Genomic DNA, 72,089 nt, shown 5'->3' with positions numbered 1-72,089 from the left:
TGAGTCCACTGCCAACTCCAGAAGAGAGAATCACAAATCTTACTCTTCCTCTGACATTTTGCTCCATTTGCTGTCATACCCTCATCATCCGCAGTCCAACTCAGGTTAGTTTAAGGCTGCTCAGATTCCCTCAGTGACTCAGAATCTAACAGTTAGTTCAGTTCAGTCGCTCAGTCATGTCTGACTCTTTGTGACCCCATGAATTGCAGCATGCCAGGCCTCCCCATCCATCACCAACTCCTGGAGTTTACTCAAACTCACGTCCGTTGAGTCAGTGATGCCATCCAACCATCTGTTGTTCCCATCTCCTCCTGCCTTCAATCTTTCCCAGCATCAGGGTCTTTTCAAATGAGCCCATTCGTCATATGAGGTGGCCAAAGTATTGGAGTTTCAGCTTCAGCATCAGTCCTTCCTATGAATATCAGGACTGATTTCCTTTAGGATGGACTGGTTGGATCTCCTTGCTGTCTAAGGGACTCTCAAGAGTCTTCTCCAACACCACAGTTCAAAAGCATCAATTCTTTGGTGCTTAGCTTTCTTTATAGTCCAACTCTCACATCCATACATGACTACTGGAAAAACCATAGCTTTGACAAGATGGACCTTTGTTGGCAAAGTAACAAAGTAAAAGTTGTCTGATTTTTAATAAGCAGTCCAGGTTGGTCATAACTTTTCTTCCAAGGAGCAAATGTCTTTTAATTTCATGACTGCAGTCACCATCTGCAGTGATTTTGGAGCCCAGAAAAATAAAGTCAGCCACAGTTCCATTGTTTCCCAATCTATTTGCCATGAAGTGATGGGACCAGATGCCATGATCTTAGTTTTCTGAATGTTGAGCTTTAAGCCAACTTTTTCACTCTCCTCTTTCACTTTGATCAACAGGCTCATTAGTTCTTCTTCACTTTCTGCCATAAGGGTGGTGTCATCTCACACAGGCTGTAACAATACCGTAGTTAGAACTGTCTTGTTTTGCAAATGCTTATCATTGTTCCTCTAAATACCACACCAAGTCAGAGTCAAGTCCAGAGGGACTTCCCAGCTTAGTTACATATCCCTCCAAAAGGGAGCTGTTCTTTGACATTGCTTGGGCCCTATTACTTTGACCAGGGTCACTGAATCAGAAACCCTTTCCTTCCAGTGTGTTCCTCTTGTGTCTCTATGTCTCCTCCTACTGGGAGACCACTTGTTTAGGGCTATCCTAGGTCACCTGTAGTCTGTACCCAGTTAAATAGGTGTCAGAGTCTGGGTCTCTTTTTTCAATGAAACCTTTTATAAAATAGGTTCACCAATAACCTCAGATATGCAGATGATACCACCCTTATGGCAGAAAGTGAAGAGGAACTACAAAGCCTCTTGATGAAAGTGAAAGAGAAGAGTGAAAAAGTTGGCTTCACGCTCAACATTCAGAATACTAAGATCATGGCCTCTGGTCCTATCACTTCATGGGAAATAGATGGGGAAACAGTGGAAACAGTGTCAGACTTTATTTTTTGGGGCTCCAAAATCACAGCAGATGGTGACTGCAGCCATGAAATTAAAAGATGCTTACTCCTTGGAAGAAAAGTTATGACCAACTCCTTGGAAGAAAAGTTATGACCAACCTAGACAGCATATTCAAAAGCAGAGACATTACTTTGCCAACAAAGGTCCATCTAGTCAAGGCTATGGTTTTTCCAGTGGTCATGTATGGATGTGAGAGTTGGACTGTGAAGAAAGCTGAGTGCCGAAGAATTGATGCTTTTGAACTGTGGTGTTGGAGAAGACTCTTGAGAGACCCTTGGACTGCAAGGAGATCCAACCAGTCCATTCTAAAGGAGATCAGTCCTGGGTGTTCATTGGAAGGAATGATGCTAAAGCTGAGACTTCAATACTTTGGCCACCTCATGCGAAGAGTTGACTCATTGGAAAAGACTGATGCTGGGAGGGATTGGGGGCAGGAGGGGAAGGGGACGACAGAGGATGAGATGGCTGGATGGCATCACTGACTCAATGGACATGAGTTTGAGTGAACTCCAAGAGTTGGTGATGGACAGGGAGGCCTGGCGTGCTGCAATTCATGGGGTCACAAAGAGTCGGACACGACTGAGTGACTGAACTGAACTTGGCATACTCAAGAAAACAGAAAAGCAGCATCCCTGGCTGCAAAAGCTGTGTGATAACCTTCTCTGAGAATGTTTCCTGTTCAGTGTACATTTGTTCTTGTCTACCCTTTCAAAGCAAAGATCTGCTCCAAGGTGACTCTTCTCTTTGCCTGTAGAATAAACTAGCAGTTTGTCATCATAAAAAGAAGGTTTAACCCTATTTAAAAGAAGTTCTTATTTCCTTGTGAGGTCATTTTCCTGGGTCATTCTTTCTGGAAGGACTAGGCTTTCTAAATTGAATAAAAATTAATTATCTAAAATGAAAATCAAGAACACTGCATATTTTAGTTCTTTTAAATTGCTGGTACTCTGCTTATCTTTATTCTGGCATCAGCTCACACATGCTGGCCCATTGCACAACTTGCACAATTCTCCAATCAAAATTTGCCAACTTCAGTTAGTCCCAGTGAGTTATATACACGGGCAAGCTATGTGTGCCCACAAGTAATGAAGCTCCAGAATCACTTCCTATAATGGTTCATGGACACCCTTATCATCATCCCTTCCAACAAGTTGTACAGTGATGAATAACTTGTGTTGAGGCTTACTTTGTAGTCTGTTGTGAAACATTGCAGCATGACAGCACGGTAAGATTGTAGCTTGACATCATTTAGACACTGATTGCGAACACCTCATACTTTATTCCCAGAGAAGAACTCTTAAAATATCATTAGTAGTATTATTCTTGTAGAGTGTATATTACACAGAGGTTTTTGGTTACAAATGACTGGAATTCGAAGGAAAGTAATTCAGGCACAGGTGGTTGGGGAAGGGGCCAATTATTGACTCATGTAGTTGAATCTTTCAGATTTTTCTGCAACTGATCTTGTGGGTAATTGAATTCAAGGACTCAAAACTCCCAGAAATCTCTCTATATCTTTGATATTTTAGTCTCTCTTGATTCAGCCTTATTCTCCTCTACTACTATGAGCCTTTCTTCATTTAGTTGAGGACACATGACTATAGGCAATTTGGGATTTAACACTTGTTTAGTCTTATCACCAAAAAGGGAAGGGCATCCTTCCTTCCTATCTCTAGTTAGAAAACTCCTGGGAGAATGTTCTGATAGGCTTCCACTGGTTTCATGACCATCTCTGGATAAATCTCCATGACCAGAGGATAGAGTGTCACATATGGTAGGCTTCACTTCAGTTGTGTGCTCCCTCCATGACCACTATGGTGAATTCTGTGACAACAAATGCCCTCATGCTTGAGAATAATATATCAATTTGCATATGGAGAAGATGTCCTATCTCAGAAGATGGAGTGATTTTAAACCAAGCAGCACATGTTTCCTATGCCTGGAACCTATAAAAAATAAAAACTGGGTGAGAAAATATTTCACTAGATTACAAATCAATGGCATACAAGTTCATGTAAAACTTGAGTCAATGAATCTGAGAATTCCAGAGTTTGAGCGAGCAACATCTATACATCTGCAAACACAGAAGAGATCCTCTCCCATTTGTGATTCCATACTTATGTGAAATCAAATTTGTATTAATTTAGCGCATCAAAATAAAGTTCAACATGAATATGGTTATTTTTCAAATATCAGTGAACAAATACTTATCAAAAATATAACTAAAGGAGTAAAGTTTGTTTTAAATATGTGATTTTCATGTAGTTTATATATTACTAAGAAATTAAACTATAATTCTATTTTATTTTAAAGTCACGAGATATCTTAATTTAAGAGCTGTCTTGCTTTTGATCTTTCCATAAGTGCTTTGAGCACATATGTGACAATAAACGTGGTGTGAGTGGTGTCAAAGGTTCAGAGTCACTTTTATACGTCATTTTATAGTGCCTTTCAATAAATAAATAAAGGAAGATGTTTCCTTTCAATAAATCCTTCTAAAATCATCTGGACTCCTGCTCTAATTTTTCTTATAGTTGGTTATGAAACATAGCATGGTGACTATAGTTAACAGTGTTGAATGGTATATTTGAAATATTGCATATTTGAAAGTTGCTAAGAGAGGAGATAATAAAACACTCATTATAAGAAAAAACCTGTAACTATGTATGGGTACAAACATGAACTAGACTTATTGTGGTGATCATTTCACAATGTATACAAATGCCAAATCTTTATGTTGTACATCTATAACCAATGTAATATTACATGTTAATTATACCTCAATAAAAATAAAACATAATATTTATCATTATGACAGTCAAATTAAGACAGCATAAAGAGAAATGTAGTTTAGTATGACAAACACAACAGAAATCTTGGCCCACAGAGGAGTTCAACAGCTATTGGAGACCAGAATAGGCCAGAGGATCTACACAAGGGCCACATAACTGGACAGGTGCTCAGAGAAAGAAGAAGACAGCTAGCATATGGATGATGGAACATGTTTGGATCTGTTAAAGCCCAAAGACCAGCCTAAAGTAGCTTCCTAAGGGACTTGTTTCTCTAGGAGAATTTGATCTATAATATTTAAGAGAGATCACTGTTGGTTGGCTAGACACTGGGCAGAGAAGAGAAGAGGATGAAAATCTGGTGACTGGAGCACACTTTTTAGGAGCTCCAGAGGATACTCAGCATCCTCGTGTTGAATTAATCATTAGACAGACTGTGCAATCAATGAATAATTATTGAAGGATTGAGAGAACAGGAGTCACTCTGGACTAATTAAAACAAGTTTTCATTTGTGTGTGTCAGAGTCCTTTTGCACTTCTTGTGAGAATTGTCAGTATTTTCAAAGTGTTGGGGAGAGAGAAGAAGAGAGAATGAGAGAGTGTTTATTCCTACAGAGTCACAGCTCATAAAACCCTAAATTAATTAATAAGTATGTACTCAGAATCTCTGCATTGTTCTAGACCTGTGCTAGCTACTGCAGGGGAGACTAGAAATGATGGAATTCATTCATTCATTCAATAAATATTTACTGAACTTTTTATGTGTACTATGCTGAAGGTTCAAGAGAAAAAGAAAAGAATGATGAGTTAGATATGACCCATACTTACAAGAAGCAAAATATCTTTGAGAAAAAATAAGACAATTGATGCAGAAAATAACATGATCTACAGTGTCCAAAGAAAGTCTTAAAAGACTTTTAGACTTGGAAAAGATTGAGTAAGATTCATCAGGAAGTTGTTTTTTGTCTGTAAATTTTGAGGGTGGAAAAAGAAGCAAACAATTTAAAAAGCTTCATTGCAGAAGAGTATAGTTTATGCAATACCATGTAGTTTGGGGTATCTTGAGTGTAGGCTCTGCATAGGGGAGAACAAGGGGTGAGACAGATTGGTGGAAGCCAGACCAAGGAAGCCCTCAAATAAACATCAGGATAAAGACTGGAAAACTATGGAGCATTTTGAGCAGATAAGTGGCATAATCAAAATTGTGCTTAGGAGAATTATCCTGGTACAAAATTAAAGAACTGATCAGAAAACAAAGAGATGAATCCAGGGAAACTGGCCTGGAGCCAATTCTAATGTCATAGAACTAATGAAGAGCTGAACAAAATGGGGAGACCAGAGGTGGAAGGGAGGGAGATGGACAGAAGGAAAAAGGCAAGTATCTCTCCCCCAGTTCACTCCTACAGTTGGGAGGACAAGATTAGAATGTATCCAATAAAACAGCTCATAATCAAGAGCTAGAAGGTACAGTGCAAAACAAGGACCACTGGTGTTCAAAGAGCGGTCACTGAACGTTGGAGCAGCATGAATACAATTCAGAAAGGAGAGATGTTAATGCATTTCAGGGGAGGGGAACACATACGAGGAGGCACAGGGACAGAACAATGAACATGGTCCAAGTATGGGTCAAACGAGCTCATCAGAGGAGAGGAGAGTCTGCAGAGCAGGGAACAAGGCTGTTTAGCTGAGACAAGGAAAGTCGAGTGGCATATTTATTCAGAGGGGTGTTGTATGGCAGAAAAACTTGAATTCTTTTTCTTGATAGTCATAACTAGCAAGAGAAACTTGTACACATAGCTAATAAAAGAGAAACTGTACACATAGCTAATAAAAATCTAAAATTGTTGCTTTGTAATCATTGAAAATACAGCAACCCATGAAATTACATTGAAAAAATCCAATAACTTTACCTTCATTGATAAAAGTAACCTTTACATTTCTGCGATAACTTGGATGTTTTCTAATCCAATGTATTTTTATGTCAAGTGTTTCAAACCAAAAATGATGTTCTTATTTGCAGAAAGTGTATGTATTTGGGGGCAGTTGCTACATAGTGGGCTGGACACCCCCAAAAATACAAGGACAGACTTAACAGATCTAAGAGGGATATCAGTTATACCCATGAGGAGACTTCTGGATCTGTCCATTCTCTCATCAACCCCAACATGCCACACCTGAGGCTGTGACAGTAACATGTTCTGCAGCTGACTGTCCAGATGTATGTTCAGTGATTCCAGGCTCTGCTCAGTGGGTTTCCAGGTGGTGGGGTTCCTTCCTGGCTCTGTTCAGTGCACTGGAATAGCAAGTTCTGATATGAGTCCTCTGGTTTTCTTGCTAGCAGCCCTCAGGGCATACTCACAGAGGATACTCCACCTCCCCATCAGGATGCTCACAACCAGAAGCAACCTGAAGAGACAAATATTTTGTGGGACAGATGTAATCCATTCCCAGCACACTAATATGCCAAAGCACACCCACAGCAAAGCTCTGTAATGCAACCTTTTGTTCTGTTCTTTGAATCATTGCTATGGAATTTGGGCTTCCCCTGTGGCTCAGCCAGTAACAAATCCACCTGCAATGCCGGAGACCTGGGGTCGATCTCTGGGTTGGGAAGATCCCCTGGAGAAGGGAAAGGCTACCCTCTCTAGTATTCGGGCCTGGAGAATTTCATGGACTGTATAGTCTGTGGGGTTGCAAAGAGTCGGACACAACTGAGCCACTTTCACTTTCTCGGGGTAGCCCCTACCCCAGAGGAAAGGCATATTCTGGGGAATGACATTCACTAGAATTGTGCAGATCACCTTCTACCGTGCCCTGATAGGGAATCACAGGAGACCATGGTGGGCCAAAGTCATTGACAGTAAATACAAAATTTGATTTAAAATGATCTCCTATGTCTCTTGCCAGAGGATACTGTTAGGTGTTAAGGGTTTTTCTGTTCGTTTTATTTGTTTGTTTGTTTGTTTTTTAGATCTTAAGTTAATCATTTAGCAAATGAATGTCTTGTGATTCTTTGTAATAGTTAGGTGTTTGGGGTCACAGAAGTGGGCTCTGGCTAAATTAATGGAAAAATGAGAGATGGGAAGAGGAAGAGAGAGATAAGAGACAGAGAGAACAATTTATTTGAAAGAATATGGGATGTAGCAAAAGGAGAAAAGCCAGACTTCTGAAAGAAATGGGTCAAGGGCCATTCTGAAAATAGAAAGACCAACATTAATCACTGTTCTCTCCGCTTTTGCCATGAATCAATACCAAGACTTTTCTGTTTCAGGACCACTCTCCTCAAGATTCAAGTTCCTGTGAGCAGAGCCCAGTTGTTTACCTTGGCTCACCACCCGCTTCCCAGCTCCAGAGAGAGCTGAGCGCCTTCATTCCAGGCCCAGTCCTGACTGCGACCAGCAGGACAGTCCATCAGGAAAATTCAAGAAACAAGCTCAAGAAGAATGAACTACAGATCTTGGACAAACAGAAACAACAGATGTTCAATTTACCAAGTCTACTCCAGTTTTTTTTTTTTTTTTAAACTTTACAAAATTGTATTAGTTTTGCCAAATATCAAAATGAATCCGCCACAGGTCGAGACAGCAAAAGAGACACTGATGTATAGAACAGTCTTATGGGGAACACATGTATACTCCAGTTTTTAGGTGAGGAAACTTGAGTCCCTGAGGTAAAAATGTTCTTCTCGACAGCCTCACTGTTTGTCAGTGATGAGGCCAGGACCAGAAAATCCCTTTACCATCTTCCAGGATCTTCCTCATTTCAGTACTTTTCCTCCTTTACAATCTGGATGTTCAGTTCTTTTAAACCTCTGTCTCTTAGAAATATGAAATAAAATCTTACAGTGTCTCCTCAAAATACCGTGAAGTGAGCTGATTTCTGGGAAATACATTACTAAATGAAATACACCTTTTTATAACCTTAAAGATAAATGTCAGACAAATATTCTGAGGATGAATCGTTGCCAGGAAGCTGAAGAAGGGTTTGTATTTGGCTGTGGGCAACCAAAAAGGATATGTAGAAGAGCTGCTTCTTTCTTATCTCTGGAATCTGACAGTGTTAATGATGATGTCAAATGCATTTTCAGGCATATTTTTCCAAGTTATTTGTGCTGGGAAGTACACTGTCTTATGAAATGTCAGAGTGCAGCTTTTTCAGTGGGAGCCATTTTTCATTTGAACGCACTGAAACAGGATTTTCATGGAAAATATTCAAGTTTTGTAAGGCACCTTAAATTATTTCTAATGCCACTGTAATTATGAGGACCTGCAGCTGGCATACCTGAAGCGATATTCAACATATGAGTTCTGTCCTTGACCTAAAGGTGGATTTACATGGTTTGAAAGTGTGATGGAGCATATTTTTCAGTTCAGGGCCATCCTGTAGTAACCTCAATACTATAAGCAGGCTTGAATGGCAGCTCCTCCTAAGGTCTTCCTTGGCCATCATACTGAAGTTTCTCATAGTAATTATAACTGCATTCTAATGTTTCTTCAGTAGTGTATAGCACAAGACCTAATTATATGTTTTCTAAGACAGGCAGTATGTGTAGCCCTTAAGATCACAGAACTGAAGCAATCCACTGAGTTCAAAATCTCAGCTTCACTAATTATAGTAATTATACTCATTGCACTTACATAACCATAACTAACCTCTCCAACTCTCAGTTTCTTTTACTGAAAAAATGTGGGAGAGTGGTGCCCATTCTTAAGGATGTGGTGAGAATTAAATGAGGTAACATGTGCCAAGCACTTTCAACAGTCCCTCATCTGTGGTGAGCATCATGTAAGTGTTTTCTTATTGCTGTGATTAAAGTGTTATCTGTGTCTCTCTCCTCTCCACCTGCGTTAGATTGTGAGCTCTGTGAGGGCAGGAACCATATCTCTTCTCTCCAGTAGATATTCAGAAGGAAAAATACCTCTCACACAGTTGAGGGTCAATCAATATTTGTAGGTTGAATGGATGAATGTATGAATGGATGAGCCAATTTGATCATCTACCAATTGCATTTGCACACGTTTGAGCTAGAGAATGGTGCTGTCAGTGGTACCAAATACTTTTCTCACTTTACAAGTTAGTAAACTGAAGCTTAGAGTTATTAAATGACTTTCTCAAGAGCATATTTCAAATGTAACAAATCCTGGGCTTGAACTCAGTTCTTCTGACTCCAAATCTCTTTCTCCTCTGATTCAACCTTTTATTTATTTATTTTTCATCTCTGAATCTTGTCTTCAAGACCTTTCTAAAAAATAGGGGGAAAATTGCCCTGCTTTTTGCTTTGTTTGAGCATCAAAAGTTAAAGTAGGTAAAATGCATTAAACTGTTACCCTAATATAGGCATTATTACTCTGTTTAGTATTTAAGGGATTGCATGAGTAGCTTGATTGCTTAGTGAAATGATTTTACATAGGGAAGAGTATTGTAAAAGAAGGAGGAGAGAAAGAAAGAGAAACTGGGTAAGAGAGTGATAAAGAATTTGCAATAGGAATTGGCTTTGAATTCTGAAGTATTTCTTGATCCCTGGCCATGTGATCAGGTCAAGTTGGTCAAATAACCTAGAGAGGAAAGGTGAGTGCCTTTCTGATGTCTCAATATATTTCCTAAATTATTGAGGTGCAGTCAGAATGTATCTCTGGTATTTTGACATGTATTTTCAGCTCATGACCAATGACATTAGGGAGCTATAGTTTTAGCCTTATGTTTTATTTACCTTTATATATAAATGCTGAGTTTCCAGGATGATAAATTCAGGAAAGTTCTAACTTACTTTTCAGTATCTACCAAGAATTGTCAATTCTGTCTAGATATTGAGAAAGTTGAAGAAAGAATACTCACACACCCAAAGTAGCTTAGGTAGTAGTGAGAAACACATCTGGTCAATAACATGATAATTAATAATGGAATGAATTAACAATTATTGAACATTTAATAGGTGGGAGAAGCTGCTACATGATTTTATGTGCATCACTTAACCGACTCATCCATGTTTTTGAACAAATATTTACTGAAGATCAATTATTTTCCAGAAACAGTCCCACTAGCTAGACACTTAATGATTAAAAAAAAAAAGTGCTCAATCTTATAGAGCTTACATTCTAGCAGGAGAGAAGGCAATGAAAAAGCTGGCCAATCAATACTTCATAAGCTATCAGATAATTATAAGTTCTATGAATAAAAAATAATATGTAAGAATAAAGAATAATGGAGGCCTGGGATGATTAACTGGAGAAGGGAATGGCAACCCACCCCAGTATTCTTGCCTGGAAAACCCCATGGACAGAAGAGCCTAGCAGGCTACCATCCCTGGGGTTGCAAAGAGTCCAAATCCCTGAGATAGTACAAAGCTAGATTGGGATTGCCAAACCACTAAGGCACAAAGCATTACGAACGAGGTCCATGAGTCAGGCAGGGTACCTGGGCTTTGAAGAAGAGGTGGGGAGTTTGGATTTTCTCCTGAATGTGATGGAATGCTCTTGCAGGGTTTGGGAAGAATGACAAAATTAGATTTGCTTGTCAAAAGATCTTCTGGTTGCTGCATAGGGACTTGTTTGTAGGTTATAAGGGTAGCAAGGGAAGAAGCTGGTAGAACACTTGGAAGCTATGGTGCCAGTCCATGAAGTAGACAGTGGTACCTGTGAAGGATGGAGGTTGGAGGGAAGTAGTCAAGTTTGGAAGAAGGCAGAATTCTCTTCTGATTAATTTCATTCTCTGACTAAAAGTCAACTCCAGCTTTTTGGTGGCTCAGACGGTAAAGCATCTGTCTACAATGCGGGAGATCTGGGTTCTATCCCTGGGTTGGGAAGATCCCCTGGAGAAAGAATGGCAATCCACTCCAGTACTATTGCCTGGAAAATGCCATGGACAGAGGAGCCCGGTAGGCTACAGTCCATGGGGTCGCAAAGAGTTGGATATGACTGAGCGACTTCACTTTCCTTTCCTTTCCAGCTTCTTTGGCATTAGTGGTTGGGGCATAGACTAGGATTACTCTGATATTGAATGGTTTGCCTTGGAGCAAACAGAGACCATTCGGCAAAAGTAGGAAGTCAAGAGATACCTATAATAATAGGCAAGTTTGGCCTTGGAGTACAAAATGAAGCAAAGCAAAGGCTAACAGAGCTTTGCCAAGAGAATGCACTGGTAATAGCAAACGTGCTCTTCCAACAACACAAGAGATGGCTTTACACATGGACATCACCAGATGGTCAATACCCAAATCAGATTGATTATATTCTTTGCACCCGAAGAAGGAGAAGCTCTATACAGTCAGCAAAAACAAGACCGGGAGCTGATTATGACTCAGATAATGAATTGCTTATTGCCAAATTCAGACTTAAATTGAAGAAAGTAGGGGAAATCACTAGGCAATTCAGATATGACCTAAATCAAATCCCTTATGGTTGTACAGTGGAAGTGACAAATAGATTCAAGGGATTCGATCTGATAGAAAGAGTGCCTGAAGAATGATGGACTGAGACTCATGATATAGTACAGGAGGCAGTAATCAAAATCATATCCAAGAAAAAGAAAGGCAAAAAGAAAAAATGGCCATCTGAGGAGGCCTGACAAATAGCTTAGAAAAGAATTGAAGCAAAAGGCAAAGGAAAAAAGGAAAGACATACCCATCTGAATGCAGAGATCCAAAGAATAGTAAGGAGAGATAAGAAAGCATTCCTAAGTGAACAGTGCAAAGAAATAGAGAAAAACAATAGGATGGGAAAGACTAGAAACCTCTTCAAGAAAATTAAAGATACTAAGGGAACATTTCATGCAAAGATGGGCACAATAAAGGACAGAAATGGTATGGACCTAAGAGAAGCAGAAGATATTAAGAAGAGGTGGCAAGAATACACAGAAAAACTATACAAAAAAGATCTTCATGATCCAGATAACCATGATGGTGTGATCACTCACCTAGAGCTAGACATCTTGGAGTATAAAGTCAAGTGGGCCTTAGGAAGCATCACTATGAACAAAGCTAGTGGGTGTGATGGAATTCCACCATCTTAAAAGATGATGCTGTTAAAGTGCTGCATTCAATATGCCAGCAAACTTGGAAAACTCCGCAGTGGCCACAGGACTGGAAAAGGTCAGTTTTCATTCTAATCCCAAAGAAGGGCAGGGCCAAAGAATGTTCAAACTGTAGCACGATTGTAGTCACTTCACATGCTATCAAAGTAATGCTCAAAATTCTCCAAGAGAGACTATAACAGTATGTAAACCGAGAACTTCCAGATGTTCAAGTTGGATTTAGAAAAGACAGAGGAATCAGAGATCAAATTGCCAACATCTGTTGGATCATAGAAAAAGCAAGAGAATTCCAGGAAAACATCTACTTTTGCTTCATTGACTACGCTAAAGCCTTTGATTGTGTGGATCACAACAAACTGTGGGAAATTCTTCAAGTGATGGGAATACCAGACCACCTCACCTGCCTCCTGAGAAATCTGGATGCAGGTCTAAAAGCAACAGCTAGAACTGGATATGGCAAAACAGACTGGTTCAAAATTGGGAAAGTAGAACATCAAGGCTGTATATTGTCAACCTGTTTGTTTAACTTATATGCATAGTACATCATGTGAAATGCCTGGCTAGATGAAGCATAACCTGGAATCAAGATTGAGAGGGGAAATATCAATAACTCAGATATGCAGATGACACCACCCTAATGGCAGAGAGCGGAGAGGAACTAAAGAACCTGTTGATGAAAGTGAAAGAGGAGAGTGAAAAAGCTGGTTTAAAACTCAACATTCAGAAAACTAAGATCATGGCATCCTGTCCCATCACTTCAAGGCAAATAGATGGGAAAACAATGGAAACAGTGAGAGACTTTATTTTCTTGGGTTCGAAAATCACTGCAGATGGTGGTGACTGCAGCCATGAAATTAAAAGTCGCTTGCTCCTTGGAAGAAAAGCCATGACAAAACTTGATTGTGTATTAAAAAACAGAGACACTCCTTTGCCAACAAAGATCCATCTAGTCAAAGCTATGTGTTTCCAGTAGTTACATATATATGTGAGAGATGGACCATAAAGAAGGCTAAACACTGAAGAATTGATGCTTTTGAACTATGGATTTGGAGAAGACTCTTGTGAGTCCCTTAGACTGCAAGTCCAGGGAACAAACCAGTCAATCCTAAAGGAAATCAGTCCTGAATATTCATTGGAAGGACTGATACTGAAGCTGAAACTCCAATACTTGGGCCACCTGATGTAAAGAACTGACTTATTGGAAAAGACCCTGATGCTGGGAAAGATTGAAGGTGGGAGGAGGAGGCGACAACAGAGGATGAGATGGATGGCATCACTGACTCAATGGACATGAGTTTGAGCACGGTCCAGGAGATGGTGAAGGACAGGGAAGCCTGGCATGCTGCAGTCCATGGGGTCACAGAGAGTCAGACACGACTGAGCAACTGAACAACAAAGAACTGAATGAAAACAAGTTAAAGTCATTAGCTGAAAATGTCAAGGTTTGAAGAGACTAAAAGAGGTGTGAGTTTGTCTTCAGAGAATAAGAAAGTGAACAGACTAAGATTATGTGAGAAGTAGTAGGGACTATTTGAAGTTTGTAGTCCTGAGTCTGATGTGGCACAAAACCACATAGTTGTGAGTTCTTCTCCATTCACCTTCTGGTAAAGGCAGAGAATTGGATTTAACTGAGCTGGGGTTTTGCCAGGTGAGTGTGGTGAACAAGAAGTAGGAACTGAGAGATTATACTGTTGAATTCTGGAACCTAAACCAGTAGAAGGTAACAGTATGAGATGGTAGTGGCAGTGGTAGATCAGAAATATGGACATTGGTAGATCAGACTGTCCTGATGCTGCCGAAGATCGACTGGATTTTGTGATGGACTGAGTATTTGTGGCTCCTCAAAATTCATATATTGAAACCCTAACCCCCAAGATGACAGTATTTGGAAGTGAGATCTTTGAGGGGCAATCAGATTTAGATGAGGTCATGAGGATGGTTTTTCTAGCAGTCATGTATGGATATGAGAGTTGGACCATAAAGAAGGCTGAGCACTAAAGAATTGATGCTTTAGAACTGTGGTGTTGGAGAAGACTCTTGAGAGTCCCTTGGACTGTAAGGAGATCAAACCAGTCAATCCTAAAGGAAATCAACCCTTAATATTCATTGGAAGGACTGATGTTGAAGCTGAAGCTCCGATCCTTAGGCCATCTGATGCAAAGAGCTGACTCATTTGAAAAGACCCTGATGCTGGGAAAGACTGAGGCAGGAAGAGAAGGGGGTGACAGAGGATGAGATGATTGGATGGCATCACTGACTCAATGGACATGAGTTTGAGCAAGCTCCAGGAGGATGGTGGACAGGGAAGCTTGGTGTGCTGCATCCATGGGGTCACAGAGAGTCTGACACAACTGAACAACTGAAAAATAACGACAAATGAGGGAGGTGCCCTCATGATGGGATTAGTGCCCTCATAAGAAGACACCAGAAAAGTAGCTCTCTTTTTCCTCTATGTAAGCATACAGCCAAGAAGAGAATCCTCACCACAGCCTGATCTTGCTGGCAGCCTGAACTGGCACTTCTAGCTTTCAGAATGGTGAGAAACTAATGTCTGTTGTTTAAACTACCCAGACTATGTGTTTGCTTGTTTTATAGAAGCCCAAACTAAGACAGGCTAGCAATTGAAGTGAGTTGAAAAGTGCGGTGGGAATTGGCTCTCAGATGCTTAATGTGGAGACTTTGAAATGACCAGGGCCATGTAATCCTGGAAGTGGGTTATCTTACTTAACATAACACAGTATTTTATATTTTTGAGTTTTTTATCCTCTATATCATTTGACACCTCTGGGTTGTCAAAATAATCATAAAGTTGAGACAAGCCAAGAACACCACCAACAAAGTGAAGGACTTCATTTAGATTTTTAATGGCTGAGAAGTGCCTCCTTTTACGGTTATGACTGTATTACTGACGTGGTTCCGGGGATGCGATGATGAGGTAAGAGCATGATATCGTGGCTTTGGGGCTATATGAGGATGCCCACACATCCGCCTCCACCAACGCCTCACCATTTCCAGACAGGCAATAGTGAAAGTTTATCAGCAGGTTAAGTCGGTGTCCTAGGGAGCCAGGGAGTCTCCTAGGCAGAGAATCCTCAGTCGGGGAAGTCATTCCTGGATGGCAGCCAGCTCTCAGTGACTTCCCACCACGGCCTACTTTTCAGTATGGGATCTAAGTTTTAATTTCGCGCAGGTGGAGGTCGGTTTTCGCGCTGCGGGTCAGTGCGCAAGAGCTGAGCTTCCGCTCTCCAGCAATCCTGAAGTTAAGAGTTCCTAGAGGGATCCAGGAGGCTTCCCGGGGGGCCGTGGGTGCCTGGTCTCCTCAGCCTCGCTGCTGCAGCATCCAGGGGTGCGTCCCCCTTTGCCGATTCTTGACGTCAAGCCCCGACCGCCACGAAGCCTCTCCAGGGCTGTGGAGAGAGGAGGGAGGGTGGCGGGGAGGGGAAGCCATTGCAGCAACAGCTTGGAGGAAGGAGCTGGACGTCTCCGCCGAGAAAAACTGGGGGTGGCAGCCAGAGTAGGGGAGGCGGAGGACCTGCTCGCTCTGGGAGCCGCTGGGTTGCTGCAAAAAGGGGCGGGGAGAGGCGGGGGCGCTGCCTGCACCGCGCTGGCTCCAGCGGTGCCCGCGGGGAATGTGACATCAGCGGCGCCGGGCGCTTGCGGCTGGAGGAGGCATCTCGCCTTGGCTGCGCTGTGCACACCTCACCCCGGGGAGGACGCATCCCGGGCAGGCGGCAGGGATGTCGGCGAAAGAGAGGCCAAAGGGCAAAGTGATCAAGGACAGCGTGACCCTCCTGCCCTGCTTTTATTTCGTGGAGGTGAGTTGGCCCAGCGCCTTGGCATAATGCAGATCCTCCGGCGGCTCCGGAGCCAGTTCGGGTCCCGGAAGGTGTTGGAGGCGCAGAGACCGTGCTGGGTGCGCGCTGCTGCCCCCAAATGCCCCCACGCTCCCCTTTCCCCCCTAGGTTTCTCGGGATCTCCCCGGAGTGTGCCTGTGAGTGCCCGCCAGCCAGGCTGGTTGCCAGTAGCGTTGCCACTGCTAGGTGGCCTGCAGACGGGGAGGTACCTGTTTGAGTGAGTGTGGGGCTAGTTCCCTGGCCCTCCTGGACTGCCTGTGTGCACAGCGTCGTCCCTGGCCCGGAAGGGCCATGATGCTGATATTTTGGGATTTGTGTCCTCAATCTACAAATACCTGTCTAGAACTCTGTGAGCTTTCTAAGGGAGTTCAAATACACACAGTCATGCCCTGGGTGTTTGAGGGCTGGGGATATTTATATAGGATTAGGAATATCAATTGCTTTATTACACAAAAACAAAAACAAAAAGCCCCTCCCCTATTAAAATTACTATGGTGTTCACATCTGCTTCTAAAATTGGGTCCACATCTCTAGGTATCAATCTATTGGCTTTTTTCCATGGTTAACAAAAATTATATGCATATATACATGTATATGTATACATATGTATAATATTTTTAAAATAAATGACATCATCTGATTTTACATGGTTTGTACATGTGCATTTATTCTGCGCTGAGCAGTATCACAGATAAGCAGTTAACATGCAGATATAATCATAATGAGCGTCTAAGTTACCAAAATGCGGTATTTAAGGGAGGAACAATTTATGGGAGGGTTATAAAGATTGACAGGTCCGGTGATTCCATGCACTGTGGTCCATTGCATTAGGAAGACATTTTTAAGCAAGAGGTTTATTAAATCATAGGTAGAGGAGAGATGTGTTGGATATGTTTAGTGAAATCATATTGTTTTTAAGCATAAAACTATATTCTGTGTAATTAGAGCCTGGATTGCAGAGAGAAGTATAAGACCATTGCTGAATTATAAATATCCTTCCTTGGCTGTCTTTTCAGCCAAATATGGAGGTTTAGCACTTACAAGTACAGATAGTAGATTCTGTATCTGATGATTGTGAGGCTTATCTGTGTTGAGGTATAGTCACTGTTTTGAAACTTGGGAGAAGTGACATTGTCAGATTGTTTTTATAGATAACAGTATACCTGCAAGTTTCCCTTAGGTCTTGCAAATTAAAAAAAAAAAAAAATGGTTTCAGGGTTAAAAAAGATGTACGTGATTTGCATAAGTCTCAGAGAAATGATAGGCGATTCCTTCATCCGTGACCCATAGAAAAGAAGGGAAAAAACTGACCTGTTTATTTAAAGTAATTAATTGATTCATTTATTTTTGTCCTTTCTCTTTTCACAAGGGATTTTGAGGCCATGGTTTAGATAATTTTGTTGAAAGCTTATGAAGAGTTTTCCAGAGGAAAAAAATGTGGGCACAGAAGATTCCATGATGAACAGGGTAAAGGGATAGAGAGATGAGATCCCTGCCTTCAAGTTAAATCCTGTCAGGCCACTTGTCGCATTGCTAATCCGCTGTGGTTTTGTGCAAAAGCATGTTCATTCCCTTCTGGATCTATTACGTCTGTCCAGGAGAAATCAGTTAATTGCTGACTTCTGCCTCTTAGGACAGAGTGCACCTGAAGTCAGCTAGAATCTGACCACATTTAGATTGTAGCTTATGGCTTCGAGGAAAACACTTTCATGAAAGAGGATGCAAACCAGAGAATTAAGGATGCACCTTAAAAGAATCTATGTGTGCGCTTTTGACGTGCCTTTAATAGGAGTATATTATCTTTTAATTTAAAATTTTAAAAGTAAAAATGCCTCAAAATTCATTTGAAATATGTTCTCTAGGAACAAACATCTCACAAATGTTTGTTCTTTTCCATGAGTGGAAACAGCCCAAAATCATTACCTTCACTTTGACCCATTCAGATACCCTCTATGGATTCACTAGTAGGGCAAGCTATAGAACAATTGCTTGAAAACAATTCATGGAGTCTGCATGTGCACTTATGACATTATGTCTTGAGAGTAACAGATTTCAAAGGAAGAGCCACAAAACTGGATTGCAGATGATCTCTCCGAAATTTATATTCATGATGAACCACTAAAGAGCCTTTCAAAAATGGGAGGAAACATTAGTACACCGATTATTTAAAGAGTTGACAGAATGCACTACTATACTGCTTTGGAATAGCTCATTTTGTAGGCAGTGAGAATGAGCTTTGTATCTCTTCAGGAGGATGAACAAATATAGCATGAGTTAACATGTCAGTAAAATGCTCTAGAGTAATGGCACTTTGCCTTCCAGCATTGTTTCCCCAGACCTTAGTAATTAAAATGGAAGAATGAAACATGAGTGAGTCTTTCACCACATATCAACCCAAAGCACATATTTTCAAGTCTTTTCTGTTACGTCAGACAATAATGTAAGGAACAAAAAGGTTAAAAAGACCAGAATTTGAGGAGAAAAATGGGACCTAAGAATTAAGTTAGGTTCCTCCCATATCCCATACAAAAATAAATTCCAGACGGACCAATAATTAAAATTTTAAGAAATGGTTAAGAGCTAAACAGTAATAACAGCATAACCATATATTTTTTAGATTTTACAGTGTGAAGTACCTTTCTTAACATATAACTAAAGTCAGAAATAATATAGGAAAAGACTAACACATTTTCCTACCATCCCAAATAAATTTTCTCTATAACAGAAGATACTCTAAAGAAATTTTAGACAAAAAGTCTCTGGGTCTCAAGTCAGTGATATCATGGACAATTTAAACTTTGCCTTTCTTCTTGGAGTTCAGGCTGTTTTAAGTTGCTATTCATGATAGGCATTAAATATGAAGAAACTAGGTCTTCCCTGGTAGCTCAGCTGGTAAAGAATCCACCTGCAATGCAGGAGACCCAGGTTCGATTCCTGGGTCAGGAAAATCCCCTGGAGAAGGGAAAGGCTACACACTCCAGTATTCTCAGGCTTCCCTGGTGGCTCAGATGGTAAAGAATCTGCCTGAAATGTAGGAGACCTGGGTTTGATTCCTAGGCTGGAAAGATACCCTGGAGGAGGGTATGACAACCCACTCCAGTATTTTTGCCTGGAGAATCCCCATGGACAGAGGAGCCTGGTGGGCTACTGTCCATGGGGTCACAAAGAGTCGGACATGACTGAGCCATTAAGCACAGCATAGCACATGAAGAAACTAACTAGGAAAGTGAAGAACAACATTCATTCCAACCAGAGGGGGCTGAAATCAGGTTAAACTGAATTATGGCCAGAAAACCTGGTCTGATAGGTTGACCTGGTTCATATACCACCTGTTCTACATACTACTTGGATAATTCTGGTCAAGGTACTTCTCTCATCCTCAATTTCTACATATGTGATAAAAATTATATGATATGATATAAATATATTTATTCATATGTAATAGAAATTATAATATCCATGTATCTTGGAAAATATTATGCAGTTAAAGCATGAAATATAGCAGCTATCATACCTGAGCTAGAATATGCACTAAGGATGTATCAGGAGTTTTTGCATGGTGTCAGGGTATAGAAATTATATCCTATATGTAGGCTGAGGTACTCAGTCACTAAAATCAAGTAATCATGTCTCAGGTGATGTCCAAACTCAATGGTAAACAAATGGTAAATTAATGGATAGAATTAATTTTTTTCTTACATTTTTGCTTTATGCTGCCAATTGTTTATGCTGTTAAAGGGGTTTATGGTTGACAGTAATTAAATATATCAATATTACATGTTAATTTGAAAAACACAAATAATTTCCAACATGGTACCTCACTTTATGAGCATGTTTGACAATTCCATTTTGCACTGTTTAATTTGGGAAGAGAAAAGTTATGAAAGGAATTTTAAAACAAGCATACCCTAGGCCTTATCAGGTTAAACCGAAAAGCAGGTGAAAAGGAACATTCCACTGAAGAAAAGGTTTCTCTTGCCTTTAAAGTTCCAAAGCCCTCTCCAAGTGATGGTTGTATCACTTACAGTGCAGTTGCAGCCGGCAGCACACCTCAAATTAATAAAAGGTGTTGTAGCCTAAGAACCCAATATTATCCATGAGAAGGCTGGTTCTGTGCCTAATACATTTCCTTTATGCAAAGCTTAACAATGGTTCCACCTGTGCTCAGACTCACAATTTTGTTCTCATTAGTCATCCTTTTCCAAGATGTGAGTTCACATTGACTCAGTATCTACTATAAACAAATGACAAATTAACCTTGAAACCAAAAGTTGCAAGTTCTTAATAAATAAATGGGGAAAAGATTCTCTAGCCTTTGAATGTGAAATAACTACCTGAAGCCAGTTCAAAATATTTTAAACATGACAGGCTTGAAATCATATAGAAAATTTTCACTAATTGCATATTGTACTTAATGATATGTTTCAGGATTTTGTTAATGCAGGTTAGTTACTATAGTTTAAATCAATATCTAGACATTGTGTTCAGGAGTAAAAGCCATCATTTCTCTATTACTGTCCTAACTGAAGAAGTTCAAAAGGCCTTTGTTTAAGCAAGCAAAGATACTCTGGTTAGTTCAGTCTGAACATCATGCCCGGACATTATTGTGTCTTGACAGAACCTTAATATGTTTTTGTTTTTCCTCACTGGAAAGTGTCCACTGTATCTTAATTTTAGCAAACATTAATTCATAAGATTTCTGTTTAGCTCAAGATCTATGTGAAAATTTTATAACTCACATGATCTTCCTGGGAAATCTAGCTGATTTCCTTTTACATAAATTTTAGCATCAGCAGGAAGTACAAAATGACAACATTTCTGCATCACACGTACCAAAATAATAGTTGTAGGGTTTTTCCCTTTTCAGCATGGCATAGGTGGTCCACTCAAAGAAGAAGTCCAAACCCTACCAAGAGAGACAAGCTGACAAATCTTTCTTCCTGTTTTAAAGTTACAGTGCAGAGTCCTTTGGTGAAAAACAAAAAGGAAATAGAGACAATAATAGAGTCCTGGGTTTTAGAGACACTTAATGAGGACATTTCCACAAATACTGAAACCAGGTCTTGAACATAGAACCAACTATTGGAATTCTATACTATTCCTAGGTTGCTCCACTGTCTTACTGTGTCTCCATGGTCAAGTCACTCATAGTAATCCCTGTCCTAGTAGGGAAAAAAATGGGTGCCTTCTACCAACCTTAAAGGGATGTTAATAATAGTGATAATAGCAATAAGGAATAGTCGATTTCAAGCCTCCTTTATATTACAGACTCTATGCATACATTATCTTTAATCCTGAGAACTACTTTAAATGGTATTATTATTTGTATTAAGGTAGTATCAAGAAGGGGCTTCCCTGGTAGCTCAGCTGGTAAAGAATCTGCCTGCAATGCAGGAAACCCCAGTTCGATTCCTGGATCAGGAAGATTCCCTGGAGAAGGGATAGGCTACCCATTCCAGTCTTTATGGGCTTCCCTGGTGGCTCAGACAGTAAAGAATCTGCCTGCAATCCAGGGACCTGGGTTTGATCCCTCGGTTGGGAAGATCCCCTGGAGGAGGGCATGACAACCCACTCCAGTATTCTTGCCTGGAGAATCTCCATGGATAGAGGAGCCTGGCAGGCTACAGTCTGTGGGGTCACAGAGGGTTGGACACGACTGAGCGATGAAGCACAGCACAGCACACCATCAAGAAGGCATTATTATCCATATTTTTTAAATCAATACGTTGTAACTCAAAGAGCTAAATGTCTTTCTGGGGACACAGCAGTTTAGTGAAGAGCCACGATTTGGGTGCTTGTCCATCTCCCTCTTGCATTACCATTACCCCCAGTCTACCTCACAATGACTCGAATAATGCTAACCTTAACGAGGGAGTGGGTTGGGGAGACCTCTCCCGTGACTTGGCTAGCTTTGTGGTTTTGGAAGTCATGTGTGTGGATGATGTCTTGTGGGGGTTCTATTCTGTGGAACAGAGTTTTCTCTTCATTTAGCTACTGAACTTGGCTTTGATAGTGCTATCTTCTGCTGAGAGCAACTGCTTTAATTCTAACACAGATGTGTAGAGGGCACAGGGGCTGTCTATCCAAAAAGATGCTTCCTTTGGGAAAGCACAGGTGGTACCCTTGAAACTCCTGTGAAGGAAGAGTGAACATGGAGCTTTGGGTAGACTGAGAGGGCAGAGTCGGAATTAAAAAAATTTAGAAAAATAGATTGTGTATGTCTATGAGAATGATAGAGCACAGAGGAAAGAATTCCTAATAGAATCGAAATGGAGGGAGGTTAGACCAAGGAGGATTAGGAGAAAAAGCATGCGTGAAAGGCATGTGAAGGCAATGGACATCGAATCTGTGAGCAAGCCATGGGGATTCCTTTAGGGATTTGAGTTGTCTAAATTGGCTTGTTAAATAAAAAGCATTAAGGGTATAATTTTTAGTGTTTACTTTGGGAATGTGTTACAGATATTATCACAAAGATTTCTTCCCTGCACGTGTATACGTTCTCATGCAACATATTAACAACAGAATGTGGGGAAATGTCTTATTGCTGAATTAGGTCTAATAAAGTCATGTACTCCCAGAACACTTGGTTTGATTCCCCTATCACAAATGAGAAAACTGTAGCTTGAAAAGGTTAACTGAGTTACCTAAAAACACACTATGGTTAATATCAGACAAGAATACAGCCTGTCTCCCCACTGCTGTTCTAGTGCTCCTCTCTAATTATACTATTTCTAGAATTCCTTACACTACAGGGTTTCCCTCTGGATTATAACACAATATAGGTCATTATAATTCTACACATGAACAAATTGTGTTCACTTTTTTGAACTTTATATCTAAATACCTTTACATATTTCATATCACATTGCATTAGCAAGTTAAAGCAATTATGAATGGATCTTCTGCTTTTCCAAATTGTTAGGCTTGTTGAAAAGCATATTTACAGCTAAAAATCATAAAATTATAAGTGATACTTTTCTTTCTCGTTGCCTAATTGTCTACTTATCATTTCGCAATGACTTCTCTGGACATGATGAAGTCTCTGACAGACAGGAAAGGAAAGTGGAAACATTGAAAGGAGTGAGGATATAATTTAAAATATCAGTGACAAAATAACTGAGTTTTGTTTACAGTTTGTTGTTTTTTAGTCTTTAAGACATGTCTGACTCTTTGCAACCCCATGAACTGTAGCCCATCAGGCTCCTCTGTCCATGGGATTTCCCAGGCAAGAATACCAGAGTGGGTTACCATTTTCTTCTCCAGGGGATCTTCCTGACCCAGGAATTGAACCCAGGTCTCCTGCATTGGCAGGCAGATTCCTTATTGCTGAGCCACCAGGGAAGCCCAGTTTGATAAAACCGTTTACATTATAGTTTAATGTTACTTTTTCACATACATTATTTCATGTGATCCTTTTAATACAACAGAGGAGTAGATATTAAGTGTGTTTTACAAATTAAGTAACTGAGACTCATGTAGGTACAAGAATTTGTCTAAAGCCCTAGTAGTGCTATTTTCCCCTGTTGACCACAAGAAGAAAAATGGTTGTATTTATTGTAAAATGTCTAATAAGAAACATCTCAGCTTTCTTTAGTTTCTTCTAGAATTAATTAATTGAGACATGTACTTCCACGTAACTATGGAATAGAGTCATTTCCTTACAGTGAGCTGGGTTTTGGAATGTGAAAGCCAAGGTTGTTATTGTTTGGTTGCTAAGTTGTGTCTGACTCTTTTGCGACTTGACGGTCTGTGATCCCTCAGGTTCCTCTGTCTATGGGATTTCCCAGACAAGAATACAGGAATGAGTTGTCTTTTCTTTGGACAAAATTGATGTAAATGTGTTTTTCCAGTCTTTAATTAGGCGCTGAATCAATCACCTCTTAGGTCCATCACTGGGTCTTTGTTTTGTTTTGTTTTAGTTATTGGACTGTGTTTGCTTTACAATGTTGTGTTAGTTTCCTCTGTAAAGCAAAATGAATTCTATATATATACATATATCACCTCTCTTTTGGATTTCCTTTCCATTTAGGTCACCATAGAGCTTGAGTAGAGTTTCCTTTGCTATATAGTCGGTTGTTTGGTTGTTTTTAAATCACAAACATTTACCTAAATCATCATAGGGATGATAATTGCTTTCTTATTTTTTATCATAAGATGGTTTCTATTCAATTCATTTCAGTTTAGTTGCTCAGTCGTGGCTGACTCTTTGCAACCCCATGGACTGCAGCAAGCCAGGCTTCCCAGTCCATCACCAACTCCCGGAACATACTCAAATTCATTTCCATTGAGTAGTGATGCCAACCAACCATCTCATCCTCTATCACCCCCTTCTCCTCCCACCTTCAATCTTTCCCAGCATCAGGGTCTTTTCAAATGAGTCAGTTCTTCTCATCAAGGGTCCAAAGTATTTGAGCTTCACCTTCAACATGAGTCCTTCCAATAAATATTCAGGACTGATTTCCTTTAAGATTGACTGGTTTGGTCCCTGGACTTGCAGTCCAAGGAACTCTCAAGAGTCTTCTCCAACACCATAGTTCAAAAGCATCAATTCTTCGGTGCTCAGCTTTCTTTATAGTCCAACTCCCTCATCCAAACACAGCTTTGACTAGACAGACCTTTGTTGGCAAAGTAATGTCTCTGCTTTTTAATGTCTAGGTCTGTCATAGCTTTTCTTCCAAAGAGCAAGCATCTTTTAAGTTCATGGCTGCAGTCACCATCTGCAGTGACTTTGGAGCCCAAGAAAATAAAGTCTCTCACTGTTTCATTGTTTCCCCATCTATTTGCCTTGCAGTGATGGGACAGATGCCATGATCTTCGTTTTCTGAATGTTGAGCTTTAAGCCAACTTTTTCACTTTCCTCTTTCACTTTTATCAAGAGGCTCTTTAGTTCTTCTTCGCTTTCTTCCGTAAGGATGGTGTCATCTGCATATCTGTGGTTATTGATATTTCTCCCAGCAATCTTGATTCCAACTTGTGCTTCATCTGGCCTGGCATTTTGCATGATGTACTCTGCATGTAAGTTAAACAGCCTTGATGTTCTCCTTTCCATTTGTAACCAGTCTGTTGTTCCATGTCCAGTTCTAACTGTTGCTTCCTGACCTGCATACAGATTTCTCAGGAGGCAGGTAAGGTTGTCTGGTATTCCTACCTCTTTAAGTTTTCCACAGTTTGTTGTGATCCACAGTCAAAGGCTTTGACATAGTCAATAAAGCAGATGTTTTTTCTGGCCCTCTCTTGCTTTTTTGATGATCCAGTGGATGTTGGCAATTTGATCTCTGGTTCCTCTGCCTTTTCTAAATCCAGCTTGAACATCTGGAAGTTCTCTGTTCACGTACTCTGAAAGCCTGCCTCGGAGAATTTTGAGCATTACTTTGCTAGCATGTGAGATGAGTGCAATTGTGTGGTAGTCAGAGCATTCTTTGGCATTGCCTTTCTTTGGGATTGGAATGAAAACTAACCTTTTCCACTTCTGTGGCCACTGCTGAATTTTCCAAGTTTGCTGACATATTGAATGCAGCACTTTCACAGCATCATGTTTTAGGATTTGAAATAGCTCAACTGGAATTCCATCACCTCCACTAGCTTTGTTCATAAGCGATGCTTCCTAAAGCCCACATGACTTCACATTTCAGGATGGCTGGCTCTAGGTGAATGATCACACCATCGCGGTTATCTGGGTCATGAAGATCTTCTTTGTATAGTTTGTCTGTATATTCTGCCACCTCATCTTAATAACTTCTGCTTCTGCTAGGTCCATACCATTTCTGTCCTTTATTGTGCCCATCCTGCATGAAAGAGTCCCTTGGTATCTCTAACTTTCTTCAAGAGATGTCTAATCTTTCCCATTCTATTGTTTTCCTCTGTTTTTTTTTTTTGCTTTGATCACTGAGAAAGGCTTTCTTATCTCTCCTTGCTAGTATTTGGAACTCTGCATTCAGATGGATATATCTTTCCTTTTCTCCTCTGCCTTCACTTCTCTTCTTTTCACAGCTATTAAGGCCTCCTCAGACAACCACTTTGCCTTTTTGCGTTTCTTTTTCTTGGGGATGGTCTTGATCACTGCTTCCTGTACAATGTCACGAACCTCCATCCATAGTTCTTCAGGCACTCTGTCTATCAGAAATAATCCCTTGAATCTATTTGTCACTTCCACTGTATAATTGTAAGGGATATGATTTAGGTCATACCTGTATGGTCTAGTGGTTTTCCCTGCTTTCTTCAATTTAAGTCTGAATTTGGCAATAAGGAGTTCATGATCTGAGCCACAGTCAGCTCCCAGTCTTATTTTTGCTGTGTAGAGGTTCTCCATCTTTGGCTGCAAAGAATATAATCAATCTGATTTTGGTACTGACCATCTGATGATGTCCATGTGTAGAGTCTTCTCTTGTGTTGTTGGAAGAGGGTGTTTACAATGACAAGTGCGTTCTCTTGGCAAAACTCTGTTAGCCTTTGCCCTGCTTCATTTTGTACTCCAAGGCCAAATTTGCTTGTTACTCCAGGTATCTCTTGACTTCCTACTTTTGCATTCCAGTCCCCTATAATTAAAAGGACATCTTTTTTGGGTGTTAGTTCTAGAAGGTCTTGTAGGTCTTCATAGAACTGTTCAACTTCAGCTTCTTCACCATTACCGGTTCTGGACATAGACTTGGCTTACTGAGATATTGAATGGTTTGCCTTGGAAACAAACAGAGATCATTCTGTCATTTTGGAGATTGTATCCAAGTACTGCATTTCAGACTCTTTTTTTACTATGATGGCTACTCCATTTCTTCTAAGGGATTCTTGACCACAGCAGTAGATATAATGGTCATCTGAGTTAAATTCACCCATTCCAGTCCATTTTAGTTCACTGATTCCTAAAATGTCGATATTCACTCTTGCCATCTCCTGTTTGACCACTTCCAATTTGCCTTGATTCATGGATCTAACATTCCAGGTTCCTATGCAATATTGCTGTTTATACCATCAGAATATGTTTCCATCACCAGTCACATCCATAACTGGATTTTGTTTTTGCTTTGGCTCCATCTCTTCATTCTTTCTGGAGTGATTTCTCCACTTATCTCCTGTAGTATACTGGGCACCTACTGACCTGGGGAGTTCATCTTTCACTGTCCTATCTTTTTGCCTTTTCATGCTGTTCATGGAGTTCTCAAGACAAGAATACTGAAGTGGTTTGCCATTCCCTTCTCCAGTGGACCTTGTTTTGTCAGAACTCTCCACCAAGACCTGTCCATCTTGGGTGACCCTACACTTCATAGCTCATCGTTTCATTGAGTTAGACAAGGCTGTGGTCCATGTGATCAGTTTGGTTAGTTTTCTGTGATTGTGGTTTTCATCTGTCTGTCCTCTGATGAATAAGGATAAGAGGCTTATGGAAGCTTCCTGGGTGGGGCTGTGTTCCCTCCCTGTTGTTTGACCTGAGGCCAAACTATGGTGGAGTTAATGAAGATAATGGCTACCTCCTTGAAAAGGTCCCATGGAGGCATGTCACACTCAGTACCCCTGACCCTGTAGCAGGCCACTGTTGACCCACACCTCCACCAGAGACTCATGGACAATCACGGGCAAGTCTGGGTCAATCTCTTGTGGGATCACTGCTTCTTTTTCCTGAGTCCTGGTGCTCCCAAGTTTCTGTTTATGCCCTCCAAGAGTCTGTTTCCCAGTCCTGTATAAGTTCTGGCAGCTCTATGGTGGGTTTAATGGCGACCTCCTCCAAGAAGGCTTATACCATACCCAGGTCTGCTGCACCCAGAGTCCCTGCCCCTGTGGCAGGCCACTGCTGACCTTCTCAGGAGACACTCAAACACAGTTCTGGCTCAGTCTCTGTGGGGTCTCTTGGTCCTTGTGCTCATAAGCATTGTTTGAGCCCTCTGAGCATCTCTGGTGGGTAAGGGGTTTGATTCTAAACTCGATTTTGCCCCTCCTATCGTCTTTCTGGGGCTATTCCTTTGCCCTTGGACGTGGAGTATTTTTTTTTTTTTTTTTGATGGGATCTAACATTCTCCATTTGAGGGTTGTTCAGCAGCGAGTTGTAGTTTTGGAGTTCTCGCAGAAGATGAGCGCAGTCCCTTCTACTCTGCCATCTTATGCCACAAAAAAACTGAATGCCAACAAGGAACCCTTCCTGCTCTCACCTCCCAGGGACACCTTGGGCTTGGTTTTGAAATCAAGATGGCTTCTGTACATTCTGCTAAAACTGACATTAGGCCACTTAGGTACAAATTAAAGAGAAGTAGAAATAAAGGCAATAAAAACCAATGTATTTTCAGGAAAAGGTGAACAAGTTATCAGTACATTTAGTGGACAGTTGTTTGTGAGTAATAACCATGGAAATATGTATGGATGTATTGTCTACAATTTAATGTCCTCACCAAAGCCTGTGCTATAGGACTGCTTTGATGGTAAAATCATCATTTAATTAAGTTCTATTCATGCCTCAGAAACTGGGCCTTCATGAATGGTCTAAAAGAGACCAATCTTATATTAAATATACTCCAAAATGGGTGCCAAAGTAAAATAGCAGAGTGTATTCTGTTTGTACTTTTATGAAAATTCATTTATTCATTTAATAAATACTTATTGATTATTATATGCCTTTTGGTTAAATTAATGGAAATAATATGGAATCATTACTGGCATACCTTCTAATCTGTGGTAGAATTTCAGTAAAGTTCTATTGAATGGATGGAGTAAAATAAGACTAATAGTTATGAACATAATTGTTTTTCTTAACTTTTTTTCTCAGCCAGGGGAGACATTTATATATGAAAAACAAGTTGTGATGAAGATTAAGATTGAATCAATCTCTAAGATATATCAGTCCTCATTCTTAATTACGTTTATGCTCATTTATGATCTGGAGCATACCTATGAATTATTTGAGATTTGCAACTTCAAAGAGAGGCATATTTAAACAAAGAACTTGTAGTTTTAATTTTCATAGAAAATTATTTGATATAAAGTGCACATGCCAGCAAAGACGTTTTACTATTGTTGCTATTGTAGAATAAATTATTAGATTTGTTAGTAATAAAATGTGTTTCTTTGTGAGATATATTTTATCCCATATTAGATTTTATTTCTTTTATATATTTTGTTCATAATTTGACTTTTTGGTGCATCTCACAATGAAACACATAACAACCATACTTCATTTAATCATACCTTTAGGATGTTGGAAAAAGTTATTAATGTCCCACATTAACAGCCCCCCTTCAATATCTTATTCATCAATCTCTTTTATAGATATATTTAAGTAAATAAGTTCTTAAGCAGCCTTGGAAAGATTTTAATCTTGAAGGTGGGCCTATAATGTGCATTTAAATATGATCTAAGAGTCAGATATGACTTAGCAACTGAGCAACAGCAACAATTATATAGGAGACAAGGTTGAAAAGACAGTGGCTAATGATATATTGCTGAATTATCATCTCCCAGAGTAGATTAGATCCCTTCTCTGGATAATGTATGGATTGAATGAAATATATCAGGCACATGGTAAACACTCAATAACCATTTGCCAGATAAACTAATTAGTTATTACATAATATAAAACATAAGCTTTTATAGTCCTTAAATGGTTTATTTGCAACAGTGTGGATGTACCTAGACATTATCATTTTAAGTGAAGTAAGTAACAAAAGAAAGATAAATACCATATGACATCACTCATTTGTGGAGTCTAATAAAATGTACAAATAAACTAATTTACAAAACAGAAATAGATTCATAGACTTAGACAACAAACTTATGGTTACCAAAGGGTTTAGCTGAGTGAAGGGAGATAAACTAGGAGTTTGGGATTATTAGATGCACACTATATATATATATATATAATCAACAACAAAGACCCACTGTATACCACAGGGAACTGCATTCAGTATCTTGTTCAGTTCAGTTCAGTTCAGTTGCTCAGTCATGTCCGACTCTTTGCAACCCCATGAATTGCAGCATGCCAGGCCTCCTTGTCCATCACCAACTCCCGGAGTTCACTCAAACTCACATGCATCGAGTCGGTGATGCCATCCAGCCATCTCATCCTCTGTCATCCCCTTCTCCTCCTGCCCCCAATCCCTCCCAGCATCAGTCTTTTCCAATGAGTCAACTCTTCACATGAGGTGGCCAAAGTATTGGAGTTTCAGCCTCAGCATCAGTCCTTCCAAAGAACACCCAGGACTGATCTCCTTTAGAATGGACTGGTTGGATCTCCTTGCAGTCCAAGGGATTTTCAAGAGTCTTCTCCAACACCACAGTTCAAAAGCATCAATTCTTCGGCGCTCAGCTTTCTTCACAGTCCAACTCTCACATCCATACATGACCACTGGAAAAACCATGGCCTTGATAATTGGACCTTTGTTGGCAAAGTAATGTCTCTGATTTTGAATATGCTATCTAGGTTGGTCATAACTTTCCTTCCAAGGAGTAAGTGTCTTTTAATTTCATGGCTGCAATCACCATCTGCAGTGATTTTGGAGCCCCAAAAAATAAAGTCTGACACTGTTTCCACTGTTTCCCCATCTATTTCCCATGAAGTCATGGGACCAGATGCCATGATCTTCGTTTTCTGAATGTTGAGCTTTAAGCCAACTTTTTCACTCTCCTCTTTCACTTTCATCAAGAGGCTTTTTTGGGTGTTAGTTTTAAAAGGTCTTGTTCAACTTCAGCTTCTTCAGCATTACTGGTTGGGGCATAGACTTGGATTACTGTGATATTGAATGGTTTGCCTTTGAAATGAACAGAGATCATTCTGTCGTTTTTGAGATTGCATCCAAGTACTGCATCTTGTAATAACAGTATCTTGTAATAACCTACAATGGAAAGTAATCTGAAAAAGAACACACACACATATATAATTGAGTCGCTTTGCTGTACACCTGACCTGAAACTACCACAATATTATAAACTACCTATACTTCAATTTTAAAAATGGCTAAAGAATGTGGTAAAAACTACATTTTGAATAAACTTTGAAGTTAGTATGACATAAAATAAAATGTTTTAAGGACAAATTTGATACTTAACTTAGTAAACAACTCAAAAGAAGTAGTTTACAAATATTGATGTCTCAAAGTCAATAATTTATGTGTATATAACTTAAGATTGTCACAGTAAATATTAAAATCAGAAATTTGTTTCTCTTATTCCATATCTCAAATACAGAACTTTTAGTTACTTTTATTACCCTGACATCATTTAATATTTTTCCACTTTTTCATTATTTCCTATTTCATTTGATATTAAGACATATGTGTTGGATCCCAAAATACTATGTGTTCTTTTATTAAACTATCCAGGTCCAAATATATGTTTTTTCTATATGAATAAAATAATTACACTAATAGTTAAAATACTATTTGAAAGTGAAGGTGAAGTTGGTCAGTTGTGTTTGACTCTTTGTGACCCCATGGACTATAGCCTTCCAGGCTTCTCCATCCACGGGGTTTCCCAGGCATGAACTAGAGTGGGTTGTCATTTCTTTCTCCAGGGGATCTTCCTGACCCAGGGATCAAACCCAGGTCTTCCACATTGCAGACAGACTCTTTACCGTTTGAGCCACCAGGGAATCAAAAAATACTATTTAATCAAAAATTACTATTTAATCTGTGTTTATTAAGATCTTACTTTTTTTAGGAGTACCACTCACAGCAGAAATTGTAGGATGACATTCATAGTATACAAAGAAAAAATGTGCATTATATTATTTTCTGCTATTTCTCAATTTCTGCTGGAGAGTAAGGTCAGTGGTAAACATTTTTAGCAAAAGGTAGTTGGCATACAAACATGAACTCAAATACTAAATTTCTTGATTTTATAATCTAGTTAACAAACTGTATCAGATCAGATTAGATCAGATCAGTCGCTCAGTCATGTCCGACTCTTTGTGACCCCATGAATCGCAGCATGCCAGGCCTCCCTGTCCATCACCAACTCCCGGAGTTCACTCAGACTCACGTCCATCGAGTCAGTGATGCCATCCAGCCATCTTATCCTCTGTCGTCCCCTTCTCCTCCTGCCCCCAATCCTTCCCAGCATCAGAGTCTTTTCCAATGAGTCAACTCTTCGCATGAGGTGGCCAAAGTACTAGAGTTTCAGCTTTAGCATCATTCCTTCCAAAGAAATCCCAGGGCTGATCTCCTTCAGAATGGACTGGTTGGATCTCCATGCAGTCCAAGGGGCTCTCAAGAGTTTTCTCCAACACCACAGTTCAAAAGTATCAATTCTTCGGCACTCAGCCTTCTTCACAGTCCAACTCTCACATCCATACATGACCACAGGAAAAACCATAGCCTTGACTAGACGAACCTTTGTTGGCAAAGTAATGTCTCTGCTTTTGAATATGCTATCTAGGTTGGTCATAACTTTCCTCCCAAGGAGTAAGCGTCTTTTAATTTCATGGCTGCAGTCACCATCTGTAGTGATTTTGGAGCCCAGAAAAATAAAGTCTGACACTGTTTCCACTGTTTCCCCATGTGATACTTCTGTGTTGCAGTTATCTCATCTGTAAGATGGGGATAGTAATAGTACCTTCATCAGACAGGTGTTGTGAAGCTCAGATGAATTCGGAAATGTAAAAGTATGAACTTTAAATGATACCTGGTACATATTGGTAGCACTAAGTTGTGATTTGTACCCATGTTTTTAAAAGATAGGTATATGTTCTATGGGCAAAGAAATTACAGCTGTCAAGGCTATGGTTTTTCCAGTGGTCATGTATGGATGTGAGAGTTGGACTATAAAGAAAGCTGAGCACTGAAGAATTGATGCTTTTGAACTGTGGTATTGGAGAAGACTCTTGAGAGTACGTTGGACTGCAAGGAAATCCAACCAATTCAGCCTAAAGTAGATCAGTCCTGGGTGTTCACTGGAAGGACTGATATTGAAGCTGAAACTCCAGTACCTTGGCCACCTGATGTGAAGAGCTGACTCATTGGAAAAGACCCTGATGCTGGGAAAGATTGAGGGCAGGAGGAGAAGGGGATGACAGAGGATGAGATGGTTGGATGGCATCACTGACTCAATGGACATGGGTTTGAGTGGACTCCGGGAGTTGGTGATGGACAGGGAGGCCTGTCGGGCTGCGGTTTATGGGGTCTCAAGAGGTCAGACACGACTGAGAGACTGAACTGAACTGAAGAAAATATTTCAAAGCAATTACTTTTAAGAATTGAAAGACAGGTCTCCAGCCTCAGATCTTAGTCTCAAATTAGCTTTAAAGAGCAAAATGCTTTCCAAGACAGTACATATACTTGTGTAATTATGTAAGAGGAGCAAATCAGAACCTGAGGTTAAAGCTGCTGCTGCTAAGTCGCTTCAGTCGTGTTCAACTCTGTGCGACCCCATAAACAGCAGCCCACCAGGCTCCCCCGTCCCTGGGTTAAAGCTGATGACTACAAAGCTTAGTACTCCAAGCTTAATGCTAGATCAATATTCAGGTGATAAAACAACCCTCATAATAAAAGAATCCTGCTTTGCAGGCTGATTCTTTACCAGCTGAGCCACAAGAGAAGCCCAAGAATACTGGAGTGGGTAGCCTATCCCTCTGCAGTGGATCTTCCTGACCCAGGAATCAAACCGGGGTCTCCTGTGTTGCAGGCAGATTCTTTACCAGCTGAGCTATCAGGGAACCCCAATAAAACAACCACATACCATTATTTAAACTTCACTGTTAGATCATGGTGATTTTACCTAGTCTTTTTAGATCTGTAAAGATGTTATTTATATTTGGGCATGAAGATATAAGGGGTCTTCCCTGGTGGCTGAGTGGTAAAGAATCCACCCACCAAGCAGGAGACCCAGGTTCAGTCACTGTCGGGAAAATCCCCTGGAGAAGGAAATGGCAACCCACTCCAGTACTCTTGCCTGGAGAATCCCATGGACAGAGGAGCCTGGCGGGCTACAGTCCATTGGATTGCAAACAGTCGGACACAACTTAGTGACAGGCTTTCACTTTTCATAAAGACATACAACATATTTTCCTCCTTAAACGTAACATATATATTAGGTTTGTTCTCTCTTTCCTATTAATTACCATTACTATTTGAAGCACTCAATTTGAGCTTCTTGTGTTCTGTAATGTTGAAAAAAATTATTAGAATTCTAGAAATTCACAGTAGGAGCATTTTCTACAGTAGAAGTAAACAAGGGTCTTTTAGCTTGGGGATTTTTCTTTAATCAAGTTAACTACGTTTATAAGAACCATGTAAACATTGACATTTCTATTCAAATCATCCATATATGTATTAATTTGGTACATCAAGTTTACCCAGTAGGGCAGGTCCTCCCCTAATACTAGGCCCTTTGGATAGAGAAGTGAATGGGATTGTTTCCCTGCTCTCAGGATCTCTTCATTGAGTAAGAGAGAAGAGTAAAGGAACAACTGCCATCCCAAATGGCAATTGCTATGTCAGAGGCATTCATTGGGCCATCTCTGTGCAGTTAGAGAAAGTGATCCAAAGGCAACACAATAGGAAAGCATCTGGGGAGCTTGAAATGTGCCAATTCCTGATATTTTTTATTTGAAGTCATTTGCTATGGAAAACAGAAGTGAAGATGAAAGTCAACCATGTCCAAGATATAATTAAAGTTCTTTGGATATTAAAAAAATAATAACATTGGAGAAAACTGCACAGGAAAAAAATAATCAAGACCTTAGAATACCATATAATTAAGAGCATGATTCAAAAGTGCCTGGCACCCCTTTGCTCTGGGTGTCATTAAACCTCTTGTACACATGGCCATCTTGAACTTCTGTCCTCTGATTTGGCATTTTCACTGAAGCCTGGGGCTATTCTTTCCTGAAAAGCACCAGACTAGTGCCAGATGGCTGTGGTGACATGTACCAAAGTGGCAGCAGGGTGTAATGGGACTCATGCTTCCAGGAATTTAACAGATTGGGTTCTTACAATTGGCCTGTACTTAGAATCCAGGCATGCTGTTCACCTTATCTTGAGCAGGGTCTTCATCTTAAAGTTTATCTTAAGTTCCCAGAAAACTTATGGGGAAATGTTTAAATAAAAAGTCAATATATTCTTTTTTTTTTTTTTTTTAGGAAGAAGTGCTCAATATATTCTTTCTGAAACAAAATGAAGAGAGCTCTAGTAAAGATAGATACTAGATTTGCCCAAAAGAAGCAGTTTTCATGTTTGAGTGATAAAAAGTCCGCAGAGAAACTCTTAGGAGTATTTAAGAGTTAAGAGGAAGGGGGAGCTTTTTCATACTGCACATTTCCTCTGCAACACCCTCTTCCCATTTGCGAATTTCAGCCATTGTAGCAATATCAAGTGGAGAAGGCAATGGCAACCCACTCCAGTACTCTTGCCTGGAAAATCCCATCGATGGAGGAGCCTGGTAGGCTGCACTCCAGGAGGTTGCTAAGAGTCAGACACGACTGAGTGACTTCACTTTCACTTTTCACTTTCATGCATTGGAGGAGGAAATGGCAACCCACTCCAGTGTTCTTGCCTGGAGAATCCCAGGGACGGCAGGGCCTGGTGGGCTGCCGTCAATGGGGTCGCACAGAGTTGGACACAACTGAAGCGACTTAGCAGCAGTAGCAGCAGCAGCAATATCAAGGAGGAAAGCAGTTTGAGACCCAGGAACAAAGCAGTTTAGAGCATTTTTCCCACACTTAGGCACTTAGGTAGGAATCTGGGTGATCCCTTGTACCTGCTTTGTGACCATTGGCCAATTTATGTGACCTCTCTCAGTTCTCTCATCTGTAAACTGGGGATACCAATAGATGGTATATAGGGCTGTAGAACTGAATGCAGCAGTCTATTATAGAACTAGCCTAGTATCTTTCACCTAGGTCCTCAATACAGTCTATGTACTACTAAGAAACTGCCCATGTTTTCTGTTTATTTAATAGTAATATCCTGATTTCTTTCAATTAAATTCGGCAAGCATTTAATTGGACACCCAAAATTTTCGAAGCACTGTGTGAATTACAAAGGTCTTACTTTGTAGTACCAGATCTTAAGACAAAGGCTGCTGCTGCCGCTACTAAGTCGCTCTAGTCGTGTCCAACTCTGTGCAACCCCATAGACGGCAGCCCACCAGGCTCCCCTGTCCCTGGGATTCTCCAGGCAAGAACACTGGACTGGGTTGCCATTTCCTTCTCCAATGCATGAAAGTGAAAAGTGAAAAGTGAAAGTGAAGTTGCTCAGTCGTATCCGACTCCCAGCGACCCCATGGACTGCAGCCTACCAAAGGCTGATAATATACAAATAACTACAATCCAAGGCAGACTAACAGGTCCTACAATAAAGATATATATGAGCACATGAGGCAAAATCTTCAGTTCTGGCTGGAGACTATGAGGGAGGTTTCAGGGAAAAAAAAGTTACGTGATCTCAACCTCTATGAGGATAGATTTTTATGGGAAGCAAATGTGAAAATGTAAATCAGAGACTTGAACATGTCTGTCTGGGACATAAGTGTAAGGGGGTCATAAGTGTTTGTGGTTGAGCAAGTGAAGAGTAGATACAGAGCACAATTAAACAAGGAAGGCAGATGGAAGTTGTAATATGAAAGATCATGTATAATACAAAAGGTTATTCTGGGAAATTTGCATTTATTTAGTAATTAGTATGGCATCATGAAAGTCATGATTAGAGGTGAATTCCAGAAAAATTAGACTTGAAGTATTATGGAGGATGAAACAAATTATAGAGAATAGAGGTAAAAAAATATCATACATTATATGTCATAGTAAGAGAAGCGTGAGGGATGATTTTTACATCATGACAGCACATAGAAAATTTTAGATCTAGATGACAATATTATAAGCCCCCCATTTCACTGATGACAAATAAGACCTAGAAAGGTTAAGTGACATGCTCCAAATCCCAGAAGCTGTGTATGCACTCAGTTCCTCAGTTGTGTCTGACTCTTTGGGACCCCATGGACTGTAGCCCACCAGACTCCTCTGTTCATCTGATTGTCCCAACAGGAATACTGGAGTGGGTGTCATTTCCTTCCCCACGGGATCTTCCCAACCCAGGGACCAAAACTTCATCTCCTGCATTGCAGGTGGATTCTTTACCACTGAGCCACCAGGGAAGTCCAAAAGCTAGTGGAATAATTGAGGGAAGAAACTGAATTTTTCTGGTCCTGCGGTCAGCATTGATTTCCCTCAGTCACACTGTCCTGTTTTAATTTGTATCAATGCATGTCATTGATATAAGCCACATCCATTCTATTTGTGAAAACTTGTTTAGATTTCTAGACCTTGACTATGTTATAGACACATTCTGACCTACTCTTAATGAGGTTACAAGTGTTGTATGCTTTTCATGATCTATATTCTTGAGGTTCATTATAGTTAACCTAAATATGCTACAATTATGTTGAAGATAAACCATAAAGCCCTATACTATATTACTAGTTATTATTATTTTCAGTATTTAAAGGAAATATTTATCTCTATTAACTATCAGGCAAAAATGCTGAGGAATATCATTAAAGATTGCACTATAGGAAATGGAAAACTCTATCACTGTGTGCTGACCTATGACCACGTTCTTATTGGCCACCAGTTTTAATAAAATTACTTTCATCTGCTAATATTTCTTCCAGTTTGAATTCCATTTGAATAGAATGTATAATTTAAGTTTCATATTTTGTATGATTGGGGGATACTTGAATTGATTCAGAGTCTGACATTTAAAATTTGTTATTAAATAAAAATGTTCTTTTTCTCTTAAATTATCTCTTGCATATAAGTGGTATGAATATACTCAATTGTATTCCTTGATTCTTGTGACATTATTTGTATCAAAACCAAGTTAATTTAAGTTTGAAGTTTCCTGTACAAGTGGTGTTTTTCAAAACTGAAGGTGATGGTGTTCAAATCATCCTGTATCAATGACATGCAGCTTTCTCCCTGCAACCTTGGACTCTCTTTAGACCCAGATTGGCATCTTACTCTCTTCTTGGTATTTTGATAACTGAGAGGCATCTCAGTTTTAATATTTCCAAAACAAAACCTTAGGTTCCTCCTAGTTAAGCTTCTCCCAGCCTTCCTTATCCTAGTAAATGACACCCCCTAGCCCAATCACTCAAGCTTCAAATCCTTAAAATCAACCTTTATTGTTTCCTTTTCAGTAACCAGCTCATCAGCAAGCCCTGTCATTTTTGTCTCTAAAGTTATATCCAGAATCTGCCAGCATCTCTTGTCTCAGTGTTGTGTGCTATGTGTAGTGCTAAGTCGCTTCAGTGGCGTCCAACTCTGTGCAACCCCATGGACTGTAGCCCGCCAGGCTCCGCTGTCCCTGGGATTTCCCAGGCAAGAATACTGGACAAGATTGCCATTCCTCCTCCAGGGTATCTCCCCAACCCAGGGATAGAACCCATGTCTCCTGCATTTGCAGGTGGATTCTTTACCACTAGTGCTGCCTAGAAAGCCCTCGCACATACTAAGCACTCAATAAGTATTTGTTGGGTTTTGAAGAGCCTTCTAATTTTCACCCTGCTTTTACCTTTGACCCATCACAATCATTCTCAACTCAACTGCCACAGTGATCTTCCTAAAATATATTTTGAGTCTTACTACATCTCTACTTAAACACTCCAAAGTTATTTCCAATTTACTTTGAATGAATCAAATACGAACGCCTGCCATAGACTTCAATGCTCTGCGAAGTCTGGTCCCAAATCCACCTCTCTGACTTTAGCTTTCCTTTTGACTATGCCTTTTACCTGGTTTTTATATGATTAGTTCATTCTTGCCCACTCAAGTCTCTGTTTTAAAGATACTTACCCAGGTAGGTCTTCCTTGATCTAAAATAGCAATATAGGCAATTACCACAGCCCCCTGTCTTGTCTTCTTTATATGTTTTCTCGCTAATATTGTAATTTTTAATTTTTATCTGCATTCTTCAGAAAGAATGAAATCTTCATCAGAATAAGGACTTTGTCTTTTATCACAGCTGTATTCCCAGGATGTAGAACAATGCCTCCAACTAGTAGGCTTCAATAGATATTTGTTGAATGAATACATAAATAAGCCATGGATACAATGTATGTAACTGACCTTCTGTTACCATGATCCCGCCACTTTATGAATATCTCAGTGGACTCCAAATTTACCATGTCTGTGTAAAAGGAAAAAAAAAGAATTGATAGGTCTGTAGGCTGAGAGCAAGTGAACTCCCTGAATGAGAAAAGTTTGTTATTTTCAAGATGCTAAAAACAAGTAAGCTATTTGACCTAGATAAAATGTCATGATAGATTCCATAAAATGTTTCACTAACATTGATGTACACCTTGTATTTGTCTTTTTCAAGTTGGCATCAGAAAAATCAATATTACCTAGTAAACGTCATCTTTTGAAACACATTTCTTTTGTTTGCTCTGTTCTCTAAACTATTATAATTTTCTCTCTAAAAATTGCCCTATTATTTTTACTCACAAGTCTCATATCAGAGGATAATTATAAAAATCAATCTTTTCCTTTTGAAAACCATTTTCCCAATCTTCAGATAATTTCCCTTCTTTACATTGCTGCATATAAGTACTGTGGTTCACATCTTTTCTTTTGCTCTGACATAACTAGAGAATAAAATTCTTAATACTTAACTATATAGGACTTTTAAAATCTCTTTTTAAATCTCATCTTAAATGCAATCAAAAGCTGTCTGTGTGATTTTATGTATATATATCATTTTATGTATATATATCAATTCTATATTTATGCCAAAGTTAGCACATACTGTCTGTTAAATTTCTTACATTCAGAAGAAAGTTATTGCTGTATACTTCAAAAGGTAAAAATAATCTTTGAAGATAAGTATGTTAGAAACAAACATTGCCATTTAATCCATTACACTGTCCAGTAGTAAAATACAGTATAGGAAAATGATGTCTAAAATTACTTTTACCCCAAATATTTTAATAAGTATTTTGTTCAAATCTCTTTCTTAAAAACCAAAATTGATATAAAAGGGAAAGAGTAAAAGATACCTTTTTTAAAAAGTCAGAGAAACAAATATCAAATGGGAATGAAAATATGATTCTTATTTTGAAGACAGATGAAAGTCTTGAAACATGCTTCAATAGAACTATATAAAAGATATTAACATATGGATAGAAAGATATACGAATTAGAAAAGTGGAAAAATTAGCCATTTCAAGGAGGCTGTCTTAAAAGACTAAACTGCATAATATTAATAATGAAGGAAATTTTTTCACACATATTTATTTATAATATATATGCATATATATTTGAAAGAAATATGATATTATATTATTAGTTTAAATATTAAAGTGAAAAAGCTTAGGCCCCATTTTAAGGATATTTTCATTGGAGAAGCAGGAGAAAGGCTATAACTAATCTATACAAGATCACTGTAATAAAGAACAGTGTGTAGAAATTTCCAAAGACAAAGTAGTGGGAAATTAAGAAAGAGGAAATTACCCTCAAAAAGGATTACCAAGTAAGGCAAGTGGGAAAGGTTACATTTGAGGAGTGTATTATTATTAATATGTATAACAGCAATGACCATCTCAAACATGACTCCTGTTTAAAACATATATGTGAAGGTCTAAAAGATGAACTAATGGCATCAGGGGAAGAATATGGATCATCAAATCTGGTTAAATATTTGACATTCAAATTAATGGAGGAAAATTTTTTCTAAATTTATTGAAACCACATTTCTAAGATAATGTTTATGCTAAGTGCAACTTACTGTTAACTACAGATTTGCAAATATAAACTCTTATTTAAACAGAACTGCAGATTAAACAATACCCCCATTCATTGATGCTAATTGTATTTCAGAATACCAGACCATCTGACCTGCCTCTTGAGAAATCTGTATGCAGGTCAGGAAGCAACAGTTAGAACTAGATATGGAACAGCTGACTGGTTCCAAATAGGAAAAGGATTATGTCAGGGCTGTATATTATCACCCTGCTTATTTAACTTATATGCAGAGTACATCATGAGAAACGCTGAGCTGAAACACAAGCTAGAATCAAGATTGCCGGGAGAAGTATCAATAACCTCAGATATGCAGATGACACCACCCTTATGGTAGAAAGCAAAGAAGAACTAAAGAGCCTCTTGATGAAAGTGAAAGAGGAGAGTGAAAAAGTTGACTTAAAGCTCAACATTCAGAAAACGAAGATCATGGCATCTGGCCCCATCACTTCATGGCAAATAGGTGGGGAAACAGTGGAAACAGTGGCAGACTTTATTTTGGGAGGCTCCAAAATCACTTCAGATGGTGACTGCAGCCATGAAATTAAAAGACGCTTACTCCTTGGAAGAAAAGCAATGTCCAACCAAGACAGCATATTAAAAAGCAGATATGCTGCTTTTTTCAATCCCAAAGAAAGGCAATGCCAAAAAATGCTCATCTCACACGCTAGTAGAGTAATGCTCAAAATTCTCCAAGCCAGGCTTCAACAATACGTGAACTGTGAAATTCCAGATGTTCAAGTTGGTTTTAGAAAAGGCAGAGGAACCAGAGATAAAATTGCCAACATCCACTGGATCATCAAAAAAGCAAGAGAGTTCCAGAAAAACATCTATTTCTGCTTTATTGACTATGCCAAAGCCTTTGACTGTGTGGATCACAATCAACTGTGGAAAATTCTGAAAGAGATGGGAATACCAGACCACTTGACCTGCCTCTTGAGAAACCTATATGCAGGTCAGGAAGCAACAGTTAGAACTGGACATGGAACAACAGACTGGTTCCAAATAGGTAAAGGAGTCAAGGCTGTATATTGTCACCCTGCTTATTTAACTTCTATAGAGAGTACATGATGAGAAACGCTGGACTGGAGGAAGCATAAGCTAGAATCAAGATTGCCGGGAGAAATATCAATAACCTCAGATGTGCAGATGACACCATGCTTATGGCAGAAAGTGAAGAGGAACTAAAGAGCCTCTTAATGAAAGTGAAAGAGGAAAGTGAAAAAGTTGGTTTAAAGCTCAACATTCAGAAAACTAAGATTGTGGCAATTGGTCCCATCATTTCATGGCAAATAGATGGAGAGACAGTGGAAACAGTGGCTGACTTTATTTTTCTGGGCTCCAAAATGATTGCAGATGGTGACTGCAGCCATGAAATTAAAAGATGCTTACTCTTTGGAAGGAAAGTTATGACCAACCTAGACAGCATATTAAAAATCAGAGACATTACTTTGTCAACAAAGGTCCATCTAGTCAAGGCTATAGTTTTTCCAGTAGTCATGTATGGATGTGAGAGTTGGACTATAAACAAAGCTGAGGGCTGAAGAATTGATGCTTTTGAACTGTGGTGTTGGAAAACACTCTTGAGAGTCTCTTAGACTGCAAGGAGATCCAACCAGTCCATCCTAAAGGAGATCAGTCCTGGGTGTTCATTGCAAGGACTGATGTTGAAGCTGAAACGCCAATACTTTGGCCACCTGATGCAAAGAGCTGACTCATTTGAAAAGACCCTGATGCTGGGAAAGATTGAGGGCAGGAGGAGAAGGGATGACAGAGGATGAGATGGTGGGATGGCATCACCGACCCAATGGACATGGGTTTGGGTGGACTCTGGGAGTTGGTGATGGAAAGGGAGGCCTGGCGTGCTGTGATTCATGGGGTCACAAAGAGTCGAACACGACTGAGTGACTGAACTGAACTAATGCTGCTTTTTACTTATGCAGTAATATGCTGCATATTACTTTGCCAACAAAGGTCTGTCTGGTTAAGGCTATTGTTTTTCCAGTAGTCATGTATGAATGTTAGAGTAGGGCTATAAAGAAAGCTGAGCACCAAAAATTGATGCTTTTGAACTGTGGTGTTGGAGAAGACTCTTGATAATCCCTTGGACTGCAAGGAGATCCAACCAGTCAATCCTAAAGGAAATCAGCCCTGAATATTTATTGGAAGGACTGGTGTTGAAACTGAAACTCCAATAATTTGGCTACCTGATGCAAAGAACTGACTAATTTAAAAAGACCCTGATGCTGGGAAAGATTGAAAGCGGGAGGAGAAGGGGATGACAGAGGGTGAGATGGTTGGATAGCATCATCGATTCAATGGACATGAGTTTTAGTACATTGAGTTAACTCCAGGTGTTGGTGATGGACAGAGAGGCCTGGCGTGCATGGGGTCGCAAAGAGTTGGACAGGACTGAATGACTGAACTGAACTGAACTGATCCTAAAACTCTACTCCCATTTTTGGAAATGAAGCACAGAGCTATGTTTAAGAAATAAGACCTTGTGGCTACAATTCATGGATTCGAAATCCAACCACTTCTACTTGCTAGAGGATACTGAGCTTATCTATCTGAAAAGTATAAATAATTGTTTAGCATAAGTACCTCCCAAATAGTTAGCACTTATGTCATAATTGAAAGTTTTTAATTAGATGAATTAAAATTAATAAAATTAATTAAAATTTCAAAGACAGAAAATTATCTGTCATATTGAGTGCTATTTAAAGTATTTGTTGAATTAAAGACAGAACATATTTAACTTGATTTAAATGGAAAAATCTTAATTGTGCACATAGACCATAAAGTGTTGATTTATTGGTCAGGTCTGGAAGCTACTACTTCTTACAGGAGAGGGAAATGGTGAGGAGGAATGACCAGATATTTAGAGTGGTCAAATGGTCATGGATTTTAATAAGAAAAATGTAAGTGTTTTTACAGGCTTTTGTTCTCTCTATTGAAAAGCATCCATCTGAAAAACAGAAAGACAATGCCAGATTAGTTTCATACATTATTAATTTTTCCAATAAACTTAATTCTCACCTCATTACAAAAACTATATTGGGAATAGAAGACATAATACTGTCTTGTAAATTTATTTATTTTTAAACCAGATGACCAGAAATTGTGGATGGTCAATAATATTTTTTTAACAAAACTTGATCTGCTTTGTTAAATAAATATTGTTTCCTCCACTAGTAAGTAAGCCTTAGGATAGATAATTTTTTCAATGTTGTAGAAATCTATGTCTTCAGATTCTGAAAGACCTGGCATTGGACATTATATTTGAAGTAGTTTTCTCTAGCTGAGAATAGGTGTCTAAGTAAGCTTATGATCTTTAATCACCAAGCCCATGTCTTGTTTGCCATATCATAGGAAGGACCCACATAGTACCTGGCACATTGTAGGTTGAACGAATGAATAATTGAATCTATGACACAAAGTCTAGAAAGTAAATTGTGCCTAGTTTAGGTTTAGCAGACTAACTGGAAGACATCCAGTGAAATTAGAATTTCAGACAAACAATTTTTAACATAAGTATCTCCAAAATATTACATGGGGACCACTCTAAAAGTGATTTATTGCTTATCTGAAATTCTAATTTCACTGAGTGATGTATTTTCATTTGCTAAATCTGGTAACTCTAGTCTAGTTATTGTAATGAATTAATATTTGCTTGTTTATTCAATTAGTCATTTATCAACAGGCATTTATTGTTTTATTAAATTATGAAATGATATATTGCATGCCTACCATGTGCCAGGAATAATTCTATACCTTGGGGACTCAGCAATAAATAACATTGGCAGACTCACTTCATGGAGCATGTATTTCAGTGGGAGATGAGGGGAGAAGAAAAATAAATAAGTGAAGTGTTAAATCAATAAGACAATTTCAGTTAATGATAAACGTCATGAAGAAATGAAAAGATGATGATGGGGGTAGAGGGAAAGATGGATCAATGACTACCTTCTTAATGATGATACAGAAGTCATCATTAAATGATAAGGAAAAGCCATTCAAAGAGCTGGGGGAGAACACAAAAGAAAGAAGAAACAGCACATGCAAAAACCCTAGGTAGAAATGAATTTGACTGCTACAGGGTAAGAGTGAAGACCATAGGACTACAGCAAACTAAAAAGCTTCTACACAGCAAAGGAAACCATCAAAAAATGAAAAGACAGCCAATCAGATGTAGTGAAAGTGAAAGTCGCTCAGTCGTGTCCGACTCTTTGCTACCCCATGGACTAAGTCCATGGAATTCTCCAGGCCAGAATACTGGAGTGGGTAGCCTTTCCTTTCTCCAGGGGATCTTCCCAACCCAGAGATTGAACCCAGGTCTCCCACATTGCAGTCAGATTCTTAACCAACTGAGCTATGAGGGAAGCCTAATCAGATGAAAAAAGTACTTATAAATCATTTATCTATTATAATGGCATCACCAACTCAGTGGACATGAACTTGGGCAAACTCCAGGAGATAGTGAGGGACAGGGAGGCCTGTTGTGCTGCAGTCCATGGGGTTGCAAAGGGTCAGAAATGACTTAGCAACTGAACAACAAAATCTATTATAATTAGGGCCAATATCCAAAGTACATATAAGGGACTCATACTACTTAATAGGGCCTTCTCCAGTGACTCAGTGGTAAAGGATCCACCTGCAATACAGGATACGTGTGTTTGATCTTTGGGTTGGGAAGATCCCCTGGAGAAGGAAATGGCAACCCACTTTAGTATTCTAGCCTGGAAAAGCCCATGGACAGAGGCTAGCATGTTGGGCTATGGTCCATGGGATTGCAAAGAGTCAGGGACAATTTAGCAACTAAACAACAACAACAACTTAATAGCAAAAAAAAAAAAAACAAACAAACAAAAAAAAAAAAACTCCCACAAAACAAGAAAACCCAAGCAATTTGATTATAAAATGAGCAAAGGATCTGAATAGACAATTTTCCAAAGAAGATATACAGTGGCCAATAGATATAGGAAAAGATGCTCAATATCACTAATCATGAAGGAAATGTAAATCAAAACCATATGAGGTATCACCTCACACCTATTAGAATGGTTATCCTCAAAAAGACAAGAAATAACAAGTATTGACATAGATGTGGTGGAAAGGGAACCATTGTGCTCTGTTTAGGTATGGAAACTTGTGCATCCACTGTGGAAAACAGTAGTTTTCTAAAAAAAATTAAAAATAAGAGTGCCAGATGATCCAGTGGTTCCACTTCCTGGTATTTATCTAAAGAAAACTAAAACACCAACTGGAAAAGATATATGCCCCACTGTGTTCATTGTAGCATAGTTTGCAGTAATCAAGACATGGATTCAACCTAAGTGTCCACTGATGGATGAAGAAGTAAAGAAAATGTGGTACATATATACCATGGAATATTATTCAGCCTTCAAAAAGAAGGAAATACTGACATTTGAGACAACATGGATGGATTTTTAAGGCAGTATGCCAAGTGAAATAAGTCAGCCAGAGAAAGATAAATATCATATGATTTCATCTATATGTAGAATCAAAGAAACAATAGCAATAAAAAAATCAAATTCATAGAAATAGAGAACAGACTGGTGGTTGCCAGAGGTGGGGAATGACAGTGGGCAAGATGGGTAAAGGGGGTTGAAAGTCACAGATGCTCAGTTATAAGGCAAATAAGTCCTAGGGATGTAATGTTCATGTAGAGACTATAGGTAATAATACTGTATTGTATGTTTAAAAGTTGCTAAGAGAGTTGATTTTAAAAGTACTAATCATAAAAAAGAAATTGTTAAGTATGTGTAGTGATGGATGTTAACTAAATTTATTGGGATCATTTTGCAATATATATAAAAATATTAAACCTTATGTTGCATACCTGAAATTAATATAATATTATATGTTGATATATGTCAATTATGTCTCAATCAAAAGGGGCGACCCATTGGCTTATAGTGCTTAGGGGGCTGGTTGCTACTGCTGCTGTTTAGTCACTAAGTTGTGTCCAACTCTTTGCTATCCCATAGTCTGTAGCCCTTCAGTCTCCTCTGTCCATGGGGTTCTCCAGGCAAGAATACTGGAATGAGTTGCCATTTGCTTCTCCAGGGGATCTTCCTGACTCAGGGATGGAACCCACTTCTCCTGCTTGACAGGCACAGATCTTTACCACAGATCCACCTGTAAAGCCCAAGGGGACTGGTAGCGGTGGTTTAGTCACTAAGTCGTGTCCAACTCTTGCAACCCCATGGACTGTAGCCTGCCAGGCTCCTCTGTCCATGGGATTCTCAAGGCAAGAATACTGGAGTGGGTTGCCATTTCCTTCTCCAGGGGATCTTCCTGACCCAGGAATCAAACCCGGGTCTCCTGCATTGTAGGCAGATTCTACAGTGGGGGGCTGGGGAATAGTATAAATATGGTATAAAAAGATGTAAGAAACTGAAGCAAGAGCCAGGTCATGCATTCAATGGTGTAAAATTTGAATTTTATTCAAGCAAAAGGGGACCCACTGGAGTAGTTAAAATCAGGAGCAATATGACCTAAAATAAAATATTTTCAGAATATTTAGAATGCTGGGTAGAAATTGGATAGATGGGATGGGGAGGGTAAGTGTGAAAGTGGAGCAGCATTTAGGAGTAATCCAAGAGCAAAGGTGAGGCATGCCGTGGGTTCAGAGAAAGCTGGTGACAGAGGTGGATGAATTAGAGTTTATTTTGAAGGCAGAAGCAATAGTAAGTATGAATGACTTTAATTCTGAGATCAGAGAGGAGTAGTAAGAGAAAATGGAAAACACTTGTGTTTCTAATTTCAGTATGTACTGATTCTATGTATGACCTGTGTAGAAAAATAAATTTATCTTCTCTGTCCTTCATTCTCAGTTGCCTATATTGGCATCATCGGTGGTTAGCCTGTATTTCCTTGAACTCACGGATGTCTTCAAACCCGTGCACTCTGGATTCAGCTGCTATGACCGGAGTCTTAGCATGCCATACATTGAACCCACCCAGGAGGCAATTCCTTTCCTCATGTTGCTTAGCTTGGCTTTTGCTGGACCTGCAATTACGGTAAGAATTGCCCCCAAATTGTGTTTGTCAGCCCCAGAAGACTAAGAATGACCACATTTATGTAATAAATGAGGTGTCCCTGGTGGCTCAGATGGTGAAGAATCTGTCTACAACGCGGGAGACCTGGGTTTGATCCCTGGGTTGGGAAGATCCCCTGGAGTCAGGAATGGCAACCCATTCCAGTATTCTCGCCTGGAGAATTCCCTGGACAGAGGGGCCTGGTGGGCTGCTGTCCATGGGGTCGCACAGAGTCAGAAGGACTGAGCAACTAATTTTCACTTTCATGTAATAAATGGGTTAAAAACAAACAATAAGTTTCTGATACACTTCCTCATTAATGTATTTCTCATGCATTCATGGAGAAGGAAATGGCAACCCACTCCAGTATTCTTGCCTGGAGAATCCCATGGACAAAGGGGCCTGGTGGGCTACTGTCCATGGGGTTGCACAGAGTCGGACACGACTGAAGTGACTTAGCATGCATGCATGCATTGGAGAAGGAAATGGTAACCCACTCCAGTATTCTTGCCTAGAGAATCCCATGGACAGAAGAGCCTGGGGGCTGCTGTCTGTGGGGTTGCACAGAGTTGGGCACCACTGAAGCAACTTAGCAGCAGCAGCAGCATGCATTCATACCATATCTCAAGTCTTAGAAACTGTGGGAAAAAAACAAATAATTCTATAGCCAACAAACTTTGTTCTTCAAAGTGCATGTTGCTATCAATTTTAGCAGATTAGCACTTTTTATTGATTCTTAGCCCTGAGCATGCACAACTGTACAGAAAAGAGGGTACAACTCACATTCCTGTCCCCCACAAAATAAAATAATTTAGATTCAGAATAAGCATTTGGATTTTAAAATGTTTAACCTAAAGAAATGACCTAACCTATTGAAAATGAATTAGAAATGTAGTTATTTTTAGTTTGCTAACATACAAATTGGGAATTAGATATTTTTCAATAAATTTATTAATAAATAACACAAACATAGTCTTTATAGCATCTCTTTGGCCCCCAAAACCTGCCTACAAGGACAAGAATCATGTTTCAGGGTAAATAATATTTATTTCTAACAGCAGGAACTCTTTACTTTTATGATGCTAATGAATGTCAGAGGAAGTGATCATTAAATAAAAAGCTGTATTTGAATGGAGTTTTTATAGGATCCCCTAAAGAACTGGCCTATTCTGGTTCATTATATGGCAGTTTTAGAAAAGTCTCTGCATTGACCTTTTGTATACCCTTGGATTTGTTTCTTTTTTAATTTCTTCACATTAAACAACAGCATTCTATTTACACTATAAATTACATGAAATATTATCAGAAGATAAAACTGAAACTTAATTTTTCCTAGAACTTCATCATACTTAAAAGATGAATTTTGAGACCTTTTGGTCTCAAAACACTTTGTAAGTTTTAAGAAATGAGTTATCTGAACTTCAGTAACTCCAGAATGATTGGAACTGTTAATGATGTACTTGGAAGCAGCTGAGACTCTGACTAAAAGCATATCTAACATGCAACATTGCTCAGAGTGGGCTTCTTTGGTGGCTCAGACGGTAAAGCGTCTGCCTGCAATGCGGGAGACCCAGGTTTGATCCCTGGGTTGAGAAGATCCCCTGGAGAAGGAAATGGCAACCCACTCCAGTACTCTTGCCAGGAAAATCCCATGGACAAGGAACCTGGTAGGCTACGGTCTGTGGAGTCACAAAATCAGACATGACTGAATGACTTCACTTTCGCTCCTGTTTAGAGTAACAGTATTTTCTGGTCATTTCTCTAATGACTTACCAAAAAATCTATTATCATCCAGATATTTGACAAAAGCAAAAAGTATACATGTTTTAAATCTAGTAGACCAGAAAGCATTTCTCCTAATTGGAATATAATGCAGAAATTTATTGTAATTCATATATTTGAAGTACAATTGTAAAATACAAATGCTTGTGACTCTACTGAAGAGACTATGATGACATTTCATCAATTACATAATTTCTTCTTTATATACCCAGAAGTTTTTCTTCCCTGGGTCTTAGACTAAGTGGCTAGGAGAACACATCTAATTGTGGCTTTTCCTGCCAGCCTCATTTATTTCACACTGATCCCTTAGCTGACACTGTTACAGGTCCTGGGGCCAATGACCTTGGCCTCATCATTGTCTTCCCGCTTTTCTGACTCCCTCATTTCCAGTAATAAATTCTCAATATGCAATTAAGGATGCTTTCTGGGGCATTCTGAGTCAACACTTTCTTTCTTGAGCCTTGAGAAGTGAAAGAACAAGTTTGCTATGACTACCTCTACCAAGTTGACCTGGGGAACCCAGTGCCAACTCCTTTGGCAAAGACTGCCTGAATTCTGAGGTTGCCCCTGGGCCTCCTCCATAAGCTGTTGCGTGCCTCTTTATGGGAGGAGAGGCAAACTAGGGAGATATTTACACTGCTGGGTCCCTGATCTTCCCCGTATCATTCAGGATATTCCAAGATGTCAGTGATTCTTTTCTTCCACACTTCCTTCATGGATTTTGAGTAAACAACTTGATGGTAAAACTAATCTTGACTTTATGGACACCAAATAACTGTCTTTTACACCTTACTCTCTAAACATATATCTTCTCTAAATTTCTAATTTCATTTTCCCTTGTTTTAAAGCCTTTTCCCAAAACATTGGTTTTTATAGTGTCTGTATGTCACTATAGTCCTAAAATAGGGGTCACCAACCCCAGGGCCATGGACCAGTACCAATCCATGGCCCATTAGGAAACAAGTGAAGCTTCATCTGTATTTACAGCTACTCCCCATCACTCACATTACCCCCTGAGCTTCACCTCCTGGCAGATCATTGGCAACATTAGGTTCTCATAGGAGTATGGACCCTACTGTGAACTGTGCACATGAGGGATCTAGGTTGCTCGCTTCTTATGAGAATCTAATGCCTGATGATCTGAGGTGGAGCTGAGGTGGTGAGGCAAGCTGGGTGGGAGCGGCTACCACTGTCTCTCATCCCCCCCAAACCTAGTTGCAGGAAAACAAGCTCAGGGCCCCCACGGATTCTACATTATGATGAGGTATATAGTGATTTCATTATATACCGCAATGTAACAATAATAGAAATAAAGTGCACAACACATGTAGTGTGCTTGAATCATCTTGGAACCATCCCTGCCCCCATCTGTGGAAAAAGTGTCTTCCACAAAACCAGTCTGTGGTGCCAAGAAGGTTGGGGACTGCTATGCCAGAACCATGATTCTGTCTCTAAACTTACTACATATGTTACTGCTCCAACTTCTTTCCCTACTCTTCCTGAAAGTGAAAATAACAGACTCTAATTCCCTGTGTTCAAGGATGCCATTTTCTTTTTTTCTTTTTGGCAGTATTAATCTGTTCCAAAATGGAATGGTGGGGGAGCCAGAGAGGTAGGATGAATTCTTCCTTTGAAAATCACTTTCAGAAATAGTCCATTTGTGTAAGCAGAGGTGCTTCTTATTTTCACCCATTCATATGAAGAGAAGGCAAAGCAAAACAAAAGACCACACATGGGTAGTATTCTTTAAAAGGAAGTTTATATTCTTTACAAAAGGAAGATCAACTGATTTTTTTATACAGGCATTTACATATAACTCATGTGATGTTTGCTTCTCAGGTTTAAAATTTTTTTTTAATTTATTTAGTTATTTTTGGCTGTGCTTGGTCTTTGTTGCTGTGTGCTGGCTTTCTTTAGTTGGAGCAAGCAAGCAGGGGCTACTCTTCATCGTGGTATGCGGGCTTCTCCTTGTGGTGGCTTCTCTTATCGCAGAGCACAGGCTCTAGAGAGCATGAACTTCAGTAGTTGTGGGACATGGGCTTAGTTGCTTCATGGCATATGGGATCTTCCCGGACCAGGGATCAAACCAGTGTCCCCTGAATTGCAAGGTGGACTCATAACCACTGGACCAAGGAAGCCCCTCAGATTCTTTTTTTGATGCTGTGAAAGATATTTTAAAAATTACCTGCCTTTGTATAGTTACACAGAAAATTATAAAACTTCTTTTGTGTCTGTGAAATGTATATTCTTATTTTTTGAAACTGTCTTTAAATTTTCATCTTTAACATTAACTTTTAACTTACTTTTAAGTGATAATGAAACAAGCATTTTGTTTAGTCCTTTGGAGATCCTCAAGGAAAATAGCACAGAATATTGAGGCTTATCATAAATCTTTCCGAAATCTATATGAATAGAAAACATGTGTATGTTCTCTTCCCTGGAAATAAAGGGATTAAAGGGTAAGCATATCCAGTTTTATAGAAGAATTGTATTGAAATGTATTATTGTTTCTGGGAGGTAACCTTAGCTTTAGGAGAGTATATACTCTCCTTTAAGCGGCTTTTCCAAGGGCAGTGTCCATATAATAATAAGCAATGTATTTCCTCTCTGCATCTCCCCTGAAACAGTCACTTTAGAATCTCTTTCAAAAACCTGTCCATGATATCTGACATGCACAAAATGGTATTGTTTCTTTTCAGGATTGTATACGGCATAAACAGAATATTGTGAGAAGATACTTGTCATATACTGTTTTCTATTTCCAAATGACAACAGCAACAAATAATTTTGTTGTCAACACCTAATCCTTGAAACCATATTGCATCACAACAGCATGTCATTCAGAATGGGGAGACAAGCAAGCATATTTGAAAATATATCAGGAAACAACTGTCCTTTCCCTGAGGAGAATTCTCTCTTTAAAGCAAATTAAATCATTTTGAAAATGCATACAGTGACATGTAGGTCAAGGTTAAATGAATAGTAGTGTGAAGAGAAAATTAATGTGCTCCTTAGAGAGTGGGAGAGTTGGATGATGTCAAAATACTGACAAGAAACCTCCATCCATAATCAAAGCAGGGTGTGAAAGCACTCTCCTGACATATGAGTTTTGTGCTTATTAAGCAAATAAATGAAAACTCTTGAAATTTCCAGGTCACTTGAGATAATGACTGCTGTGTTATATGACAAGAAGCATTTCCCTAATGACACTAAACAAATAAATTCTTACATACTTTAGCATTCAAGGATAATATGTGAATCACTATTTACATGTATAATTAAAAAGAAACAAAATTATCCACAGAATTATTATTAAAGAAATGAAAATGAAATGAGCCTCTCAATGCATTTCAGGACACATTTCAGAAATGAGTGGTTAATTTTCTTGAAATGATGAATTTGGGATAATCATGATATTATTCTACTTGCATGGTGCAACATGTCACATCTATCTGTGCAGAATATTATAGAATCTTTTGTGTTTCTATGTCTAACTTGAAGTGATAATGTAGTATGGTATTTTTCAAAAAGTATAATTAACTTAGTATTCAATGATTTGAAAAAAAATTCCTTCTGATTACTTATATAATTATCCATAAAGGAGTTTATCAGTGTATGCCACAAGATTTTCACGCTTGTAAAGTTATTGGTAGAATTTTATTAAGAAAATTGTTTTTATACACATAAAGGTTCGTTATAATTGTACACACACCATATGGAACTAAATATATCAGACAGAACATTTGAAGCATAAGGTCATAGATTTAGTCATGAGTTTTAAAAATCATAAATTTTAAGTACTTTATAAAATAAATGTTAAGTAGGTGTTGAGAACTGGGAACTTTTCCTTGGAAAATATATTTCAGTTCCCAGTCACAGTGATAATCTTTAAAGTGACATGATCACTTATACCTAAGGGACTGCCTGTTCCCAGTTTCTCACTTCCACATTTTTAGCCATACTGATGCTAATTTCACAATAATCTCTGAGGCACAGTAACCCCCAATATTTGATTTTTTGCATTTAAAAAACCACATTATTTCAAGTTTTACTTTTGTTAATAACCACCAGCCCAAATGCCCAAGGTAATTAGCCAATGAGAATCCCACAGTGAAGGTCACAAAAGCAAACCCCGCAATGCAGGGCACTGTGCTAGACAGTGAGAATAAAAGGTAAAGCAAAAAGATGGTTTCCCCGCAGAGGGTCACAGTCAAGTGAGAAATAATCCAGCTATGCTAGAGGGAAGGACAAGATACTAAGGGAGCCACATGGAAGGGGGCATACTTCAGTTTAGGATATAGTAAGGGATTCAAGGGAAAGTTCTTGACGGAAATGATGCCTAAATGTATTGAGTTTTTCACTGATGTCCTGTGTCTTAGAATCCAACAGCAAGTGTGCTGTTCCTTATCATAAGTATGGTCCTCTGTTTACTGAATACTGTGTATTTTCTAAATATTTCATTCTTAAGACGTATTACTCACTGGTAGTGGTAGTTGGTATAGTTGCTAAGATGTGTCTGATTCTTGGGCCCCATGGATTATAGCCCACCAGACTCCTTTGTCCATGGGATTTCCCAGGCAACTGGAGTGGGTTGCCATTTCCTTCTCCAGGGGACCTTCCCTACCCAGGGATTGAACCCATGTCTCCTACATTGTAGGCAGTCTCCTGCATTGCAGGAGTATTCTTTACTGCCGAACCACCATTACTCAACATTACTCAGTATGAATGGATAACTCTTCAGAAATCAACCACATCAAATTCTATTTCAGTTGTCCTGGAGCATTTTCATCCAAATGTTACTGCTTACCTAGATAGATTCTCTTATAATTTACATTCTCCAATAGGATAGTTACTAGCCACATGTGACTATTTCATTTTAAATCTGATTGATTTACATTTTAAATAATTAACTAAGTTCAATGAAATGAAATTAAAACTTCAGCTCCTCGATTGCAGTAGCAAAAAATTTCAAGTGCTCAATAGCCAACAGTGCTATTTCAAGTGCTCAATAGTGGCTGCCATATTGGACAAAGCAGAAAATATGTCCATCATCACAGAAAATTTTAGCAGATAGCTCTGCTTTAGATTGAACCTTTCTACTTTCATGTCTGCTTTACATGGGTGATCCTTCTGCCCAATTCCAAATTTTATTGAAATAATATGCTAATAAAATATTCCTGATTCTAACTCTGGTACTTATTTTATTCTCTCCTTGGGCATCTTGTTTTCATAGTTTTAAGGATAAAATGTCAAGATTCTAAGCATCAGAGCAGAATCAGTCACCATGTGATTAATCAGCTAAGTAACACTGGGTATTGTTGGGCATAGGGCCAAAGTCTGGATGCTGCAACCACATTGCAATGCCAGGATGCTATCACAATTTTGACCAGTATGTAGGAGCACAGAAGATCCAACTACGCTAGTTACAATGCCCTGATTACTTCTCATTGCTTCTGCAAATACTCAGGAGAAATCCTCCCATCTCTAAAGTGCCTACAAAAGGTACCTCTTTACTTAATTTAATTGATGGCATGTTAAGAGATAACTTCCCCTGCAGGAGGGCATGGCAACTCACTCCAGTATTCTTGCCTGGAAAATCCCATGGACAGAGGAGCCTAGCGGGCTACGGTACATGGGGTCTCAAAGGAGTCAGACACGACTGAGCAACTGAGCATACATATGTAAGAGATAACTTATATAATTCATCTGCACCCATTGAATCCATTTTGAATACCCTCTTGTCTTCACAGATTATGGTAGGGGAAGGAATCCTGTACTGTTGCCTGTCCAAAAGAAGGAATGGGGTTGGCCTGGAGCCCAACATTAACGCTGGAGGCTGCAACTTCAACTCGTTCCTTAGAAGAGCCGTCAGATTCGTTGGTGGGTGTGGGAAACGACAAAGAAAGAAAATGTTTTTCAAATAGAAATGTTATATTTAATTACAGATATTATCTTTAAAGCTGTAATTTAGATGTATAGTGTCAGGTACATGATGAATTTTACATTATACAAAAAAAAAAAACTGTTAAAAACACCCTAATTTAAGTTTTGTATCCACAATGTGTTATAGTTAAGGTCCTTGTTTTGAGAGCCAGTATGCCATGCATTTCAGTTTATTTTTGTCTTAGCTCTGGTAGAATCATGAATTTACTTTAAAATGGTTTCTTGGATCTGGGTTCATTTTTTAAAATGGAGAGTAAATATCAGCAGACCAATATAAATGGATAACCCTTCAGAAATTACTTTAGCCACATCAGTGATTCCATTTCAATTGTCCTGCGGTGTTTTCATCCAGAAGTTACTGTCCATGGAAATGTCACCATGCAGCACAGCATCAAGGCTATTTTTCCTTGGTTAGATCATCTAACTCTACCTCCTATTTTTATGAGACCTACAGAATATCCATAGGCCTGTGTCAGAGTCAAATGAGCATCTAAACCTTCATCTCTTCTGATTAGCATGTGACTATCTTAATATTATTTGAGTCACAGACCTTTCTTTTTAACTGAATTGAAAAGTCAAGCCACAGTACATCACACCACTGTGAATGTTTTAATTCATTCCCAGTAAATCAGCAAAAAGTTATTTTCACCTGTAACCTCTCAGTTCAAAGGAATAGGTAGCTTCATTTAATACCTAATAGAAAATTAAGTACCATCACCTCTTCCACTGGAGAAAAAAAAAATCTGGTCTAAATCATGCCCTAGACTCTGCCCCACTAAGAAAGGCACATTTTTGCTCCACAAAGACTGTACAGCAAGAATAATCCCCTTACCAGGATCATGAACTAAGACCAAGAAGTAAAACTTCAGGACATCTAGCTGATCTCAGAGGAGGTTTTCCTAATGTAACACAATGCCGTGGCAAAGGGGCACATAACCTCTCTGAAAAACCTCATGACTATGAGGATGCTCCATCTTATCCTGGAGAGCCCAGTCCCAGAGTCAACCACGCCCATGCCCTGGGGGCCTAGAGGTGGGTAGGTTTCCTCACTTACTCATACCCCTCCCCAAGATCTTACATGCTGCTAGGAATTAGAATATAGAAATAAAGGTCCAAGGTCACGAATCTGAGGTGAATAAGTGGAGAAAGAACTGGGAGAGTGGTTGTTAGGTGACAACAGGCAGAGAAGGAAAATGCAAAAGGGGCCAGGCCAGAAGGAGAACACTGTCAGGTTACCTGGCTGCCTGTCACAGTGATTTCTATGAGCAAATCGTGAATCAGAATCTCAAGTCAGAATGACTCCAGGGTGTAGAGGGAGCAGGTAGGCTAGACTCCCAAGGATAAGACCAGGCAAGGAACTTGAAGTAAGAATGGAGTTCGAATGTACAAGCCTGCATCAGGGTTTGTCAGTTTATGATTTCAAACTGGTCCCAGAAGAGAAAAGAAAGAACTTAATCAAGAGATTTAAGAATGCCATTTCTGTATTACAAAATGAAGGAAGCCTCCCACAGCCCGGTACTTGTATGATTATTTTTTTCACCATAGGGCTGGCTTGCTGTCTTCTCTGTTTTTTTTGTTTTTTTTTGTTTTTTTTTGTTTTTTTTGTTTTTTTTTTTTTGAGTCTTATATAGAAATTTTATTTTATTTTATTTTTTTTATTTTTTTTTTAATTTTATTTTATTTTTAAACTTTACATAACTGTATTAGATTTGCCAAATATCAAAATGAATCCGCCACAGGTATACATGTGTTATTCCTGGTATGCTAGTCATCTGTACCAGGAACCAATCCAGTAGGGTTTGCCTACTGTGGCTGGGATGAGGAACTACTGGGGAGAGAGACCTGGGAGTACAATTCTGCTAAGCAGTTTATAGTGATTTTGAATTTTGCTTCATTCCCCGTATTGAATCCTTTTCAAATCACACAGTTGTCATCTTAACATGTTCCAGGTATCTGTCAAGTGACCTACAGTTAATAATATTAAGAATTGGCCTGATATAACCAAACAGACAAAAATCCTTCAAATGACAACTTTGGAGATACTCATTGCCTTTAGCATCTGTTTGGAAGTTTAGAAATTTTCTTCACTATCTTCCTGAAATAAACTCAGAGAAAATGATCACAGTAGATGTCAAGGTTGTTATGTTAATGTGTAATACGCAGGATTGATGATGGCACCACATTGGCATCAAGTGCTAGCTTGGTAACAGGTTCTTTCCTTTTCCTTATAGGTGTTCATATCTTTGGACTCTGCTCTACAGCTCTTATCACAGACATCATCCAGCTCTCCACAGGCTACCAGGCACCGTACTTTCTGACTGTGTGCAAGCCAAACTACACCTCTCTGAATGTGTCTTGCAAAGAGAATTCCTACATTGTAGAAGACATTTGCTCAGGATCTGACCTTACAGTTATCAACAGCGGCAGGTTAGAAATGGAGATTATGAAAACTTCCATGTTGGTGTTTTTATTGTTCATTAATAGCTTGGGGTATCATCATAGGCATACCCTTTTCAATCACAATGACTTGGATTTTATTTTTCTTTTCAATTCAGTGATCTCTTTAGGGATGATACCATAGAAACCCATTGGTGGCTCCTTCCAACTCCTCTCTCTCCAAATTTCAGCCCCATATTCATTCCACTCAACTTCATATCACCAAACCCCAGTCATGTTCTATAATCTCCTCTATACTAATTATGGGTTTAGAAAAAAAGAAAGTGAAGTCACTCAGTTGTGTCTGACTCTTTGCAACCCCATGGACTGTAGCCCACCAGGCTCCTCCATCTATGGAATTTTCTAGGCAAGAGTACTGGTGTGGGTTGCCATTTCCTTCTCCAGGGGCTCTTTCTTCCCAACCCAGGGATTGAATTATGGGTTTGCTGCTGCTGCTGCTGCTAAGTCACTTCAGTCATGTCCAACTCTCTGCAACCCCATAGACAGCAGCCCACCAGGCTCCCCCATCCCTGGGATTCTCAAGGCAAGAACACTGGAGTGGGTTGCCATTTCCTTCTCCAATGCATGAAAGTGAAGAGTGAAAGTGAAGTCGCTCAGTTGTGTCTGACTCTTAGTGACCCCATGGACTGCAGCCTACCAGGCTCCTCCGTCCATGGGATTTTCCAGGCAAGAGTACTGGAGTGGGGTGCCATTGCCTTCTCTGAATTATGGGTTTAGGTTATCACAAATTGGTTTATTTTAGATGTTTATAGTTAGTCACGGCTTATAATCAGTATGTGTCATGTAGTGACTTAAGTAGAAGACTATATATGATATTTCCAGCTCCGTTACATATTTTATTAAAAAAGAAATCATATGAATTTTCCTCTTGGTAGAGTTTTAAAAGAAATAGCATCTACGATTGCATGTGTCTCCTCTGAATAAACCCAGAAAGTCTGTACAGCTCCTGACCTTGCATTTCAGAAAATAAAAACTGAAAAGCTTAAGAAATTACCAAAGCATTAAACTGTTTTCAATCAATAAAAAAAAAGACAGAAACTTAGATGGCAAGAGAAGTTCAAAAGAAATAAGTTACAGAAGGGTGAAAGCAGCAAAAGACTGATATAAGAATTTTATTTTTCATTCAGTCAGTTCCCAAAGATTGATTTAAGAGTCAAAAATAATTTAAATACACTTGAAGAATCAGAACCTGATATTATATAATTATATACATATGGTCCATTCAATTCAATTAATTTTGAACTTACATTTAAGACTTATATTCTATATTCTTTCTCAATTTTTCTACATTATCTTGTCTGTGCTGAATAGTAGTCCATTTTATTGGGTACCAAATAATTAGGAGGTCATTAATAAAACTGAATTTTTTCCCATTTTTTATTCATTAAAAGATCTCTGTTCTCCTTTCACAGTCCTCTGTTCTACCTCTCGCACCTTGCTTCTTATTTAACAAAACAATATACTTTGCGATTCTTGAGATAATAGTCATTTTAAAGTGGGATAGAGAAACATTTTGCTAAAATTAGATTTTTTCCCTATGCTTTCTAAAGTGTAAAAAACACTTCTAGACCTACTACTGTGAGAATGTAATTATTCTTTTAAATATTTATGTAAATGAAACCATATATTTAGGAGCATAGAGAAAGTTTAAAAGCATTAAAATCTTAGGTTTTATAGGCTTTTACTTTAACCTGACATAATTATAACACCAATAAACAGTTATAATGCTTTCCACCCCATTTCTAATTTCAACCAGCATTCCAATGGTATAAAGAAGTGATCCCTTAGAAAGCTAACACTTTATATTGGAAAGTATATCACTACTCTTCTTTAATACTAATAGTGATTAACAGTGTTTATTTTATCACTCAGATCTTTCTGCAGAAAATCAAACAGAAATTAAAGTTATTGCTTATTACCTTGCAGCTTTTTAGTTGAACATTTTAACCACTCAGTGTTCTTGAGATAATTGTTAGCAGTGTATCAGAAATAGAAGGCATAATTTGACTTTTTCCTTTGGCAGAAAATCATTCCCTTCTCAACATGCGACCCTTGCTGCCTTTGCAGCTGTGTACGTTTCGGTAAGTAACTGGGTCTTTTTCATCAAACTGTGTCCTAGAGAAAATCAGAGAAATGAGTGTTGTCTCCAAACACTAATTAGATTATATTATAGCTGGGTAATAACAGAAGAGTATAATGGCATAAAAAATAGAATTTAGTATAAACAATATAATAGTAAGATAATTTTTGACACAGTCATAGTATTCATTTAGCCTCATATCTCTTTTAATGTGATATTATACTTCATGAGAGAGTACTGTGAAGTACATGAATGCTAAAAACTGTAAAACTAAAAGAATTGTGTTAAGTATATACACACAGCATACACTTTCGTTTCAATCATTATGTAACAGCAAATTCTACGTGAGTGTAAGTTGATAAATGCTCTGCAATGAATTGTCACTATATCTTATTAATATAATAGTTTATTAGATTTTATGTGAAAAAATGGATTGAAATTAAATGACAAGTAACATGGAGACTAACCAGTTATCAGGCTAATTCTACTGCTTTAATTTTTTTCCAGACTCTTGTGTAATCACATAAGTGGTCCGTTATTTATTTGATGAATTTTGTAGGCATCCCTTTTTTTTCAGGTACAGAAATTAGCCATAGCAGGGGGAAAGGAATAATAAAATTGACATCAAGTGTATCAGAGATTTGAGTTTACCTTTTTGTTTGATTATAATGGAATGGAAAAAATGACCTTTTAAACATACTTACCCCGGTTCTTTCATTTTTTAAAGATGTACTTCAATTCCACACTAACGGATTCCTCTAAGCTTCTGAAACCTCTCTTGGTCTTCACCTTTATCATCTGTGGAATCATCTGTGGGCTAACACGGATAACTCAGTATAAGAATCACCCAGTTGATGTCTACTGTGGCTTTTTAATAGGAGGAGGAATTGCTCTGTACTTGGTAAATAATTTACTATTATTCAACAAAGCACAGTTTAAAAAGGAAAACATGCACAAAATGTCTTGCACTATAATAATTTACTTCCAATATAGTTTATATCTATGAGAAAATCCCTGGCTCCTTCTCCATTCTAAGCCAAAACGTATATTCTACTTTCAGTAAAATCATTTATTAAACCATACATTGGGCCAGAAAAGATGATTTTAGAAAGATTATCACATTTTCCCTTATCACTCTCCAACAAAAAAAAAATCAAAGACTGCTATTACTAGTATAATTTTATAGATGAGGAAAGTAAGTTAAAGAGAGTAGAAATGTAATGGAAAAATTATATACTTTGACCAATAACACAAATGTGGCACCTGGATATAACTGTAATCCAGCTAATATTTAATTCTTTGTGTGTGTTTGTGCTCAGTCATGTCTGACTCTTTGTGACCCAGTGAACTATAGCCTGCTAGGCTCCTCTGTCCATGGGATTTCTTAGGCAAGAATACTGGTTTGAGTTGCCATTTCCTTCTCCAGGGTTTCTTCCCAACCCAGGAATTGAACCCATGTCTCTTGCCACCTGTATTGGCAGGTGGATTCTTTACCACTGTGCCACCTGAGAAGTCCCATTGAATTCTTTAGCAACCTTCATTTCCAAACCTGATCTTCCTTTAAGGGAAATATCTTCAGCATGGGGAACTGAAATTGTCCATTTCATTCATGCATTCATTACCTTAACATTTATTCAAAATCTGATGTGTGCCAGGTACTATACTGAGCATCACAGCACTGATAAATAAGATTTATCATTTATGAGTTTATAGTGCAAAGATTAAGAAAAGTATAAATGGTTACAATATGTTAAATGACAAAATAGGGTATAAACAAAGTACTTTGAGGATAGCAAACTGCCTAAGGAAGCTAAGGAAGGCTTCACAGAGTTATACTCATGTTTTTAAAACATGAGAGTTTCTTAGGGTAAAGAAAGGAAGAGGGCATTCAAGCTGAAGAAACTACATATGAAAAAAGATGGACATATGATGATCAAGTCTTTGTGGAGGGTGAGGGAACAGAAGGAGTGAGAGATAATGGCCACGTTTCTAGTTTGGAAGACCGGCAGATGGTGACTTCATGAGCTGACTGAATGGATGTGTACAAGCTGAATTTAAAGATCAATAGGCAGTTGAATAGTTGGGTCTGGAACTTAAAGGAGCAATGACTGGTGGAAGATAGATTTGGAAATCACGAACATTATAGGTGGAAATACCATTATAGTTATGGGAATATATAAAATTGCCAGGTCCTAAGAATAAAGGTCTGACACTGTTTCCACTGTTAACCCATCTATTTGCCATGAAATGATGGGACCGGATGTCATGATCTTAGTTTTCTGAATGTTGAGCTTTAACCCAACTCTTTCACTCTCCTCTTTCACTTTCATCAAGAGGCTTTTCAGTTCCTCTTCACTTTCTGCCATAAGGGTGGTGTCATCTGCATATCTGAGGTTATTGACATTTCTCCAGGCAATCTTGATTCCAGCTTGTGCTTCATCCAGCCCAGCGTTTCTCATGATGTACTCTGCATAGAAGTTAAATAAGCAGGGTGACAATATATAGCCTTGATGTACTCCTTTCCCAATTTTGAACCAGTCTGTTGTTCCATGTCCAGTTCTAACTGTTGCTTCCTGACCTGCATATAGGTTTCTCAAGAAGCAGGTCAGGTGGTCTGATATTCCCATCTCTTGAAGAATTTTCCACAGTTTAGTGTGATCCACATAGTCAAAGGCTTTGGCATAGTCAAGAAAGCAAAAATAGATGTTTTTCTGGAACTTTCTTGCTTTTTCCATGATCCAGCAGATGTTGGCAATTTGATTTCTGGTTCCTCTGCCTTTTCTAAAAACCAGCTTGAACATCTGGAAGTTCACAGTTCACATATTACTGAAGCCTTGCTTGGAGAATTTTGAGCATTATTTTACTAGCGTGTGAGATGCGTGCAATTGTGTGGTAGTTTGAGCATTCTTTGGCATTGCATTTCTTTGGAATGAAAACTGACCTTTTCCAGTCCTGTGGCCACTGCTGAGTCTTCCAAATTTCCAAACTAAGATCATGGCATCTGGTCCCATCACTTTATGGGAAATAGATGGGGAAACAGTGGTTGACTTTATTATTTTGGGCTCCAAAATCACTGCAGATAGTGATTACAGCCATGAAATTAAAAGATGCTTACTCCTTGGAAGGAAAGTTATGGCCAACCTAGATAGCACATTCAAAAGCAGAGACATTACTTTGCCAACAAAGGTCCATCTAGTCAAGGCTATGGTTTTTCCAGTGGTCATGTATGGATGTGACAGTTGGACTGTGAAGAAAGCTGAGCACTGAAGAATTGATGCTTTTGAACTGTGGTGTTGGAAAAGACTCTTGAGAGTTCCTTGGACTTCAAGGAGATCCAACCAGTCCATTCTAAAGGAGATCGGTCCTGGATGTTCATTGGAAGGACTGATGCTGAAGCTGAAACTCCAATACTTTGGCCACCTCATGCGAAGAGTTGACTCATTGGAAAAGACTGTGATGCTGGGAGGGACTGGGGGCAAGAGGAGAAGGGGACGACAGAGGATGAGATGGCTGGATGGCATCACCGACTCGATGGACATGAGTTTGAGTGAACTCCAGGAGTTGGTGATGGACAGGGAGGCCTGGCGTGCTGTGATTCATGGGGTTGCAAGGAGTCAGACACGACTGAGCGACTGAACTGAACTGAACTGAAGAATAAAAGGAGCCAGGAAATCACCAATATGCAAGTAGCATGCAGAGGAAAAGGCCATAATGAAAGAAACTAAGAGGATCTACAGAGAAATAAAAATTAACTGCCTGTTGGAGCAGTTCTAAATCTTGTGATCTTGGAATACTTGTGAAAAGGATTAATAAAAAAAAGCTTATAAAAACAGGAAACATATTAAAGTGAGCAATGATTTATTTTTTTCATTTTTATATACTAGTGGCATAGTCAGGACTGTCACTTCAGATCTCATACTTCCTACTCATACTTTCTTCAGTGAAGGAGAAAGCCATCGAATGAAAATGTGTGCCAGGAACTGTGCATAAGCCTGGGTTGTCCTGGGAGTGTTCTTTGGCAACAAGTGTTAAAGAATAAGACTGAGAACTGTCACTCTCCAGTTCATGCACTGTCTGTATATGTCTGATTTTCATGGTGTCTTAGAGTCCCAAGGGTTTGGACTCGAATCTCAGTTCTTCTGCTATTTGGCCAATTTTGTAGCCATTCAGAAGCCTGATTCTTCATCTATACAATGAGGATAATAACTATTTGCCTCATATCATAACAAGGACTCAAACAACTATATTTATTAAGCCGAGTTCTGGGCACTGAATTCTGAACAATGTAGGTAGAGGTTATAGCTGTGAAAAGAAGAGAAGTGAAAAGCAAAGGAAAAATGGAAAGATATACCCATTTGAATGCAGAGTTCCAAAGAAGAGCAAGGAGAGATAAGAAAGCCTTACTCAATGATTGATGCAAAGAAATAGAGGAAAACAATAGAATGGGAAAGACTAGAGATCTCTTCAAGAAAATCAGAGATACCAAGGGAATATTTCATGCAAAGATGGGCTCCATAAAGGACAGAAATGGTATGGACCTAACAAGCAGAAGATATTAAGAAGAGGTGGCAAGAATACACAGAAGAACTGTGCAAAAAAGATCTTTACGACCCATATAATCACAATGGTGTGATCACTCACCTAGAGCCAGACATCCTGGAATGTGAAGTCAAGTGGGCTTTAGGAAGCATCACTATGAACAAAGCTAATGGAGGTGATGGAATTCCAGTTGAGCTACTTCAAATCCTAAAAGATGATGGTGTAAAAGTGCTACACTCAATATGCCAGCAAATTTGGAAAACTCAGCAGTGGCCACAGGACTGGAAAAGGTCAGTTTTCATTCCAATCCCAAAGAAAGGGAAAGGGAAGTCGCTCAGTCGTGTCCGACTCTTCGCGACCCCATGGACTGTAGCCTACCAGGCTCCTCCGTCCATGGGATTTTCCAGGCAAGAGTACTGGAGTGGGGTGCCATCACCTTCTCCGAATCCCAAAGAAAGGCAATGCAAAATAATGCTCAAACTACTGCACTTATCTCACACGCTAGTAAAGTAATGCTCAAAATTCTCCAAGCCAGGCTTCAGCAATACGTGAACTGTGAACTTCCAGATGTTCAAGCTAGAAAAGGCAGAGGAACCAGAGATCAAATTGCCAACATCTGCTGGATCATGGAAAAAGCAAGAGAGTTTCAGAAAAACATCTACTTCTGCTTTATTGACTATGCCAAAGCCTTTGACTGTGTGAATCACAATAAACTGTGGAAAATTCTTCAAGAGATGGGAATATCAGACCACCTGACCTGCTTCTTGAGAAACCTATATGCAGGTCAGGAAGCAACAGTTAGAACTGGACATGGAACAACAGACTGGTTCAAAATTGGGAAAGGAGTACATCAAGGCTATATATTGTCACCCTGCTTATTTAACTTCTATGCAGAGTACATCATGAGAAACGCTGGGCTGGATGAAGCACAAGCTGGAATCAAGATTGCCTGGAGAATGTCAATAACCTCAGATATGCAGATGACACCACCCTTATGGCAGAAAATGAAGAAGAACTAAAGAGCCTCTTGATGAAAGTGAAAGAGGAAAGTGAAAGAGTTGGGTTAAAGCTCAACATTCAGAAAACTAAGATCATGGCATCCGGTCCCATCATTTCATGGCAAATAGATGGGGAAACAGTGGAAACAGTGGCAGACTTCATTTTGGGGGGCTCCAAAATCTGATCTGATCTGAAAATTACTTCAGATGGTGACTGCAGCCATGAAAATAAAAGACGCTTGCTCCTTGGAAGAAAAGTTATGACCAACCTAGACAGCATATTAAAAAGCAGAGACATTACTTTGCTAACAAAGGTCCGTCTAGTCAAGGCTATAGTTTTTCCAGTAGTCATGTATGGATGTGAGAATAGGTCTATAAAGAAAGCTGAGTGCTGAAGAATTGATGCTTTTGAACTGTGTTGTTGGAGAAGACTCTTGAGAGTCCCTTGATCAGCAAGGAGATCCAACCAGTCCATCCTAAAGGAAATCAGTTCTGAGTGTTCATTGGAAGGACTGATGCTGAAGCTGAAACTTCAATACTTTGGCCACCTGATGGGAAAAACTGACTCATTAGAGAAGACCCTGATGGTGGAAAAGATTGAAGGCAGGAGGAGAAGGGGACAACAGAGGATGAGATGGTTGGATGGCATCACTGACTCATTGGACATGAGTTTGAGTAAACTCTAGGAGTTGGTGATGGACACGGTAGCCTGGAGTGCTGCAGTCCATGGGGTCGCTAAGAGTCAGACACTACTGAGCAACTGAACTGAACTGAACTGATGTACAGTCTGGTGGAAGATGGTCCTAGATGTATGAATTTAAATACAATTATTAATGGAACATGAGATAGAGATTGTTTACCCTGAAAACTTTTGTAGTGAGAACATAGATAGGTATTATTTAGAAGAAGATTTTAGCCAGGAATTGAAATACTTGGAGAGGGAGAAGACTGACTTTATTCTGTTCCTGTTTACACTCTGCCCTGAAATTATTAATTTATCCATTTTAAGCCTATGCCCTTGTTCATTGTTAGGCACTCTACAAAATATCACATCTGTGGAATTCCTTTGGTTTGGTCTGAAAATTAGACAGTGGCTCCCTTCTGTTGAGCTTAACACGCAAATAGTTATCTGCTTCTTGCTCTTATCTCTAAACTAAGCATCTCAAAAACTGATAATTCAGCAGGTATTAGATCTTCTGCATGTCAAAAGGTTAAAAAATTCTGAATCTGATCTTTAGCCTTTATCAGATTTTTATCCCCAAAATCTAAAAAAAAAAAAAAAAAAAATTTTGATCACCTGAGTGTGAAGACAAGATTAAATAAAATTCAGCTTAAGTTTAGTGTAATAATACTGAGCTTATCAAATATTACTTTCAAAACTGAAGATCAGGTTTTAGGTGGAAAAAAACTTAGAACCCAATATAGGGACAGTTTCTGCCCTCTTTTCCCAGAACACTCTGTAAAATGCTGTGCACACAGTGCTGAGCTCCGTGTCAGCTGCGAGGATGTGTGTCTCTGACCTCAATACAAAACCTATGTCATATTTTATGAATGATTTGTTGTTCTGCATTTCCACATGCAGGTATGATTGAATGGTATGATTTCAATCGTACCATCATGAGGTATGACTGAAAATGGAAGGGAAAGTACATCAGTTAAGCCATCTGAGGTGTCACTCAACAAGCAGTTCATAAATCCAGGAAAATGAATTGCTTTGAAAAAACAGAAGATGGTTGATTCACGTTGTTGCATGGCAGACACCAACACAACATTGTAAAGCAATTTCCATCTAATTGAAAAATAAATTTTAAAAAGAAAAACAGAAGAATGCCCTTATTTTCTCATTGTCTGACTTCTCTTCTCAATACAGAGGATAAGATTGTCCAAAACATCTGGTGGGATGGAGAAAGGAGAGAAAACCCAACTAATAATGAAAAATAATGGACTTTATAGTTCTGAAGAGTTAGTTCAGTGGCTGATGATATAACTTACAATTATTTCCTGAGTAACTGTACTTTTAGTTTTGGTTGTTTGTGTCAGTGGGGTATAGCGAACACATCTTTATGTGCCTCACTACATCCTCCAATGCAAACTCTCAGTAACCATGTCATCTGGTGCCTGATGTTTATTGTTTCTCCCGACACTAGGGTCTGTATGCTGTGGGGAATTTTCTGCCTAGCGAAGAGAGTGTGTTTCAGCACAGAGAAGCCCTCAGGTCTCTGACAGACCTCAATCAAGACCCCAGCCGAGTTTTAGCTGCTAAAAATGGTAGCAGCACTGACGGAATTGCTCACACTGAAGGCATCCTGAACCGAAACCATAGAGATGCTAGCTCCTTGACCAACCTCAAAAGGGCAAATGCAGATGTAGAAATCATCACTCCACGGAGCCCCATGGGGAAGGAGAACATGGTTACCTTCAGCAATACCTTGCCTAGAGCCAACACCCCATCCGTGGAAGACCCTGTGAGAAGAAACGCCAGCATTCATGCCTCGATGGATTCTGCTAGATCCAAGCAGCTCCTCACCCAGTGGAAGAACAAGAATGAAAGCCGCAAGCTGTCTCTGCAGGTTATAGAGACCGAGCCGGGACAGTCACCACCCAGATCCATTGAAATGAGATCAAGCTCGGAGCCGTCCAGGGTGGGGGTCAATGGAGACCACCACGCTCCCAGCAGCAATCAGTACCTCAAGATCCAGCCTGGCACCGTCCCTGGGTGTAATAATAGCATGCCTGGGGGACCAAGAGTGTCCATTCAGTCCCGCCCCGGGTCCTCACAGCTAGTACACATCCCTGAAGAGACGCAGGAAAACATAAGCACCTCCCCCAAAAGCAGCTCTGCTCGGGCCAAGTGGCTGAAAGCTGCAGAGAAGACCGTGGCTTGTAACAGAAGCAACAGCCAGCCTCGCATCATGCAAGTCATAGCCATGTCTAAGCAGCAGGGTGTCCTCCAAAGCAGCCCCAAGAACACTGAAGGCAGCACGGTCTCCTGCACCGGCTCCATCCGCTACAAAACCCTGACAGACCACGAACCCAGTGGGATCGTGAGGGTTGAGGCCCACCCGGAGAACAACAGGCCCATCATACAGATCCCGTCCACCGAAGGCGAAGGCAGTGGCTCCTGGAAATGGAAAGCCCCTGAAAAGGGCAGCCTTCGCCAAACGTACGAGCTCAACGATCTCAACAGGGACTCAGAAAGCTGTGAGTCCCTGAAAGACAGTTTTGGTTCCGGAGATCGAAAGAGAAGCAACATTGACAACAGTGAGCATCACCACCACGGAATCACCACCATCCGTGTCACCCCGGTAGAGGGCAGCGAAATCGGTTCAGAGACTCTGTCCGTTTCTTCCTCCCGCGACTCCACCCTGCGGAGAAAGGGCAACATCATTTTAATCCCTGAAAGGAGCAACAGCCCCGAAAACACAAGGAATATCTTCTACAAGGGAACCTCCCCAACACGGGCTTATAAGGATTGAGTCATTCAAATCACTTGAGTCACCCCAAGAGACAAAGTGTTGATTCTACCAGTGCTCTGTTCCAGCAAATCGGGAACCTTCTCACCAAACTCGAGTATCCACCATCAGCCCGCGACTCACTGACTCTCGAGAACTATTCCACCCAAGCTTGTAGACTTCACATCAAGGGAAGGGAAAAGCACAATGCAAGAACCTAACTCATGTGATAATGTGAAGACTCTTCCTAAGACCTACCTTCAAACGCAAAACGTTTGCAGAGGGCAATATCAAAAGAAAGTGGTTTCCTTCAGTGTATACTATTGTACTTCCTGAATGTGCCAACTTTAGGGTTTTCTTTATAATTAGCTGTGGGAATCCAGAACACACGTATTCCCTGCAGCAGAGGCCATGCAGTATTATATATTCATTTTGCAGAATCTGCACCAAAAGCTCAATATGGGTGGTGCTGATTATTATAGTACATATATGGTGTAAACTCTCAATTTCTATTTAGCTGTGAAATAGTGGTGTGCAATTCCTTGTCAAAGAAATGCTACTGTTATTAAGAAGATGTTGGCTTCTTTGTGTTAGAATAGGACACCCTGTGGCTTCTCTGTAGTGGCTCTGTCACAGTCAAAAAATGAAAAGGTTTTGTGCATTTCTTCAAAAGTTTGCTTTCTTCAACAACAAAAATTTATAAGGATATTTTCAGTGAAAGGGAATAACCAGTACTTTTCTGCATAGCTTTTTGCTGTTTACTGTTTATTTCAAGTTACTGCTAATGAAAAATCTGTTTTTAGTGAGTAAATTTGCATAATTAAAAATACTATTTTAGAGTTTTTTGAAATTGATGTGATCATATTTTGCATTTTATGGCTTCTCCTTTATTTATTGATTTAAAATTTTATGTTATAGATATGTTCTATTTTTAATGCAGAAATAACAGTTGATATTCCTTGAGCAAAATATACTGCTGTGAATTTATAAACAAGAAATATGAACCAAAACTTGACATTGTGGGTTACTCTGCCAGCAGTGTTGATCATATGTTAACCTTAGATGTTTCCAGCCAGCTGGCTTAAACTTCTAACTTAAGTAATCCAAAATTTTCATTTTGTTCCAGATTATTAACATTTTTTGATATCCTGATAACCAGTTAGAGTCACAGTGGTTGGGTTTTGCCATCTTCTCTAAAATATTTTGTTATTTATATACTAACAGGATGACTCTGAAAAAAAAAAATGACAATTGATAAGTAAAAATATCTCACAGTGTACATTAAGAATGTATTTCTTCAAAATAGATAGGCACAGTTTTTGTGCTCAACATACAAATAACAGTTTTTGCTACCTATCTTGAATGAAGCCTTCAACTTAAATCAATGGAAACCAATATTGTCAATAAGAAGAAAGTAAAAGCAAAACATTTTGAGGTGTTTTTCCAACTTAAAATTTTAAGTATGAAGAAATATTTGGTTCTTGTAATTTCGCATTTAACCTTTTTACACCATTTCCTAAGACTTCTGATGTACATCTCATGATTGCCACGGGGACAAAAGGTAACAACAATGCTGGTTAATCTTATCTCAGTTCAATTTTCACTGAGAGCAGAAGTAGTTGTTCAGAGATGAGTAAGTACCACATTCTTAATCAACTTCTCCTGGAAAAGGACAGAGCTTTCTAGAGTAACCAACCTCCTACGGCATTAGGGATTTAGCTGAAACCATCAGAATTGAAAACTCTGGCAATAAAATAGATTCAACTATATCCCTTCTAGCAATTTCCTTCTCAGAGAGGGGAGTGGGAGTAAAATGTTGCCTTCCCCACTTCTCACCACCACCACCATTATGACACTCCTACTGGCTTTTGCCAGTTTATAGAGAGAAAGGTGGATTGGTTTTAGTGCTCTGAAGAAAAAAAAAAAAGCTGCAGCATTTCAGGTGCAGTATGATATTTGCTAATCTTTCCTATTTCTTAACAAAAGATTTTAAAGTACTTCTCTAGTCATTGAAGTTTTTTTTTTTTCCTTTACATGAATATTGATATATTCTTTTTCTACTCAAAGTGCCAAAGGCTACAGTTTTTAATGACTTAAATTGTACCACATTGTTAAGGAAATATATAATGATGGTCGCTAGAACTCAGACCTCTGCATGTGTATTTGATAACACATCTTTTGTAAACAAAAGATTACAAAGAATTATTTGTTTACATTCCACTGGTACCTTAATTTAAAACAAATGAGACTAACAGGTGGTATCTCTTCTTAGTGTTCTATTTATCTTATTTGCTAATGAGAGCACTTCTTCCTTTGTTAGGCTGTGCTTTATTGATAAAACCAAGTATTGAATAAAGAGAGTTAATTATCTTTTTAAAGTAAATAAAATTATGAAGATATATATGATATATATATAAAGTATTGTGTTTAATAAAATGTTATGCAATGTTTTCCAAACTGATAAAGTTTGTAAAGTGCTATAATGTATTTTGTTAAGTACAGATCAGAGCTATTGTGTGAGTATATTGTGCTAACATCATAGAAATAAAGATTAGATTTCTTCATCAAAATTGGAGCATTTTGGTCTTTTACTTCAAACAGAGTGTGAATTGACAATACTTTATAGGAAAACAGCTGAAAAAATTAGAATGACCCAGAACTGATTATAATTAGAAGAAAGTATTGCACTAAGAAGGAAAAGCTTCTCAAACTATGACTTAATGTTTCCTTATCGTTTAGAATTTTGGTTTTATGCTTATTAAAGAAGTTCTTTTAAATTTATTTAGACCTAGATTTTTCACATATCAATGTTACAGAGTATTGAAAAAGAAAATAGGAAAGAATCATTTGTGTAAGTACCCCTTATACTATGATTGGATAAGTAACCCTGATCG

The 72,089-nt window shown here is 39.1% G+C and overlaps 1 protein-coding gene across 2 annotated transcripts; it reads left to right on the top strand.

Annotated features, from left to right (window-relative positions):
• Positions 1 to 16,042: 16,042 nt before the first annotated feature.
• PLPPR4 (phospholipid phosphatase related 4) lies at positions 16,043 to 69,219 on the top strand. Of its 2 annotated transcripts, XM_055586895.1 has the most exons (7): positions 16,043 to 16,135; positions 47,741 to 47,926; positions 55,477 to 55,606; positions 57,901 to 58,096; positions 60,150 to 60,207; positions 60,934 to 61,107; positions 67,891 to 69,219. In XM_055586895.1, exons 1-7 carry the CDS (start codon positions 16,058 to 16,060, stop codon positions 69,217 to 69,219), a joined length of 2,151 nt encoding a protein of 716 aa, XP_055442870.1. In that variant the 5' UTR covers positions 16,043 to 16,057. The 2 variants fall into 2 exon arrangements, with proteins under 2 accessions (XP_055442870.1, XP_055442869.1); XM_055586894.1 differs by lacking the exon at positions 60,934 to 61,107 and having other exon boundaries at positions 16,058 to 16,135.
• The last annotated feature ends 2,870 nt before the right edge of the window (positions 69,220 to 72,089 follow it).

The sequence above is a fragment of the Bubalus kerabau genome, chromosome 6 (assembly GCF_029407905.1).
Source record: "Bubalus kerabau isolate K-KA32 ecotype Philippines breed swamp buffalo chromosome 6, PCC_UOA_SB_1v2, whole genome shotgun sequence".
Taxonomy (NCBI): Eukaryota; Metazoa; Chordata; class Mammalia; order Artiodactyla; family Bovidae; genus Bubalus; species Bubalus kerabau.
The sequence above is the reverse complement of the archived record's forward strand: the minus strand, read 5'-3'. Positions and strand labels throughout refer to the sequence as shown.

Bases quoted from the DNA above. Each gene is read 5' to 3' on its own strand.
- PLPPR4 (XM_055586895.1), top strand. From the start codon at position 16,058: ATGTCGGCGAAAGAGAGGCCAAAGGGCAAAGTGATCAAGGACAGCGTG. The intron at 55,607-57,900 runs GTGGGTGTGGGA...TTTTCCTTATAG, and splicing joins AAGAGCCGTCAGATTCGTTG to GTGTTCATATCTTTGGACTC. The intron at 61,108-67,890 runs GTAAATAATTTA...TCCCGACACTAG, and splicing joins GAGGAATTGCTCTGTACTTG to GGTCTGTATGCTGTGGGGAA.